General features: G+C 40.6%; 1 protein-coding gene across 2 annotated transcripts; it reads right to left on the bottom strand.

Moving 5' to 3' along the window:
• Positions 1-10,274: 10,274 nt before the first annotated feature.
• LOC100566849 (SITS-binding protein) lies at positions 10,275-56,102 on the bottom strand. Of its 2 annotated transcripts, XM_003214849.4 has the most exons (10): positions 55,154-56,025; positions 46,847-47,018; positions 44,516-44,723; positions 42,342-42,489; positions 41,583-41,786; positions 39,074-39,339; positions 29,678-29,814; positions 26,749-26,870; positions 22,114-22,293; positions 10,275-10,599 (listed from the first exon to the last, which is right to left on the bottom strand). In XM_003214849.4, the coding sequence occupies exons 1-10, from the start codon at positions 55,622-55,624 to the stop codon at positions 10,426-10,428; spliced, it is 2,082 nt and encodes a 693-aa protein (XP_003214897.2). In that variant the 5' UTR covers positions 55,625-56,025; the 3' UTR covers positions 10,275-10,425. The 2 variants fall into 2 exon arrangements, with proteins under 2 accessions (XP_003214897.2, XP_008106979.2); XM_008108772.3 differs by lacking the exon at positions 22,114-22,293 and having other exon boundaries at positions 55,154-56,102.
• Between the last annotated feature and the right edge of the window lie 4,846 nt (positions 56,103-60,948).

The following is a 60,948-nucleotide window of genomic DNA, read 5'->3' as shown; positions in this document are numbered from 1 at the left end:
TGTTAGCAAAGCTTGAAATAACATGTAGGGAGACATGAGACATTCACACTTCTCAAAACAGAGTGTAAACTGAAATGGGGTTATATTTTGATATGCATGTTCAACATTTGTTTTTTGAATTTTTGTGATGCAGTTTGCTGGCCACCAAATGAATACAAAAATATGTATGCTTATGAGAGAAATGTGTGTACAGAAGTGCATATTGGCAAAAAATTGCAAACTTTATAGTATGTGGAAATCTTTGCATAGTATGTACATTAGATAATTATTATATATAAAGATATTAAGACATATGCATATGAGAATGCAAGTTTTGAGTGGACTTAAAATTACAACGAATGTGAAAATTAATGTAGGTTTGGATAAGCAAAATGAACATTATATTTATTTAATATATTGCGTATGTCAACTTTCTTTCAGGTTAGAACCCAGGCAGCTTACAAAAACAATAGGTTAAAAAAACATACATGATAAAATGTAAAAACAATTTTAAAACATACAAAAGATAAACGATAAATCCTCTCCATGCTAGATGGGCCCAAATATATTATAATTATACAAAGGGATCTTTTAACGGCTTAGAGACTAATTGAGAGAATGAAGTTTGCAAAACAAGTTTGCTTGTTTTTTTTTTACAACGAATCTGCTTCCTCGGATGAAGGCAGGATTGGATCCTGACTCCCATTCAGTTACCCATCTTGATTTAGGACAAGAGTGGCAGTGGCAGTAGAAGCCTACATATATATTTTAGGCAGAAAGCAGAAGTCACCATGCCTGCCCTTTGTCAAGTTTCACTCTGAGCATGGGACATTCTCAACCTGAGCATGGGAGGGCATGCTCTATAGAGAGCAGCACCAATTGCACAACATGACCGGTCAGTCCCAAAAGCCTGGCTTAAAAGGTCTTCAAATTTTTCCACTTGTGACCCTTTTCTACTCAAGATTTTTTTATATTACCCCAGGTATATAGATGTATAAAACAGGTTTTAAAAACAAACATTTACTTATAATAAATCAGCATGTGCAGGCCCTTGCTAAACAGGCTGATTTTCTGTGGAGTACAGTTGAAGCATTTTCTGCAGAGTCCACTGTAAACATTGCACCATGTTGCTAACAGGTTTGTGTAAATGGGTGAAATGCAGAAAACTTTTACTGTTGCCAAATTTTTCGCAACCCAAACATTGAGGTAAGGCAACCCCATTTATGCTTAGGATCCACAGCTTAGTAAGCAGTGCTATAGAGCAATAGCAAGGGCTCCCATGATGGCCATGGTGGAGCAATTTGTCTTCCCTTGCACTTGACCACCTAAGATAGATGCCTCATTCAACCTAATAGCAGAGCCAGCATGAGAATGGAGAAAATGGTGAAGGAGATGTTGTTTCAATGTAGTTGCCATCCTCTCTCTCAATTGGGTCCTGCTTTGTTTGCTTGGAAGACGCCTGTGGGTGAATTTGTTTTATGAATTTGTTTCACAGCAACCAACATACAGTCTTCCCAGAAAGTGGTTCTGATCCAACAGCATGGTTACCATGATTATTGGTGGCCTCTCATTTGTTGCAGCCTTTGTCTGCCTTCACAGCCGTTGTAACATGTACAATATTATCATTTTCCTGCTCCACCAATTAGGTCTGCCAATTTCTCTTTGTCTAGTTCCCTCCCCTATGACTTCACTGCCATGGGTGGCCCTACTGGGAGTGCATGACCCCCAATGGCTTTGCTCATAGGTTCACCGGATTGCACCAGCCCACTCACCACGACAGGGTGACAAGGTTGTCCCCAAGTCCTCTGCTAGAATACATAATCTTAGAAGGGCCAAGTATCTGCTGAAAAATATTAGTTGGAGGCTTGGTTGGAGGAGGAGTTAATAGACCCTAGCTCTCTAAGTAGGTGCAGCCCCAGACCCTGGAGCTTGCCTAAAAGGAGCTTATTTACCAAAGGTTATCTGGAGCTCTTTTTTCAGTGCCTTCTTAAGACTACTGAATATGGATGGCGAGGGAGCTGCTGCGGTCCCGGCCATGAAAGCCTTTGGCTCTAGTATGTTTGCTGGAGGACATGGTTAGCTAGCTACCCCTGCAACAAGTGCAAATTAGACCTCTTGGAAGAAAAGATACAACAACTTGAGGTCCGTGTATCTACTCTTCAGCATTTTAGGGAGCAAGAGATTTTTTTGAATGGAGCAGACTATTGTGGATGTCACTGAGGAGAAAGTCAGTTCACAAACACAGGAAGTAGATATTTGGAGGAGAATGTGACACATAGAAGTAGAATGATCAGGGATGATTCTTGCTTCTTGGCAGGGGGTTGGACTGGATGGCCCATGAGGTCTCTTCCAACTCTATGATTCTATGATTCCAGGGATCAGAATACTTTCCAAGTGCTCTCCCTTATCAGTAATGATGAGGTACAGGTACAAGAGCAACTGAGAACATGCAGGTGATCTTGGAAGACGCGGCATATGGAATGGCCCCTGCCAATCCCTAGGGGAGATATGTGATGGTAGTAGAAGACTCACTACTAAAAATAATAGAAGCAGTGTTGTGGGCCTGACAGGATGTTCTTGACCAAAGTTCCATGATGTAATACAGAGGCTGACAAGACTCATCAAACTCACTGACTATTACTTCTTCCTTTTGGCCCAAGTAGAAACAAATTACAGTGCAAGGCATAGCTTCAGGATATCATGAGGAATTATGAGGCTCTGGGCAAGAAAGGGAAAGGCCTTAATATACAGGTTGTCATTTTGATTCTTCTCCCAATTGAAGAATATGGAGAAGTGGACAACTGATTTTGCAGATTGGGCCATTGGGAATGGACCATAGTCTGTGGTTTCATGAAGATTGGCTTCTGGTAAGTGATGTGTTGCACCTCACAGCATTTGACAGGAACATTTTTGCTAAGAGTTTCACCAACCTGATCAGGAGGGTTTTAAAGTGAATTTAGCAGGGAAGGGAAAAAGTACCCTTGAGGACAGGGTTTCAGTAAGTGCTGACAAAAATGGCTTGGATGTTGTAAAGAGAACTTTCTCAATAGTACAAGAACCCTCCTGATTTGTATGATGCAAATTTGCTATGTTTCTTTAAAAATATATACTCTTCTATTGCTTGTAGAAAGCTCATTTTTTAAACAGCTTAATTGGGGAGTGGGCTGCATTGAACCAAATGGGACTTTGCTTTGGGTAAATGTGCTTCAGATTCCACACCATGAGCAGTTGGCGCCCATTATAGAGCTGAGACATGCAACACCAGTGAGAGATAAACCAGTAAGAGACAACAAAAATACCTGCTAAAATTAATTTTGGAATAATAAAGGAAAGGCATTAGTGGACGGACTGGCTCAGAGGATGTGCCCTGAGAAATTCTTGTCCACTAGATGTCACCACTGCATAACATTCAACATTGGGATCAAAATAAAAAGATATTCAGAAGTAGTAGTGCTGACTGTGGAGAAAAATACAACTAAATGCATGATGTATTTGTGCATTTTGGTTGATGGTAAAAGTATCATTAATAAGATGAAAGGAACTTATGGGAAGAGAAACTGAATTATACAGTTGGAGAAGGTTGGGTATGATACCACAAAAGCAGCATTTGCAACTGTTATCCATAAGCCACAGAAGCTTCCATATTTGTTGTTAAATTGAGTTAGAAGTGTTTTTTCCAATGAAACTGAAACACGGTAGTTTTGGAGCAAGGAAACTGGTATGTCAATCTAGCAAATACTTTCTAGATGTGCCCAGTTGCTTCAACTTTCATAAGATTATTTATCAATATGTTTTGATCGTATTAACTATTCTTCTTAGAACCTTTTCAGTTTGGCTTGGCTACATTTTTCTTAAGGTGTGATGCCCAGACATAGGAACAATGTTTCAGGGGACATCTACCAAGCATGGAATAAGATAAATAATTTTGTCTCATCTCTTGGAAAGTATGGTTTTATTAATAAAATTTCAAATTTCTCAACCCTTTTGTTTTGCACTCATTTTATTTCCTTTGTTTTATACCCTGCCCTCTCTCCCTCATTTCACATTGTTGACTCGTGTTCAGTTTATGATTGATTGCCCTCCTGAGATCCTTTTAACATTAGTTGTTGTTGTTGTTGTTTACCTTCAAGTCTATTAAGCATATATTCACATAAGTATATCCTTCTGTCAGCAGGTAAAGATTGTTTCATTTAAATTTAATCCCATTTAAATGAAAGGAAAAAAGAGGAGCCAAAGAATTACTGTCTTGTGAGCCTGACATAGCCAGAAATGAAAGAAATGGAAATGCAGGGATGTAGGATGAGTGTTAATGTTATTTTGGTAATTTAAATTTTGATTTAACTAGATTGTATTTGTTTTAATTTTTAAACTGCATTTTCTGTTTGGGAAAAAACAGTATAAAATTAATCATCAAAAATTATGGTCAAGCTGGAAATCCAGCTCTCCATCCTGTAATCGTATGATTATCTAAATGTATCAGTTTGTTTTAATGCATAAATTTCACTTTATTGATTTCAGTCAGTCTTCATTCCATCAAGATGAATTTAGATGTTATCCTTATTATCTGACATTTCCTTTCTCCATATGTTGTGGCAGTCTGAGATGGACCTTCCGCAATTCTGCTTTAAGTCATTGATAAAAATGTTGAGAAGTACCAAGCAAGAGCTGCTGTGGTGTAGTGGTTTGAATGTTGGACTGCAACTCTGGAAATTAGAGTAGGAATCCTTGCTCAGCCCTGGGAAAGTCATGCTCTCTCAGCCTCAGAGGAAGTCTAAAGCAACCTCCCTCTGAACAAATCTTGTCAAGAAAACCCTGTGATAGGATTGCCTTAGAGTTGCCATAAGTTGGAAATGACTTGAATGCACACAGCAATAACCAAATAACCAGACACAAGACAGAGCTCTGTGGCACCCTACTTACACATTATCTACAGTTTGATGTGCATTCTTTCAAGCACATGTTTACTTAACAATATTGTTGAGTGATTTCAGCTGCACTAAAACCTCATGTTGAAAGCCTGATATGTCTAGTTAATCCAGAAGGCTAAATCAGACACAGACAGGTTAGAAAGCAAAACCAGAGATTTATTTTCAATGGCCAAAGAGGATGTCAGTGGAGAAAGCACTCAAGTACGAACACATTGCACTTGCAAATACAGAGCAATTTTATTTCATGTGACAGCTATTCAAGAAACCCATGTCAGCTATGAATTAGCTGAAAAACCATCCAGCTAGGATCCACATCCTGAGTGCTTTAAGACTCCATCGGATATCTTCACTGATTGGCTCTTCATATGGCAGGAAATTCAATAAATTATCACTGAATAATTTGAAGTGCCAATCCATTTAATAGTCTCCCTCTGAAAGGGGTGCGATCCTAAAGGAATGCAGTGTGGCAATATGTAGAGTCTTTTACAGGTTTAATGGGTTAGCTCTGGTTAATACAATACAGTTAGTCCAGTACATACAGTGGATATTTGGGGATGATGACAACAGGTGAGGCATGGGTGCCAGATCTTTCCCACAGATAGCTCCGATCTTATCAATGGGAGCAGAATACAGATCCAGGGAGCTCTGACGTACATCCACTGAGTAATTTCACCCCATAGCCCAGTTCATTGTGAAGGGATTATGGAAATTGAAAGAAGGGGTTTTGGATGTGACCAGGCAACATTCCAGAGACAATTTATACACAAGATTAATGTAAGACAAAAGGTGCGGGCTCACTAGGCTTTCCTGGGCCATGATTTATATTTCATAATTGAGGGGTTCAATTTCTCAGTAGCAATATGGTCAACCAGAAACTATGGAGGTTTGGAAGATAGCAATGCAGACTACATTTCCCATAGATTTCCTCTTTTTGTGTGTCAACTTGACCTGATTTTTTAATGATAAATTGGCACGTTTTTCTGCAAATTTGTGTATTTTATGCATTTGATATTGCTTTTTGTTTCTCTATAGTCAAGTAAGTATATGGCTGAGAAGATTATCCAAAGCCAGCACTGACCTTACAAAGAGATATATATAAAGATGGGGTCCAGATGTCATAAATTTTTTAAAGCATTTTCACACACAAGGCTTAAAAATGTTCTGGCTTCCATTGATTTGTTATGCAAATGTAAAATCTTAATTAGGCGAGCGGAGAAGAGATTTTTGCTTGCTCCGCTCGAATGCCTTCATGTCATCTTTGATGCAACCTATTACCCAGAACTGCTTAAAGAAAAAAAGGGGGGGAACAGGACTGCAAGAATTTAATTAGACTTTTGAAAGCTAAATAGTACATGTAGAATTCTCCTGCAAGCTGCTATCTGATCATACACAATTACTATATTGAGTTCAAAAACATTACTTGACTTCTAAGAGGCTGTGTGATACAGGTTTAGCATGCCAATTTGAAGCCATGCATCACATGAATGGATTGGGTAGGGTTTTTTTTTTTTGCTATTTAATCTTGCTAACAAAGTAAAAACAGTATACTGTTGAAACAGACTGTTTTTTGGTGAGGGAAGGAAATAACAACTTTCTATGGAAAGCAATGCTGGACTCTTTAAAAGACTTTTTAATCCAGCTTTTGTTTGCATTGTGGTCACTCACTTGTTTATAGGACATGAATGTGGCTATGTTCACTGCATGATTTGGGGTGCCTGAAGCAAGGGAAAGCTGTCTGAGGCCTAAGGGATGGCCATCTGCAGTTAACAAAGGAAAGCCTTTGCCTACAAATTCTAATATGAGATTTTGCAACAATGATGAACTCATTCCAATCAAGGACCAGTACCATACGTCGGAAGAGGACCATGGACAATGGATTACTGCTTGCATATGAACTAATGATGTGAAATAATATAGAGAATACGCATATAAGACTAATAACGTTACTTTGATTGTTTATATATGTGATTGTTTATATGTGTGTTTATATTGTAAGCCGCCCTGAGTCCCCTGTTGGGTGAGAAGGGCGGGTTAGAAATACTGTAATAAATAAATAGATAAATGATTTTAAAATGTTTTAGATCAGTGTTTTTCAATCTGAGGGTCAGGACCCCTTGGGGGGGGTTGCGAGGGGGGTGTCAAAGGGGTCGCCAAAGACCATACGAAAACATTCATGCCAGGTTTGGTCCAGATCCATCATTGTTTGAGTCCACAGTGCTCTCTATATGTAGGCGAACTACAACCCCAAAACTCAAGGTCAATGCCCACCAAGCCCTTCTAGTATTTTCTGTTGGTCATGGGAGTTCTGTGTGTCACGTTTCGTCCAATTCCAGCATTGGAGAGTTCAGATTGCTCTTTGATTGTAGGCTAACTATAAATCCCAGCAACTGCAACTCCCAAATGACAAAATCAATCCCCCCCAACCCAAGCATTATCAGGTATTTGTGCCAAATTTGGCCCAGTGAATGAAAATACACCCAGCATATCAAATATTTACATTACGATTCATAACAGTAGCAAAATTACAATTATGAAGTAGCAATGAAAATGATTTTATGGTTGGGGGTCATCACAACATGAGGAACTATATTAAGGGGTAGTGGCATTAGGAAGGTTGAAAATCACTGTTTTAGGTTATAGTTATATTTTATTTGCTATTGCCTCATGAGATGTTTCTCCTTAATGAAACTGCCACTGGGTCTAAGAAAATAAATATCTAGATGCATAGTCCTTGCTTTCTTTATGAGTAAACATTTGTTATTTATTCTTAAATAGTATAATATTTTTTTATTTGTTTAAGTTTGAGGTAAGGCATACTTTTATGGTGTTATAGTAAGACAGTAGAACTGTAATGCTTTTGTGATAAATTTATTCGTTAGTAACTTTAAGTTTCTTTAATCAATGTCAGTTTTGTTTAGGCTTGCCTGTCAAATTTGTTTTCAGAACCCATTTAATGACAAATTTATGCACACCACTTAATCTGAGGCCAGTCTGGAGGACCACAGGGGAAAGGAGATGGCAAGGCTGGTCTTTGTGGATGGTGAACCGCTTCAAATTAGAGCTGGTCCAATTGTCCACACTCACCCTTAAGTGTGGGATTGTCCTGTAGGCTCACTGAAAGTGGAGCATTCCTCTTGCAAAATTGTTGCAAAATTGGGTTAACTGTTTTTATCCTGTGTTGCAGACTGAGAGTCTTTGGATATAATCTGGATGTCCAGGGTGGGTGAAATTGTGGGTGAAATTGGGGTTTCAGACCAGGGTAAACAAGACCTTGCAGTAAAAAATGAGTGACTTTTGAATGTTTATAAGATAACATTGGGAAACACAATTTTCATTGAATTAGATCTGACACTTGTTTTTGACTAACTTTTGGCACCTGAATCCAAAAACGACCCTAGTTTTCTTTCTATTGTGTCAGCTTTTTAAGGTACAGAATACCTTCCCTTTGTCCCAAAAAATCATACAAAATGTACATATAAAGGAAAATAAAGAAAAGAATACCTGAAAAAAATGTTTATTTAGAATTGTTTCATTCCCACAAAGGCTATATTGTTACTGTATGTCAAATTGTAGCATATGTATGCTACCAAACTTACATATTTGAGTAAAAATGTATGCTTATAGCTTTTCCTGGAATGTTTAAGCTGATAGTAGACAAGAGAGGCTTGTTCTCAGCCAGTAAGAGATCACGAGTGCTTCCCTCGATTCAGTCTACAGTGGTCGCATTAAGATAAGCTATAGAGAAAAAACTTGATGTGACAGAAGAAAAATAACTGCAGTTTTGAAATCAGTATGCCTATTTAAGTCTAAAACAGCTGAAAATTGAACTCAATAGAAATTATGTTTAAAAATTGTTCCCCAGTGTTATAGAAATGGAGCAAGTGGTCTTTACAGGGTTTGTTCACTGATACATACAGGGGTTGCAAGATAGAGCTTAATCCAACAGAAGTGACTACCTATTGTATGTTGTTAAACTGTCCAAAACTAGCAGATTGGTTGATTCATTAGTGCATCTGGTTTTCTGTTCCACGCAGTTTCAGTTCCATCCACCATGAGTTATAAGTCCATCCAACCCTTTGCCTATACTCCATGGGAAAATTGTACTCCCTTAAGCATTGTTTTGTTCTTGAAAATGATGTAAGGTGGTCACTTCCTTCCATCAGATGTAAAGGAAAGCGTTATGGTGCAAATTTTTATGGTGACATGGGATAACTCTTTGGGTGCAATAGTACTGTTGTAGGACATATCAAAGAACACAGCAGTCTGGTCAGCATTACCAATTTGAAAAGGAGGGTCTGGTCTTCCTTGTGCATACCTATCCTCTCAATTGCAATTGTTTTAATCAGAACATACAGTTTAGGGTGAGTCCCCAAATATTTGCCAACAGTATTTACATGAATTGTAACCATTTCTTTTCAGTCCTAATTCAGCCTAGGAATATCAATGATTGTAAGTTTGTCAACCTTTTTCATTTTTATATATAATATGGGGAATTTTTCACATAAAACTCCTTTTTTTAGATACAAATAGTTTCAAGAATGTGGCCCCATCTAATGCAGTTTCAAAGTACAGATTAAGTGTAGACTCATATAACTCAGTTCAATGCAGTTGACTTCATTTGGACCATTATAATGCAGTCCAAAACAAGGTAAAATTCTAGTATTTGCATTTGCATATGCAAATACATCACACTGATCTCACACCACATACACACAAACCACACACATCACAAACACCTCAAACACTACACATACTGAACACATCTCACACATTTCACATATTCTCTTTCTCTTTTCTCTTACCTCCTCTCATCTTTTTCTCTCTGTTTATGCTTTTAGATCTTTTTGCTATGACACATTCTGCTTTATCCTAGGCTACTTTTGTTGGGATTGGCTATTTCACTTTGCTGCTCCTGATTTACATGGCTTGCGAAATTCTTTTTTAAATTATGTGTTATCCTTGGAGCTATTTAATATAGCAAGGGTGGATAACTAGGCTACACCATTGAGAGAATTCTCTTTATACATTAGCATTGTGTAAGAGAATTCCAACTCCCATCCAACCCATGTGGATAGAATAGAGCCATAACAGTAACATTTTATGCAATGTGAATTCAATCAATTTCTGGCTGTAGGAGGAGGTGCTGTTGGGGGGATTGGAAGGAGCAAAAATGGTGGATATGAAAATACCTTAAACTCTCAATTATTTCTCCCTTTAAAACATTTCAAAGTGCTTCTTTGAAGAGGATGGGCAAAAGCACAAATGGCTTTGAAAAACAAGATGGCAGCAAGAGTTTTAGCAGAAGTTCCCTGAGGAGCTTACTAATTCTGCAAACCATGCAATAGAAATAAAATGATTCTAAACACATGCGTCTATCACTTTCTTTAATGTGTTGTTCCTGGAAAAGATGCACCTTGCTGAAACCAAAGCTCTTTTTTTTAAAAGAAGAAGAGCAGCTTCTCCTTATCAGTGGTACTTCTCTGAGGTACAGGTGGGATTTGGGACAGTCCAGCAGTACCTAAGAAATCATGATAAAAACAGGCACATCGACAATGGTGACAGAATAGTTCCGGATGAATGTTCCTCCATCAAAGACTTCTGCAGTGTTAGTGTCCATCCATTTCTGACCTTCTCCAGGTAGATAGATGTCTCTCTGACTCTGTCCTTGTTCTGTTATTGGGGCAACAAGCACCTGAATTGAAAAGAAAAGTGATTAAAGGCACTGAGACATGACTCTTCATAATATGGAAGAGCTGAAGCTCACCTAAAACCATAGTTATTTGTATCAAAAAAGCAACGCTGGGCTATGAACTAACCGTCCAGCTCAATATAAGAGAGCTCTTTATGTTCCACTCATAAGAATGATCTTTCTCACTGCCTTTTCTGTTTTCTAAAGGGAACTAAGGTCAAGCTAAATATTGTTAAAGAGACATATTGGTGAAGTGTGTCTTATATATGTGTCTGTTCTTGGATGGGGTGTAGGGGGGTATTCTCTAGCTTGTGATGCTGTAATACAGGACTTTCCTCCCAGTTGTCAAACCCAGGGAAGGCCCTGCTTACTGTTGCCGAGGGAAGAACATTTCTGGAATGACAATGCAGCTGCTTTGGGCTCCTGGGGAAGAAAAACATGATGCACACTGTCTCTTTCTTCTCTCAGACCTCTCAGTTGAGAGCAGATGCTGCTTTATCATATCTAAATTGCCTCTTTCCACTCTCCACTGATAAATAGTACAACAGGGCAACCTCTCAGAGTTTGGCAGCTGCCGTATGGTGAGAGTGCATTGAACTGTGTGAATGGTGCATTATATTCTGCCTGCTCAATATACAATTCACAAAAGTTTCCCTCACACAACTGGAGATCAGGGAATAACCAATCAGTGATTGCCTGTGGTTATGGACGTACTGGAGGATTCTGGGAGCTGTATCCCCCAAAGAAATGTCCCCAAGCTCTGATCATTGTAATGTGGGATGATGCTGATTTAAAACATAGCTTGGGTGACAAGAAGAAACTAAACCTCCCCCTGAGTGTGGTTTTCCTACACAAATCCTTTTAGTGGGAATGTCCTGAGAAGGGCATCTGAGGACTTCTTTGGGAGAAAAACAGCGCTAAACAGTTAAGGAGGAAAGTACAAAAAATTCAAAGGAAAAGCACAAGAATACATCTTCCTGTTCCTGCTTATCCATGGTACCTTTTCAGTCATACCACTACTGCAAATAGGTCATCTGTCACCCATCTACTTTAGACTTTACATTTAAAAAGGATTCTAGTTCATGACAACCTAATTTTAAAAAAAAATCAGATAAGTGGAATCTGAACAGACAAGCTGTGGAGAAGTGGAATGTTAGCTTATGCAATAAAATCATACTGTAGACACCATCACAGAGAAACTTCTGTTCAGCTGAGTCAGTTTTCAATGAACAAAAATTGCCTCCATTAATACCAAGCTTTTTTGATAAGATACAGGTAAGGCAAATCCAGACACTAAAGTAAAAGCTTTCTCAGAAGAGCTAGGAACAAGTGAGGCTTTAAATTCAATCCTGAAAATACAATACAGCCCATCAAAACTTACCTTTCTTGTGACTTCATTGTGTAACCATTTCATTTTAAAATGGAGAACGGGGAATTAATCACATGACATAATTGGCTATATTCCCTATCTCTATACGGATAAAAAGTCACTTGCCAACCAGCTGAGAAAGCGTCTGAAAAGATCACCCTTTTAAAAAGCCGAGATATCTCTACTCTACATTTGAAGCCTACATCATGTGATGAACACAGGCGGTTGCCATTTCTTAAGCGGGTGGCTCAGTAGAATTTTAAAAATGTGATGAAGTGGTTGATGTCTTGGTTTTTAGGCCTGTTCCTGGGGTTATTTGGGGCAATGATTCATTACATTGCATTGGATAGACCACATCAGATCCAGTTTTTTGAGATATGATTATCATGATTTTCTATGGGTGAACAGATGAAGACTGGCATATGGTATATTTTCTGTATCTCAAAAACTAGAGCCGATAGTGGAAAACTAGTGACATTTTTGGAATCAGAGCTATTGCCCTTCCCTAGTGATGTGATGTTATATTGGAAGGTCACTAAGACAGGAAATTTGGATGCTGGATTAAATGCCAGACTGTTTACTTTGAGATCTGTAGGTGGGCATGATTGATGTATTCTGAAAATATAGCCTTCTGCTGTTAGATTCTGCTGTCCTTATCACATGGAAAAATGTGAAATGCCAGCCACGTCTGGAGGCCTCCAAGAGCAATCGGGTTTTTTAAAGTATTATGGGGGTTGGAGAAGGAAACTACTGCATTTTGCAATGGGCTTTAGCTATTTGAGGGACAAAGCACCCACATATTTACAATTTTCAGGGGGTATACTTCTGTTTTAGGCAACAAAGGAAGGCACAGCAATATTGACCACACTCTATCTGGAGAAAGAACATCCTGATTCATTTAAAAGGCAGGGATATTTCCTTCTTTCTTTCTTGGTAAGAAATTGTTGCTTACTTTAAACAACAACCATCAGAAATCCAAGAGCGTGGTGTTACAGTAGTGTGTGTGCTTTCACACTCCAAAATCAGAAGTGTCCTAGCTGGGACCTGTTCATTATTATGCCTAACTGTGCCCTTATAAGTTTAAAATTGGGCCCAAGGCCAGTCGGCCACTTCCTCTTGTGGAGAGATGAAAATGTCAATTGAAATCAACATCACAACAGTCTCCAGAAGGGATAGCTTTCAAATCTCTCTCCATCACCATTCCTTCCTACAGCCTTTCTCCAATCAGTCGCAGTCTTCATTTCAATTCCAAGAAAATTCTTGTTTCGAGAACATGAATCCTGGCACAATTATGCTAGGACATTTGCCCCAGGCTTCTATGCAACAAATTAGAACTTGTGAATTGACTCTGACAAGAGCAAAATTAGGCTACGTGTTTAGAGTTTAACATATTGAGGGGGGAAATAGGTTCATAAGCATGTGCTTCCCTAACAGAATATATATTCGAATGAGAAAGTGGGATTCTGGAGACATGACTTGGAACAATTCTGACATAATGTAATATGATTGCCAGCCTCATTTCAGAGCTAGAAAAGGCCATTTATTCTTGATGTGGAGATCCAGTCATAAACAAAGCTAATATACTATGATCTCCATATAAATGTTTATGCTAGACTTTTTTCCACGTGAGTATTTTATTCCTTTTTTCAATCTTATTCTTGACGTGGAGATCCAGTCATAAACAAAGCTAATATACTATGATCTCCATATAAATGTTTATGCTAGACTTTTTTCCACGTGGGTAGTTTATTCCTTTTTCAATCATGACATTTCCATATGTTGCCAAGCTGGACATAAATAAATGGACAAATACTGCTTTCTAATGCGCCTAATTTGGTTTTTTTAAGTTTAAATATTTCCCTGATGTAGTGATCTCACCTGTCTGACTCCTGCAAGAGAACATGGAATTGTGCAATTTTTCTCCTTGTCTACACAATGGTAAGATATTTCCCACTCCTTTTGATGTGAGTTTTTGCTTTTATGAGAATAATTTTGATGCAAGTTGTAAAACAGCCCAATTACATGGAATTATAATAGTTACTGTCTTGTGACATTGGTTTTTTTTTTAAAAAAAAATCAAACATATTGGATGAGTTGCATCTTTTAAATCAATGAGCCAATCTTTTTGTTTGTTCTCCATCTCTCTTTCTATCTTTTCCTTCCCTTCCTCGCTTTCTCTTTGTGTGTGTTTACTTTCCTTGACAAAGGGGAAAGGCAGTAATTTTGTGTAGATACTTTAAAAACAAATTACATAAATTAAAGAAAGAGCATTTCTTATCTCATGGTCATAACGGAAATTGGAACTCTTATAGGATCAAAGTCAATGTGGATGACTGAAATTTGGCATTGGTTGGAAGACAAATGTCAGTGTAGCCGAGCAATCGCTGGATCTCTTTGCTCCATATCTAGATCAGTATTCAGCAGACAAGAAGATGGTAACTACTGATTTCTGCACCCTCACGTTCATCCAGGCATGAAAAAACATGTTTGGAGGAGCCAAGATTCTCAGTAAAAATATGTTATACTTCTTGATACTCATTGTAAGCCAATGTACCAGTTCCTCTGAAATCTGTGTGGCTCCTGATACAATTTAGAAAAATGAAATAATAATAATAATAATAATAATAATAATAATAATACTTTATTTATATTCTATACAATTTCCCCCAAGGGATTCAGGGCGGATTCCAAAAATAAAAGGCAAACATTCAATGCCTGAACACAACAACAATATACCTATAATAATGAAAATTGACAATCCAACAATCTCATGCCTCCCTGTTTAAAATGTGGACAGATAAAATGCATACAGTTGTTTACCCCCCCCCCCCATGATCATGCATTTGTCTGTGGGGAAAATCTTTACAAAAGTGCATATATTAGGTAAAATATGCAGATGGATTCCAAATTAAGGAAACCAATTACACAGAGTCTCTGGCTTATGAATAAGATAAGTTCTCTAGCTTTGCTCTTAAGTTGAATTTGTATATAAGTCAAAACAAGTACATGCTTTAAGTGTAACTCCAGCTAAAACATTTTTAAAAGTTTTGGATAACACAAAGAAGGATTAATACCCCTATGGTGTTTGTTTTGCTATCTGTGCCCCTGTTCAGAAGATTTCACCCTCAGGGGTGCAATGGGTTAAACCTTTGTCCCGGGCAGGACTGCTGACTGATAGGTTTGAATCCAGGGAGAGTGGGTGAGCTCCCATCTGTCAGCTCCAGCTCCCCATGGAGAGACATGAAAGAAGCCTTCCACAAGGACGATAAAGCATCAAACATCCAGGCATCCCCTGGGCAACATCCTTGCAGACAGCCAATTCTCTCACACCAGAAGCTACTTGCAGTTTCTCAAGTCACTCCTGACATGGAAAAAAAACCCCACTTTCTGTCCCTGTGACAATTGGATTTTGAAAAGTTTAGATTGTCGTTGTAACAAGGATTGGTGATAGATACCCTTTTCACATGATAAAGGTTACAGGAATAAATTTCGCTTCCTGAGGTTAGATTTCCTCTCACCCCCATTTGTAACTAGGAGTCGGATATTTGTAACTCATGTACAAAAGCCTGTACAGGTTCCCATGTGAGAAGAAAATGAGGGGGAAAAGCATTGTAACCTGATATGGATAAGAAACAGGAATGGAATACAGCTGGAATTTGGGGAAAGGTAATGAAACTGAAAGGTTTTTGGTTGTAAGCCAATCTGATCAGACCACATTTGACTGCATAACCAGTAGTAATTTGTACAAAACTCCAAAGGAATAAGACTGGTGTTGAGTCGAATGGAGCAGTAGTGACAAACTCGTGGGACATCAGAGAATGGCAAGAATTGCAACCACCAATCAACATAGGCTCCAAGTTACACAATTGCTATACAGAACTTTTCTTAGAAAGGTGTAATATACCAAGAAAAACTGGGTATTCCTCTTAGTTGAGATTAACTCCTCCAGTTCATAGAAAGGAGACATTGGTCTCCCATCATTAAGATGTATGTGTTATTTTCCCCACATATGTGGGGTGGTCTTACACAATCTATCATCATTTACAGAAGCAGTGGCAGTTCTGCATCACTGAGAGTGACTTGGAGCCTCACAGGCAGTTTCAAATTCACAGTCACTTTATTTAGTTAGATTTGGGCAGAGCTGGCAAGAAGAAAGGGAATGATGGCAACAATAGCATATGGAAGCACAGAGTGTTCTCAAAGGAAAAAGCAGAGGAGAAGGACATAACTGATGCATGAGTGATGATGAGACAGACAGGCCTATGAGGAGTTTCAGGTGAGAGAGATCATTTGGGGCAGAAAAGTATTTCATTTTAGAAGCAGTCTACTAATTCTGAGAGGCACTGGGAGGAACACCATTTGAGCTTTTCACTCCAGGTGTAAAAATGTCTAAGGCAGTCACTGATGTGCAAGAGTTGTATTTTGCATGCCTCTTTAATATGAAAATTTATCCTGTATGTAGCATAGTAATGCACCTTTAGCAAGTGGGAAAGAAAAACCTTCTCCTTGTGTTTTTTCATTGCAGTAGTGAACTAATTTCAAATATCAAAGCAGACATATTTATCTAAATTGTTTTAATGATGTTCTTCTTTTTATAAAAAAAGGCTATGACACACTAAACACGGCAGGATTTCAAGAGCTTAATGACCCCTGTGGGAGAGTCTTCATAACATGATTAAAGACAACCCTGTTATCAGCCATGCAGCAGTCTTAAAACTAAAGACCCTGAAGATCAATGTGCCATTACCTTGATCTGACAGAAATATTTATAGTTCTATATTAATCATAAATTCAGCAAACAGGGCAATGCTTCAAACAAATTAATTAGATATTGGCAGCATTTGAACTTTAACTGGGAAGGCAATTAAATTGTTAATTGCTCTTTAATCTCTTTCCACTCACTTGTTAATGTTAATTGATTCTAACATTAATCTAGCATGTGGTTGGCTTTTTAATATAGACAAACAGGTTTTGAAATAGTTGGCAGCATCATTGCTACCACCTTCTCTAAAGGACTTTCAAAATTCATCCTTTGTGATCAAGACTTTGGAAACCAGGAGTTGTACTTTAAGAGATCTCAAAGCAGGACAAATGATACAGTTTATGTCTACTTCTGTCTTTCCCAGTGGCACCTTAGTAGAAAGGAGCTCAGTGTAACCATGTAGGTAGAAGATTCTTCTTCAGACTCTAAGGAGTAGGCCTTTGGGAAATATTTACCAGTATGAAAGCAAAAGGGATTTAATTTTTACGGTGTAACAAAAAACCAACCAAATATGTTTTTGTGCCTAGATATTTGTATTCTCTACAGCACTTTCATGGAACAAGTTATAAAATGCTATTGTTATTCCGAGGGCTGTGTCTACCATGAGTCAGAGTCAGAAAGCCATCTCAGGTAGTTGGTGCTGAGTGGGCAGCCATTCCACATAAAGCAACTGGTTGCTAAACCCACCATGGAAATACAGTATTCCCTCACTACTTCGCGGTTTGCTTTTCACGGATTCACTGTTTCGCGGTTTTTCAATAAACACTAAAAGAATATAATAAACCATAAAAAATTATGATTTTTCCTTCCTCTCTCTTTCTCCTTCCTTCCTAAGGAAGGAGAAGCCAAAGGGAGTGAAAAGGAGGCTGAAGCAGCTTCATGAGATTGTAAACAACATAGTCAGACAGCATCAGTGAGATTGTAAACAACACTGGAATCCTGGAATGTAACCCCGTGATAAGTGAGGGAACACTGTACATGTGTTGCATGGTGTAAACTGCCTGCATGTGCAATAGTGGATGCTACAGGGAGCACATAACTCCCTGTGAATTCAAAATGATTGCTGCCCATCTCTGACCAGCACTATCCAGTGGCTTTCTTATGCATGTGGGTGATGCATGGGGAGACAGATCTGCAGCTCAAGCACAGAAATTGGATGGTTGTCTTGTCTCAATTTCTCTATGTCAGTAGTTGTCAACCTGTGGGTCCCCAGGTGTTTTGACCTACAACTCCTAGAAATCTTAGCCAAGTTTACCAGCTGTTAGGATTTCTGGGAGTTGAAGGCCAAAAACATCTGGGGACTCCAGGTTGACAACCACTGGCCTAAGTGGAATAACTTGCATTTGTCCCTGTTGAACTTTATTTTTTTAGTTTCAGCTGATCTCTCTAATCTGTTAAGAACTTTTTGAATTCTGCTCCTGTCTTCTGGAATTCTAGCACAATGTTGCAAAAAACAATTTACTCCAAGCAATAGGGCTTTCCACTATCCAATTTATACTATAGAAGATTTCATTGTGAAATAACAGAGATGTGTGATAGATGTTCTCAAAGGATTACACTAGGAGGCATGAATTTGGAGGAGAGGAGGAAGAGATTTGCAGCACTACGAGAATTCAAAGTGAAATCTTGAAAGTTACTAAATTAAAAAGCTCCATACTTCACATTGTTCTGTAGGCAATAGCTTGTTTCACTAAAGCATTGTACACCTTACTGATAAAATACAAGTGTTTCTGGGTATTTGGAAACTGTGGAACATGTCACATAACTCACAATCACTTCAATGAACACCTTGACAGTGGTGCAGTTATTGTAGCTGAGGATAATAAATATTATGGAGTGGCTGGAAATAAGCTGTTTTGAGAGGGAAACTTTTTAAAAGCCTCTTGTTGTATATACTGCTAATGCATTATCAAGGCGAAACCGTCATTGGGAGGGGGATATTTCAAAAACATGGAAACATTCTTGGTGGCTTCTTCCAGGTTTTGGAAATCTCTCCCATAGGAGACTGGGTTAATTTCCTCCCTGGTCTTCTTCCATTGCAGACGGTATTTGGTTGTTATTGTGTAACTGCTTTAAAATTGACTTTCAATTTATGGTGACTATATGAATGAACGTTCTCCAAATCCCCCTAACTTTAACAGCTCAGCTCAGGTCTTGCAGACTCAGGGCAGATGTGGCTTCTCTGACTGAATCTATCCATCTGGAATGCAATATTCCTCTTTTCCTACTGCCCTCCACTTTACCAAGCATTGTTAGTGTGATATCTTCTCTCATGATATGACAAATTATGTCAGCCTTGTTTAGACATCTTGGCTTCAGATCTGCTTTGCTCTAGGACACATTTACTTGTCTTTTTAACAGCCCATGGTATTTCACTTGCTAAGCACTAAGTTCTTTTAATTGGGCATCTGTGCTATACTTTAATTATCATTGGTATTTCTTTACATGATTCCATGTTGCTTTGGAATACTATGCTATGTTAGATTTTTTAAGATCTGCTTTAATTAATGATGCAAGGCTCCTTGGGTCGCATATTGGAAAAAAAAGGCAGGCTACAAATTAAACATACTAACAAATGTCCTTTCCTTTGCACAACACTTTGTACAATGTGAAAGTTGTAGTCCAAAGAAGTAATTTTATAGGCCAAAGACAATGAGATAATTTTGCTTTCAGAAACAAACTGTGCTGTGATGGTATTTTGGAATACTCTCAACACCAGACATGATTTTGTGACATCTCAGTGTGTCAAGTTGTGACACAATGCTCTCTAAAAATTAGATTTGAATATGTATTTGATAATGTCATATGGAAATCTTGCAGTGATATTTGTGAATAGACAACCTCTGTCAGATTCCTGTGAGGATCCCAGCCCTAAGCTCTAACTTCATGATGGCCAACCAACAGATGGCAGACCAACTCCAGCTGCTGATGCAATTTATCTGGCCTTCCACAATTTGATTTAAAAAGACAAATTTTTCAGCAACAAACTTTCTGTCCAGTTTCTGTTGGATTCCACACCATTCCAGTCAATAGAGTTCCTCAGTAATATGTGCTTGGTGGTGGTGGGCAGGCCATTTTCTCAATAACTGAACTACACCAAAGTCCTTTATTTATGTAATTATTAGAGAGAATATGTCAATGAAAATATTCCAAGCCATTACTTTCTAGTCTAATTAAAATAGTATCCAATAGCAGAATGAAGTTGAGACTTTGAAAAATTAAATAAGGGAGAAACTAAAACTGCATTTTTTTGCATTTTAGAACTTTTTGGCAAAAGCTTTTTACACTCAAAAAAAACCATTAGCATTTTGGACATGTGCTTTGTATAAACAAGTTTTCCATGCAAAAATCACTTTGTAAATTTTCATTAACACTCCTCAAGTGCAAAAAGAATAATAAAAAACATATAAAAACTCATAAACTCAACTATGAGTTTATAGTCGAAATCTGTCTTTTACGGATATGAGAATGAAATAAGTGTCGGCTTAAACCCTTATCCTAAAATAACCAAATACTGTAGTTACTTTTAAGATCTGAATGCAGATTATCACCCTGGGGCACAAAGCACACTCTTCCTCTATTTGCCTCGTAGGTACCTAAAAGTAACATGAGCTCTAGCACAAAGCAATGATTAAAGTATGTGATATTTATTCTCCATTTATTAGTGAGAGGTTACATTATACCTCTGAAGGAATGAAACTGTTCTGAGTCCCTTCAGAGAGAGGGGGCGGGGTACAAATAAAGCTTATTATTAAGTTACAATAATAAGTAATTACACATTAATTGGCCAACCCCTTATGGTTGAACATAGTATTAGAGCTCCATTGCTACAGCTTCCTTAATCCATCATATTGTTGCAGGTGGAAATCAAAGAATTTAAGAAGTATCTGGCTATGCCCCCATAAGAAGGCCATCTCTTGCCAAGATACATTGGGATCCTCCAGAGGTTCCTGCAGATTATGTCAATGGTCTCTATCTGGCTATGGAAACAACCAGATGCTTCTCTGATTCTACCCAGCTCTCAACTCCCCCTCCCCACTCCCACAAAATGACCATGAATAGTAGGTCCTGGGAGGCTTGGGAAAGCTGTGGAGGTTGGTAATCTCTATCTCCTTCTGCAGCAACCCCTCAACAAGTAGTAGAACATTATAAAGTGGATTTATGTGATTGTAGGTCACTAATATCATGCTGGGCAATATAGAAAATACGAAATAAACTGATTCACTGACAACTTGTCAGTGACACATAATTATGTCTGTTTTGGTTGTGGGTGAGTGGAGGAATTCAGCATCTCCATCTGCTGCAATTCTCTCCATGAGGTGCCTACTTATTTTGCAGCTAGGTGCTCCTCCTCATGTTGGTTCAATGACCAAGGGAGGTTTAGGGGAGGACAAAGAGTATTCAGGCATCCAGCCTGTTCTGAAAAAGGCATCCTCCAGACCTCCCAGTGATCCTCTGAAGTGGCTCTGCAGGAATTGAGTCAGTTGCCTACTAGCTGTTCCTCCTTTTCCCCTGGCCATTGCATGGATTTGAGGGTGGGTGCCCACCTAGAAAACTGACAGGTTAGGCCTGTAGGGAGGGGGACACACATCGTTATGTCTGATGGATGGACACTTACTATCTGCCAGTGTGAGGCAGAATCTCAGTCATTTTTTTTTTTTGTAATTAATTCCTTCCAAATTCTGGAAGTGTCCACTTCCAAAGGTTGGTGAGACTGCATACTTTCATTTGCAGAAACCATGGATTCTTCCCCAACAAGGTTCTTTCTGCTTAAACATTTGCTAGCACTTTCTTGTGCTGTAGTTTATGAACTCCTCTAAGCAATGTTCCATTCATGTACTGTATTCATTTTGTCTTTTCAGAACTGTATTCAAATTGTTCAGATCTATAGAAAGAGCTGGCATTTCGAGGTGCTTATCACATGACACCATGTGTGTTAAATTCAAATCTGGCCTATCACATCATTTTATGTGGCCCACGAGGCTTTCAATGCCAGGGCAACCTAGTTATATTATTACCGTCTTACAATTACAAATGACACTTTAAATGCAACCATAAGACTGATGTGGCTTTCCATGAAAATGAGTCTGACACCACTGCAGTACACTGTTATATTCCACTTTTACTGCCATTGCAAGGTGGCATTAGAGGGTTTATAATTTAGCAAAACCCAAGAGTTTTCTGACTAATAAGAGTTTTCTGACTAAGTGCCTTTCTGAAACCGAAAATCTCAGTATTCCTCAGCATGTTGCCATTGCAATTAGGATGGAATATAGTTCTATGAATTTGAAGTGTGATAAGAATCCCAATGTTCCACCATAATTCTGAACACCATAAATGTTCATCCTAAACCTAAAAAATGTTAGTAGAGATTATTTTTTTTTACCTCATCTCCTATGAGGAATTCATCATCAATGGTAAAAGTGATGGGATCACTGGGACTCAGCCACCACAGGGCTCGGAAAATAGGATATCCCATGGAGAGCCACTGCTTGCTGTACTTTTCAATGAGAGGTACCACGAAATTCTGGTGTCTTTGAATATAGTGCTTGGTGAGATTCAGAACCTGAAAGATGGGACATTCGTATATTATTTGGATAAATGGGAAACATAATTGGCAAACAGTTATTTTAGCCTGATTTAAAACCTGCCAAAAGGAGGAGATGCACAGAAAATAAATCCTGACATTTGACTAATAGACACAATGAGTATTATACTGAAGCTGTTGCAGTGACTACCCAATAGCCAAGAAATCATGAACTCCATGGCATCTTGATTATAGGTTGTAAGTTACTGAGATCTCTCATCATTAACCAGGGATGAAAATCCTCTCTCCAGTCTCAGTGCTGTTTTTATCATCTTAATCATCATGATCATTGTTTCCACTGCCTTTGTAGCAGGCGTATCACAGCAGTCAAATAACAACAAGACTCTGCCCATAGAGCTGTAATCTAATAAAACACAGGCAGGAGGAGAAGCTTAAATGGAAAGCTGAATCACCAACTGGTCCATAATTCCAAACAGACTTATGCTGTCAACTTATGTTGTTGTTTTAAGATGTTCAATGCTTTTTAAGCAAAAGTTTCCTGTTCCTTTTTAAAAAGAAGAGGCAAGGCAAAGAAGAACAAGTGTGTGGAGCACCAACAAAAAAAACACACACAAACATGTACACAGGTTGAGCATAACTTTTTGGAAATCTGAGATACTCCAAAATCTGAAATTGTCCACATGGGTAGCTGAGATAGCGGTACTTTTTTCCCCTGATGGTTCAATGTACACCAACTTTATTTCATCATGACATTATTAAAACTGTGCATAAAATTATCTTCATACTGTGTGTGTGTGTGTGTGTGTGTAAATGTACATGAATTTCATATTTGAGCTTGGGTCCCATCTTTATTATATATGTTCATGCAAATACTAGTTTTCCAAAAATAATAATAATAAACCCCAATTCCCAACCATCCCAAATATGGGGAACTTAACCAGAGTATAATGTATTAATTCATTATCCCATCTTTCCCCAAAATGAGATCCATGGTAACTCACAATTTGAATTTGAATAAGAGAACAGTGTAAACAATGGATAATGCAGAATTAAAAAAACACACACACAATTAAACAATTGTATTTTAAACATGAATGCTAAAATATAATAATGATATTACACAAATAGAAATAGAAATACAAATATAAAACACCGAAAAGACCCCTTTTCAACAGATAATTAACATTCAAAGTCCAAGGTAAACAGAAAGAGAGGTGCTGTAATAAGCTGAGACCCTGCCACCAAGTAGATGGGGTCCATTTTAGGATCGTGCCATATATTAACTGCTGTCTAGCAATATAGAAAGAGTTAATTTGTATTACTGACATTATCTGATACTGAGAAAACATATGAAGACTGAGAACAGAATGTAGGAGTTAATTTTTTACTAATCTGCTTGCACAGTTCTCATATCTAAAAATCAGGATGGTCTGTGTCATTGTATTTCCAATTCCTATGTATGGCTGTGAAAGCTGAGCAGTGAAGAAAGGGGAAAAGAAGAAATTCAAGCTAATTTGGAATGTGATGATGCAGGAGAATTGGAGAAAAACAAAGAAATGTTTCCTAGGGCAAATAAAGCGAGAACTCTCCCTAGAAGCCAAGATGACTAAACCAAATAAGTAAATAAATCTTAATTTGGACACACTATGAAAAGTATGATTCATTAGAAAAGTCAGTGTTGCTTGGCAAGGGAAAAGGAAAAGGGACAGAACACATTACAGATGGATAGACTCATGTTCAATCTACACGGCCATATAATGCAATTTCGAAATGCAGCGTTGACTCATTTCATGCCGTTCAATGCAGTTAAACTGCATTCTGAAACTGTAGATAGGGCCTCAACCAAGGAAGCCATAGCCCTAAATCTGCAAGACCTTAACAGAGCTGTTGATAAGAGGGGGACTTGGAGGTTTCAGTTAAAGGCATCTTGATGGCAGGTAACAAGAATGTGAAAATAGATCACATGTATTTGATTTTCTTTTTTTGTTTCTGCGGTGAAAAGGAATTAGTTGCAATGACTTGGGATAGTCTGGGTAGAATTATTTAGGGACTAAATTCTGTTATTAACAATGGGTAAGTGCTGGATCCTATCAGTGAAAGGTCTGGAGTGCTTCTTTGATGGACACTATATCCATTGCAACATTTACCACCAATAAAGCTGATCTTTTACTAGTAACATGTGCCATTGTTTAGCACTGAAGAAAACCTTAGGGAGGTCTGGATCTATAGCCAGTTCCAGCACAGAACAGTGGCCAACATGATTTCACTGGGATGAAATTTCACAGCTTGGGAAGAATCCACCAAGATGTCTGTCTGTCTCATATGATCACCAGACATGCCTATTGTGGTGGTGGGATGAACAAAAAACTATCCTCCCAAGAATCTAAAATTAGTGAGGAGATAACCCCCATATTTGTGAGGAATATATTTGTAGTTAGTGAAAATAATACACAATAGAAAACTCAATAAATGAACAACTTACTATGGAGGCATAGAATTAACTCCTAAAGTGACCCATTTAAGGTGCGATCAGGTGTAAAATAGGGATATGTTATTGCTTCAACCTTATTTACCATCTTCATAGGTTTGATTCTACACCTTGTTGGTGGGAAGCTTCCTACAGGCGTGGAAATCAGACAGATGGCAAGCTCTTTAACCTAAGCAGGCTGGAAGTCAAAAGTAAAGTCACAACAACTTCTGTTATAGAACTCTAATATGCTGACAATAATGTAGTCTGTGCTCATTCAGAGGAAGACCTACAAGCCACTTTAAACACCTTCACAGAAGCATATGAAAAGCTTGGCCTCTCGCTAAATATTGAGAAAACACTACCAGTTGGCACTAACCAATCCTTCTGCAATGCCAGAAATAAAGCTTAATGGTGTAAAGCTAGAAAATGTTGACAATTAATGCAACCTACGCATCTATCTCTCCACAGCAGTCAACATTAACGCTGAAATATGACACTGTTCGAACTCTGTGGATGCAGCATTTCCTAGAATGAAGGAGAGGGTGTTCGAGGATTGGGACACTCATAGAGATACCAAGATACCTGTTTATAAAACTATTGTCCTTCCAACTGTATTGTATGCCTGTGAAACATGGACCATTTACAAATGTCACTCTTGACTTCTGGAACAATTCCAACAGCGTTGCCTTTGAAAAATCCTACAAATCTCTTGGGAAGACAGTTAGACAAATGTCAGCATTCTGGAAGAAGCAAAGACCACCAGCATTGAAACAATGCTTCTCCAAACCGGCGACATTGTCCAAATGCCTGATCACCATCTCCCAAAGCAGCTACTTTATTCTCAGCTCAAGAACGGAAAACAGAATGTTGGTGGACAGCAAAAGAGAGTTAAAGATGGGCTTGAAGCTAACCTTAAAAATGTGGAATAAACACTTAGAACTAGGAAGTGTTCAAACTGGAGGTCAGCTGTTACCAATAGTGCTATGGATTTTGAAGAGCCATGGATAGAAGGCGAAAGAGAGGAACAAGCCAAAAGGAAGGTGTGTCAAGCAAACCCTTGTCGAGAACACCTTCCATCTGAAACTCTATGCCCTCATTGTGAAAGACTATGAGGATCCAGAATAGGTCTCTACAATCACTTATGGTCACACCACCAAGACTCTATCCTTGCAAGACAATCATACTCTGCCACAAGTGATAGCCTATGATGATGATGATTTGTGAGGAATATATTCACAGATTTACCGTAGTTAGTAAAAATAATGGACATTAGCAAACTCAATGAACAACTTACTTTGGAGTCACAGAATCACGCTGAAGAACACAGGAAATGCCTAGAGATTATACTTCTCTAGGCATCCCTAGATCCTTCAGTACAACTCTGTGACAGCTTTTGATGGAAGCATGCCACAGAATCATGCTGTAAGACTTAGGAAATGCCTAGAGAGAGCATATTTTGGCAGATGCAACAAAATGAAACCTCAAGTACAGTATAACCACATGGATACAGGGGTTATACTGCATGGTGTTTTATTGAAAAAATAGAAAAAATAGTGGTGGAAGCAGCATTAGCAGCAGCAGTCTGAACTGGAAAATCAACAGAAATATCAGAATAGTAAAAAAACCCATAAAGAAAGGTATACAGTTGAGTGCACACACACTTCACTGCTGCAGTGCTAGATGAAGTTGCTGACATGGTGAAAAGGAAAATGGGAGTAAAGGGAAGTGTTTCAGAGAAGATGATGAAATATATTCTGTTTTATCTGTTTCAAGCTCACTGGTAGTGAATCAACTTAATAGGGACATTGGAGAAACAGTGATGGAGGAAACAGTGAGAGATGAATATTACCAAAGGTACATAAATGGCGACTGACAATCAAAAAGAAAATGATATTATAGTGGAAAGAATGTCAAGCATTTCTCTATTTAACATTAAACATATTCATTTGGTCTTGGTACCCACAGAATTTACATGGACAATTGAGGCATGAAGATACACTTACCCAGTCATCACAGCAGACCCATGGTGGAGTACAGAAGGACATAACTGGAAGGAAAGTCACAATCTGCAGCCATCTAATATATAGTTCTTCATCAGTCAGAAATTCACTTGCAAGAGTTCCACCTATATAATGAATACAGAAAACTGAATAGGAAGCAGAAAAGAAAAAGGAGGGAAATAATTATCCAGCTTTAACCTGGATTCTATAATGTAAGGAACCACCAGTCTAGGTTGACAAAAAAATCCTGTCTTTGTAACATTAAAGAGATGGCAACCTGCAGATATGATTGGGCTGTAACTCTTACCATCCCACATCCAAATTTTAATGGGACTGGGGGTGCTTTGAATGTGATTTCCCTGCTTCTTGGCAGGGGGTTGGACTGCATGGCCCACGAGGTCTCTTCCAACTCTATGATTCTATCTAAGAGACTGAACCCCTTGGGACTCTATACCACAGAAAAGAAGAAGGTGCCAGCTCAGGCTCCACCATGGCCCTCTCCCTTCTTGGGCAAGCCAGCATTACAGAGCCAGCTGCTGAGCGAAGAGGGAATTGCATGAAACAAAAGGTCCCCTCTCTGGTCTGTCTGATATATGTAATTTTAAGCAGACCGGCCAAATTAGGATTACCAACTCTCTCAAAGGTTGTGTGTGATTCCCACATAAAATTTTGAGGGTGAAGACTAGGCATCTGTCCACCATATGGACATGCACCAAGAGAACAGGAAGACCCTGCACTTTCTGTCCAGTTTATGTTGGATTCCACATCATTACAGTTTCCTCAGTAATGTGCACTTGGTGATGGGAGGCAGGCTGTTTCATCAATAGCTGAACCCTTTTGCCACACCAAAATGTTGTAATGGTACAGTAATTTTTTAACTTATCGTAGTCTATGAGAAGTTGATGTCCTTCCTTTCTTCAGAGCCCATTCCGCTCTGGGATATGGCACCATTAAGAGTAACCCTACAGTCTCAGGGGCTGAATATAGTCTGAGTCTCAGCTCCAAAGTAGGAGCAGTGTACATTTCAGTCCCCAGAAGTGCTCATGAGCATCAGCCCACTTTCGAATCCTATTCCAAAAAACCCTGACATATAATGTGCCATGACACCACTTTATTTAACCTGATAGATCTTTAAAAGGGTTGTAGGTAATGCAGACATAAAGCACAGAAATGGCTAGGTATTATTAGCTAGTTTCTAAGGAACACACACTGTAAATAAAGGCAGACAGATTTCTTTCTGAAATATTAGATGCAAGCTAGCAGAGGATGGGTTGATTGTTAAGGGGAAAACCTTATTAAAAATCTTGCCTCGGGCATCACGAACAGCCTTATGTTTTCTCCCAAGTGACAGCTCATTGTGAGAACAAGGAATAGCAAAGGGGCTCCCGCCTTACAACATAGGAAAACAAAGCAAATCAAAGATTAGCTGTCAGCTTCTGCTGGCTCAATGCTGTTATTCAGAAATTATTTGGGGGGGAAAACACACATTATTTTATTCCAGATCTTCTCATCATTACAAACTTGTTTGCCATTGGAGATTTATGCTTCTTTGTTGCTTTCTTTTCGTACGAAAGTCTGTACGAAAAGGTATTCAGAGAAATGATAATACCGAGGGTCATGGGAACAGCAAAACCCTTTAGGAAACGTCCTAAAACATGGCTGTTTTAGGCCCTTTCCGCACTGACCCAGTATCCCAGGATCTGATCCCAGATTATCTTCTTATCCCAAATTATCTGGCAGTGCAGACTCATATAATCCAATTTAAAGCAGTGTAGCAGGGGCTTTAGTCTCAATCTACACTGCTATATAAAATCCAGATTATCTGCTTTGAAATGGATTATATTTGTCTACATTACCATATAACCCAGTTCAAAGCAGATGATCTGGATTATCTGCTTTAATAATTAGGATTATATGGCAGTGTAGAAGGGGCCTCAGTGTATTCTCCAAAATGTTTTTTTTTGTCCTGCCCCCTTTTATTCTCATAGATTTTTCCACTTTTTGCTGTTCACAGAATTTTTTTAAGATGGGAGAGACACAGTGATGTGTTGTTGAAGGCTTTCAAGGCCAGAATCACAGGGTTGTTGTGTGTTTTTTGGGCTGTATGGTATACCTCACAACCTCTGAGGATGCCTGCCATAGATGTGGGTGAAACATTAGGAGAGAATACTTCTGGAACATGGCCATACAGCCCGGAAAGACATAGTGATGTTAAAATGGGCAGCTGTCCATATGGAAGCACCTCTAGGGAGGCTCTTAACTTGCATCAGGAGCAAATCTAAGAACATATCTTGACATTAGTCACATAAATAGGAGCAGACTTTTTGATGATAAGTGTTTGATATCTGTATCTAAAAGAGCCAGCATGTTGTAGTGGTTTGAACATTGGACTATGGCTCTGGAGACTGCGATTAGCATCCTTGCTGAGTTAGTGGTAAGTCATACTCTCTAAGCCTCAGAGGAAGGCAACTCCAAATCCCACTTAACAAATCTTGCCAAGAAAATCCTGTGATAGGTTTGCCTTAGTGTCACTATCACTATAGCTCCCATGATTCCATAGTCGTGAGCCATGGCAGTTAAATTGGTGCCAAAATGCATTATTTCTACAGTGCAGATATAACTTGAGTCTAGTGTGCTTTGAAACAAGACACACACTCCTCTGGACCGCAGGCTTCTAATGACACAGGCACTGCAAATATTCAGCAGCACATGAGAATTTGGGTAGCAGAGACAGGAGGAGCTTGGTGTGCTGCAAAATGGAACTGGGCATAGAATGTCACCCAAGGCTACCACATTGCCTGCCATAGATTCAGATCAATGCTGTCACTGCCTGCTAGTAGCTTTCCAAAGCTAAAGTCAGGAGCCTCCCAGCACAGAGATTGAACCCGAAACCTTTCTGCTTGCTACAGTTCCTTCCCTCAGTGAGTCTTACCTATTGCATCTGGAATAAAAAAGTTGTAACCAAGAAGACTGTAGTGAAGTACAGATGGAATGATCCCTTTTAAACCAGCATAGCTCCAGTCAGATTGACGTGGGTTCATTTGGTGAAAAAGTGGTAGATGGCTGGCCCTAAAAGGAGATCAAACATCAAATTAAGTGGACCGTAAGCAGTCTGAGGGGCATGAGGTCCTGCATTACATACAATCTGCAAAGTATTCTGTATAGACATTGCCAGGGGGCAGCCAACCACACTTCTTCTATGGCCCGACTGTATATAGTTTTGTGCACAGGAAAGATGAAATACAAACACCCCTATGTTGATTAAACATACTCAAACTCCCCTTGGGATTTTAATAGCAATGACAGGGAGCATGGACAACATTTTCCCATTTCTATTGCTACTCCAGCTGCTGCTGAAAAATACAGCTTGCAGAAACCTCTCTATAAAAAATGGAATACCACAGACAGCACAGACTCAGATCTATACTACACACAGTGTTAAATACCTAACCAGCATATTGGTGCGTAAATTGGTGTAAATACTGTGGGCAATAGCAGCAATAGGGGAAAAGCTATGGATATAACAGCTGTGAAGGACATAAAACATTAGAGAAACAGTTTGCTGAAAGATGGTAGATTTTGCCTGTCTTTCTTCATCATGACTTTGTAACCTTGGAAAATGTGCAATAGTAGACCAATAGGTATGTAATAGACCAACAAGATTCTAATCCGTACGTGCAGCCCAGGATTGCTTTCTTTTTTTAACATTCAGATAAGTTTTGAGAGTCCCCAGTGGCACAGTGGGTTAAACCACTGAGCTGTTGAATTTGCTGACTGAAAGGTCGGTGGTTCAAATCCAGGGAGAGGAGTGAGCTCCCGCTGTTAGCCCAGCTTCTGCCAACCTAGCAGTTTGAAAAAATACAATTGTGAGAAGATCAATAGGTACCGCTCCATGTAGTCATGCCAGGTGCATGACCTTGGAAGTGTCTATGGACAACACCAGATCTTTGGCTTAGAAATGGAGATGAGCACCAACCCCCAGAGTCAGACTCAACTAGACTTAATGTCAGGGGAAAATTTTTACGTTTACCTTATGTTTTGAGAAAAGAAAAACTGCATTGTAGGTGGGTTGACTCAATCAAGGAAGCCAGAGAGAGCCCCAAGTTTGCAAAACCTGAGTAGGGCTCAATGTGTTGTCGAAGGCTTTCATGGCCAGAATCACTGGGTTGCTGTGAGTTTTCCGGGCTGTATGGCCATGTTCCAGAAGCATTCAAATGCTTCTGGAACATGGCCATACAGTCTGGAAAACTCACAGCAACCCACTGAGTAGGGCTGTTAATACTCTTGGAGGTCTCTCCTTTGCAAGGTCATCAAAACTCAAAGCTCCCATGACAACAATAATGTGTGTATGTCCAAATATGTATAGGAAAAGACCACTCCATATAGGCATGGAATATCTGAATTTTCCTAACTTTTTTATTTCAGAATTAGTGTGATGACTTATGGGCCATGTAGTCCCGTTCCTAGTACTGTTGTGACAGATGAAGAGGAAAACTTGGGTTTCCCACCGTTTCTGCCAGAATTGGAGCCCTTGCAGCTGCAGGATGTTTGCCCACAAGAAGTCACACAAACAAGCCTTGAGGAGAAATCTCCCCCATTTTCTCGCCGCCTTTATTATAATCAAGATAGACACGCGCGGGAGGCGACTCGCCGAAGCGCCCGAATAGCTGCCAGGCAATTAGATGATTAAGTCTGGTTCCCTTGGGAAAGTTTAAGGAGTCCTGCATCTGGACAGTTTAGATTTCGGTTCTTGTTCCCCAGAGAAAGTCTGCTTTGGCGGGAAAACAAGATCCTATATAGATGCTTGGCCACAAGGATTCCTTGCGGAGTCAATTCGTCAGCTTCGGGAGTAGATTGTGTGTGGACTACGCTACTCCAGTTTCCAGGACCTTGCTCTCGTTTCCAGCCCTGCCTTGTTCCCCGGACCTCGCCACGGACCCTCGCCACGGACCCTGTTCTTGCTCCTCGCCTCTTGTTGCCTTGAATCAAGCCTTGTTTACCAAGAATCTAGTTTGCTTCCTAGCCTTGCATTAAACTCCATGGACTAAAGGACCTTGTCATCTCCCCTCACTTTGCTTGGCAAAGTGAGTGTTTCGGTTATTGGATTACAACTTTGGACCTTAATATTTCATATTGGACATTGTTTCCTTGGACTAATTTTGACCTTTCCTGAAAGGTCTACTTTTGAACTATTTCCTACACTTGCTTTTATTAACTTTATATATTTCCTCAATAAAGATATTAGATAGATTCTGGCCTCTGTGTATGGTTATTGGTGCTCTGCAGCCTGGGTCCTGACAGTTTGACTCCGCCACCTTAAGCACCAATTAACCTAGGCCAGAATGTCTACCGGAACCGGGGCAGGAGACCAACCACTCAGCTACACCATCGCCAAGGACGAAGTGGACAGAATCCGAGATATGCTCCATACGCAGGAGGGGGAAATACGGGGTTTGAAGGAACGCGGAACCCGTCTCCCTGCCCTGGCGTTGCCAACCAAGTTTTCTGGAGTAGCTTCCAAGGTTCATGTTTTCCGTCGTCAATGCCAGGCATACCTAGAAGCCCGCCAGGCCGAGTTTCCCCAAGAAGACATCAAGGTGGCGTGGATTTACAGTCTCCTAGACGGCCCAGCAGCCAATTGGGCCACGGCGCTGTTCGATGAAGCCTCCCCACACCTAAGTTCCGCGCAAAATTTCCTGAATCACCTTAAGGCTACTTGGGGGATCGAGGACAATTTAGAGGCGGCCGGCCACAAACTCCGGCGCCTTTCACAAGGGGACAGACCCTTGTCCCAGTACATAGCCGAGTTCCGAGTGCTGGCTCAAAGCACCGGTTGGAATGACATAGCCCTCAGAGGACAGTTTTGGGAGGGTCTCAACATCGAGATGTTGGAAGAAATCTCCAAGGTGGATCCTCCAAATTCTCTTGAAGGACTTATTAACCAATGTTTACGAGCTGAAGTCATGCTTGCCAACAGAAAACAATGGCTCCGAGGCCAGAGTGGGAGAGCTGGAGCAAAACCTCCCGCTCCCGCCGGCATCCAGCCACGTCCAGTGTGGAGACCCCCGCCACCAGCCCCATACCCCAGAGAAAGCGGGGAGGTGCCGATGCAATTGGGCAACGTGCGACCCAGATTAGACGTCGCCGAGAAGGCCCGCCGACAACGTTTAAACCTCTGTTGGTACTGCGGAGACGGGGGCCACTTTGCCAGAGAGTGTCCAGCCAAAAGAAAGCCCGCCGCTCGTTTGGCGGCGGCGTCCTCCGTGGAGACGGAAGCGGCCGAGGCGGCTGGCGCAAAGCCGGCGGGGGAAGCCAGCGACCGGGCGTAGAGAGGCTCGCCAACCCGGTCAGAAACCCCACTCAAGAGCCGCCAACCGGGGTCCTATTTCTCCTAGTGGTCACCTTGTGGTCAGCAAAAAAAGGACCCGTCATGATCCATGCCATGATAGATTCAGGAGCAACAAACAATTTCATCGATAGAGAGTATGCCGACTCTCTGGGATTACAATATCACAATTTCAAGAACGCCCAGGTGGTGCAAGCCATAGATGGCCGCCCCCTAAAGACAGGTCCAGTAAGCCAATGGTCTGAACCCACCAGAATGTGGATAAGGGAACATATGGAAGAGATTTCCTTCTTTGTTACCGAAGTTCCTCACTTCCCTGTGATTTTGGGGATTCCATGGCTGACACTCCACGACCCCAGCATCTCTTGGACCAACAGAGAACTGCAGTTTGCTTCTAAATATTGCCAAAACCATTGTCTTGTAGCCAAGGTCTGCCATGCCACAGACGCTGAATCCATCATCACCTTGCCCAAGAAATACTCAGACTTTTGGGATGTTTTCAATGAGAAGGAAGCCGAGAAACTACCCTCGCATAGGCCTTATGATTGTGCCATTGACTTGGTGGAGGGGGCCCCGATTCCGCGAGGGCACCTTTACTCCCTAACGGAACCAGAGCAAGAAGCTCTCAGGGAGTTCATAGAGTCAAACCTCCGCAAGGGGTTCATCAGACCCTCTCAATCCCCAGCGGCTTCCCCGGTGATGTTTGTGAAAAAGAAGTCAGGGGACTTACGCTTGGTTGTGGACTATAGAGCATTGAATAATATCACGAAGCGGAACCGCTATCCCCTGCCTTTGATCTCGGACCTATTAGACCGGCTCCGAGGGGCCAAGGTTTACACCAAGCTGGATCTTCGGGGGGCTTACAATCTAATTCGCATCAGGGAGGGGGACGAGTGGAAAACCGCCTTCCAGACTAAATTCGGATTATTCGAGTCCCTAGTCATGAATTTCGGTTTATGTGGAGCTCCCGCAACGTTCCAGCACTTTGTCAACGATATCTTTCAGGACTATCTAGATCGGTTCTTGATTATCTACTTGGACGATTTTTTGGTGTTTTCTAGATCACAATCAGAACATGAGAAACACGTCAGAATGGTGTTACAACGTTTGCGGGATCATGGACTATATGCCAAGTTGGAAAAATGCGCCTTTGATCTTGAAGAGGTTGATTTCCTGGGTTACCGTGTCTCGCCACAAGGGCTCTCCATGGACCCGGCAAAAGTTTCAGCAGTATTGGAATGGCGGGCACCAACCAACAAGAAAGAGGTGCAACGGTTCTTGGGGTTCGCGAACTACTACCGCAAGTTCATTCCAGACTTTGCCCGCTGGTCTGACCCAATCACCAGCTGCATCCGTGGAAAACAGCCTTTCCGCTGGACGGAGCAAGCAGAGAAAGGGTTCCAGCAACTAAAGAAATTATTCACGTCCCAGCCAATTCTACAGCACCCGGATCCTAAAACCCCTTTTGTTGTGCAGGCTGACGCCTCCGATGTGGCAATTGGAGCTGTACTCTTGCAACCAGTGGGAGGCCATCTTCACCCTTGTGCCTTTTACTCCTGTCAACTAACAGCCCCAGAGAGAAATTACACTATTTGGGAAAAGGAGCTTTTGGCCATAAAGGCAGCCTTTGAAAATTGGAGACATTGGTTAGAAGGGGCCAAGTTTCCCATTGAGGTCCATACTGATCATCGGAATTTAGAGCATCTAAGAACTGCCCGCAAGTTAAATCAGAGGCAGCAGCGCTGGGCTTTATTCTTTGAGCGTTTTGACTTCCAGATCCATTATGTAACCCCAGCTCAGACCAAGCAAGCAGATGCTCTATCACGGAAACCAGAGTATGCTGCAGGGCGCAGAGAGACCTTTGAATCCCAATTGCTGCAGCCTGAGAACTTTGCCACGCTCACAGTGGGGAACACCAAATCCACTCCAATTGAATCAACTCCCTCTACCCCAGGGCCCCTTTGTGCTCAGGAAATCAGAGCCAGTCAACAGGCGGATGCCTGGGCTCAAGAACAAATTCGCCAAGGACTACATTTTCCTTTTTCACTTAAGGATGGGTTACTTTGCTACAGAAATCACGTCTACATCCCTCCAGGACCAGGCAGAGAAAAGGTGCTTCGTCTGTGTCATGACTGCAAGCCAGCAGGGCATTTTGGACTATTTAAAACCATGCATTTGATCCTACGAGATTTTTGGTGGCCCAAGATCCGCAAGGATGTAGAAAAATATGTCAACACCTGCCCGGTATGCCAGCGTTCCAAGACAAGAAGGGAGAAGCCTCAGGGCTTCTGCATCCCCTTCCTACTCCATCTCGTCCATGGGAAATAATCTCTGCGGATTTTATCACTGATCTACCACCTTCCCTTGGATTCACCACGATCCTAGTAGTGGTGGACCTTTTTACCAAATTGGCCCATTTCATTCCCTGCGATGGCCTCCCCACGGCCAAGGAGACTGCAGATTTATTCCTTCAACATGTTTTCAGACTACATGGATTGCCCAAGAGTTTAGTCACAGACCGTGGATCTCAATTCACCTCTCGTTTCTGGAAGGCACTACAGAAACTATTGGGCATAGACTCTCGTTTATCTTCAGCTCACCATCCCCAAACGGATGGGCAAACCGAGCGCACCAATGCCACTTTGGAGCAATACCTTCGCTGTTATGTAAACTATCAGCAGGACAATTGGGCTTCCCTGTTACCACTGTCAGAGTTTGCCTACAACAATGGTGTCCAGGCTTCAACTAAGGAAACCCCGTTCTTTGCAAACTACGGCTTCCATCCACGTTTCTTTCCTCCTGTCATTGAAACCTCAGAAGTCCCCGCAGCGGAGGACTGGTTACAAGAACTCACAGCGGTGCAACAACTATTGCTCCAGCAACTGGACCAAGCCAAGGAGGACTATAAACGCCACGCTGACAGTCATCGCCAGCCGGGCCCCGAGATCAAGGTAGGAGATCGGGTTCTTTTGTCCACTCGCTTTTTGCCCTCCCACCGTCCCTGCCGGAAGCTAGATGCCCGTTACATTGGTCCTTATCCAGTGGTGGCGCAACTTAACCCCGTGACTTTCAAACTTCAACTTCCGCGCTCCATGCGCATTCATTCAGTGTTTCATCGCTCCCTGCTCCTTCCGGCGGAAGGTGTGCGCCCTGATGCAGACCGGCCGGCCCCCACTCCTGTTTTGGTGGATGGGGAGGAGGATTCGAGGTTCAGGACATTCTAGATTCTCGCTTCCACCGCCGCCGCCTTCAGTATCTCATTGACTGGGTGGGTTTTGGCCCCGAAGAACGCTCTTGGGAAGACGCTTCTACAGTCCATGCCCCCGATTTAGCCCGCCGCTTCCATCAGGCCTACCCCGCCAAGCCGCGGCCCCGCACCTCAGGTGGAGAGCCCATTTTGGAGAGGGGCCTTGAGGAGGGGGATAGTGTGATGACTTATGGGCCATGTAGTCCCGTTCCTAGTACTGTTGTGACAGATGAAGAGGAAAACGGGTTTCCCACCGTTTCTGCCAGAATTGGAGCCCTTGCAGCTGCAGGATGTTTGCCCACAAGAAGTCACACAAACAAGCCTTGAGGAGAAATCTCCCCCATTTTCTCGCCGCCTTTATTATAATCAAGATAGACACGCGCGGGAGGCGACTCGCCGAAGCGCCCGAATAGCTGCCAGGCAATTAGATGATTAAGTCTGGTTCCCTTGGGAAAGTTTAAGGAGTCCTGCATCTGGACAGTTTAGGTTTCAGTTCTTGTTCCCCAGAGAAAGTCTGCTTTGGCGGGAAAACAAGATCCTATATAGATGCTTGGCCACAAGGATTCCTTGCGGAGTCAATTCGTCAGCTTCGGGAGTAGATTGTGTGTGGACTACGCTACTCCAGTTTCCAGGACCTTGCTCTCGTTTCCAGCCCTGCCTTGTTCCCCGGACCTCGCCACGGACCCTCGCCACGGACCCTGTTCTTGCTCCTCGCCTCTTGTTGCCTTGAATCAAGCCTTGTTTACCAAGAATCTAGTTTGCTTCCTAGCCTTGCATTAAACTCCATGGACTAAAGGACCTTGTCATCTCCCCTCACTTTGCTTGACAAAGTGAGTGTTTCGGTTATTGGATTACAACTTTGGACCTTAATATTTCATATTGGACATTGTTTCCTTGGACTAATTTTGACCTTTCCTGAAAGGTCTACTTTTGAACTATTTCCTACACTTGCTTTTATTAACTTTATATATTTCCTCAATAAAGATATTAGATAGATTCTGGCCTCTGTGTATGGTTATTGGTGCTCTGCAGCCTGGGTCCTGACAATTAGCCCCCTCCTTTACCTTCCTTTATCTCAACAGAGTCATATTAATATGTATTTAATTCCACATGGAGATGCAAATTTAAACTTACTATGTAAAAAAGAAAGACATTCTGAACTGCACAATATATATTTAACATGGATTAAGTTGAGAAATGAGGAAGATGTTGCTCCTACTAATTTGCCTCCCCAGATACCATCTCTCCTATGTCGTCTCAGCAGAAAAGCATCAGACAGAAGAAACAGCAGAGGTGGTTTAGTCTCCAGTGATTTAACTTTTGGTTCTTGTGAAGCCGGAATATTATAATTTACCCAAAGGAGAAAGGCATCAGAATGCCAATGTTGTAGAAAGACACAAAAGAAAACACACACAAGAGTATGGGTGAGCGTGATGCAGCTCTGCAGATGTTGCTGCTGCACTCCAACTCCCCATATCCCTCATCATTGACTTTGCCAGCCGCAGCTGATATAAGTTGGAGTTTAGCCGCATCTATGCTAACTTGCAAGGAAAACTTGTCCAGAGTAACACAGTGAGGATAGAGCATACTCAGTGACTACAGAATGCAACTGGACAGAGACAGAAAAACAGGCAAAACTGGATTGACGTGGTTGGAATCCTGCAGAGCAGCATTCTATACTGCAACATTTTGTTCCAGGTTCCAATTATTTCCCTCAAATTTCATTCCTCGAAATAAATATTTGCTAGATTCTTTCCAGCCTGCTTTTGGCTTTCTGGGAAAAGCAATAAATAATCTCTCATCTGAACTTGCTTTCGGCTGTAAGCAGAAACTGTTGGCAGAGAGAGTAAGCAATGCACAGAGAGAGAAAACAAGCAAAGGATGAGAGATCACTTGCTGTCTAGCAGAGATTATCTGCACTGGTAGAGCTAGAAGAAGTGGGTTAATATATCTTTAGAGCAGTGTTTCTCAAACTGTGCGCCTCCAAGTGTTTTGGACTTTACCTCCCAGAAATCCCAGCCAGTTTACCAGATGTTAGGAATTGTGGGAGCTGAAGTCCAAAACATCTGGAGGAGCACAGTTTGAAAAACCCTGCTTTACAGAACAGTGCACTATACATATCAATATCCATTTGATGGCACCCTAACCACCCTGTTTTGACGACCCTAATTTAATCCCCAGATCTTGTTCTTACAGTACATATGGAACTGTCATTCAGGGAAATGAACTGAGGCTCTCCTGTAGAGAATATTTAGCACATCATTAAACAACACATCCCATGATTCCTTAATATGGGATCCACAACACTTAAAGTGGAATATAACTGATATAATTGTATAGCCTTGATAACCTTGTGTGAGGGAATGGTCATAGCAGAATATTAACAGGAAAATAGTGTCACATGGTGTGCAATATGGAACAATAGTGCTCAATCCGCTTCCAAGTGACTGCGGGAAAGCAATCTTACTACATGAAAGCAGAAGAGATCAAAAGAACAGAGCCAGTTCCTTGCCTGAAAATAGATCAACAATGTCCTTAAGTTCTTGTTGAACCTGAAGGCAGTTTTGTTCTACAGGTAACAGATTTGAATACACAAGTTTATTTAAATGCTACAAAGACCTTGGAATTCTTTTTCTAGCTTTGACAAGGCCAGGGAAGGAACAAAACTGAGACTACTTTAGAAATAAACATGGTTTGGAGGGGTTTTTTGGGGGGTTTTTTTGCCTCAGACACACCTTGTTGCAGCACTAATTGATGTGTTTCCCAGTGTGGCTGCCATCAAGGCCAAAGTGTAAGCGTATGTGTCTCCTCTGAGTTCTGGGGGAGGAGGGATGGCTTGCTCCATAAATAAGTTGCCTTCGCCACCTTCAAAAGCCACATACTCTGCTCCTAACTGCTGCTTCAAGAGTTTCGCTTGGTCCATGTACCAGACTACTGCTGCCTGGTTGGTTACATTCAGACGAGCCGAAAACTGTCCCTTCCATCTGGTGAGCAGAGGCACCTGCAATGGGAAAAGTAGATATCAGAAGGCTAAAATAAGAGCCTTGTGCTCCAAATCAATGATTAGATTAGGTGACCCAGGAAATCAGTTTAGCACTTTATAATATAGCTGCAAGATTGCCTTGGGAACATCTACTCAGAGCTGAATCTTCATGGTGGTTCAACATCAAAAGAAATTGCAGTGCATATTATTTAACACAGGGCTAACTTGTGTTGTTGCACTGGTACATAGTACTGGTCAAGGCTTCAAACAATCGCAACTTCAGAAATTTCACTAGGCAAGGAATATTCATGTATAGTTTGCCACTGCCCTCCTTTCAAATAGAACCTACAGTACCTGGTATTCACTGTTACTCATCAGGCCCGACCCTCCTTATCTTCTGAAATTAGAAGAGATGGTGCCTTCTGGCTATTTTGGTCCCCTTATTGCCCTACAGAAATTGATATATTTCGTTTTTCTTACTACAGTATTGCCTACCTTATGGAGGGTATGGCATTGGCTGTCAATGTATGCTCTGTGCTTTGAATATACAATATGGATGTATGCCCCAACAGTTTTAGTCAGCATAGTGAATGGTGGGGAATGCTGGGAAATGCAGTCCAGTAACATGATTCTCATCCTGGTCTAGATTCTACCTTTTGTGGTGAATAAGACTTCTTCCCTCTTGTGGTGAATGAGATATTCCTGCTTCTTGCAGGGGGTTGGACTGGATGGCCCGCGAGGTCTCTTCTAACTCTACAATTCTATGATTCTATTATTCCATCTGTGGAAGGTTATTTGATCCTATGAAGCATTTCTACTAGGAGAACAGAAAAGCAATCTTCCTTGAATCTTCCATTGCCACCCTGTATCTGCTCTAGAAGAGTAAATGATCTTCCTGAATAGCACAGGAGGGGGTAGTTCTAGGAGTAACAAAGAGGTGGGAATCAGCAGTCATGGGCCCTCACTTCCTACCTGTCAGAGCATTCAGAAGGCAACTTCATACAGATTACTCCCATTATTAGTGGAGACCGCAAGCTAACCTAAGATACTTTCATAGCCTTCAATCATAGTGGAAACTTTTATTGCCATGGCTACATCCTATGAAATCCTAGGTTTTATAATTTGGTAAGCACCAGAGCTCTTTGAATAAGCATTCTAAATGCTCCACCTAAAACAAATGGGGCTAAGGGTAAAGCAAAGGAGGGTCAGGCGTAATTCTACCAATTTGTCCAATTTCAGCAACAAAGCTTAGCTCATGTCCTCACCACACTAGTGTTTTAAAGAGTATGTAAAGCATTTGCCCACTTTCAATCCTGTGGATGCCGCCTGCAGAATTCTAGGCTTTGTAGTTTAAGGGGATCCCTTGAAATTCTCAGCCAGAGAGATCCTCAGCCTCCCTCAGCCTCCCCAGAATTCTTTAGGAGGCAGCTGCAAGATTGAAAGTACTGCAAACACATTACTTACTCTTTAAAACACAAGAGTGATGAGGTCATCAGTCTTATTCATGTCTATTTAGGAGTAAGTCCAAGTGCAGCAGGTTTTAGGTCTTCAAAGCATAGTTCAGTTCCATGCAGCAACTTCATAGACTACAAGCCGCAGTCCAATTCCACAGCAAAGATTCCCAGGTTATAAGCAGCAGTTTATCTCTTTTCCTCCTTTCATGGCAGCAGAAGGAGCTTGCAGACCAGAAAATGGTTTAGACAGTTCTCAGCCAGATGTTTTCCATCCCTGGGCTGCATCGCTTCCCTGCTATACCAGGGTTCCATCTTATTATGTAATTTGGTCCTAAAATATCTACTAAAACAGTGTGGTCCAACCTGCGGCCCATGGGCCGCAAGTGGCCCACCAATTCATTTTTGTTGGCCCTTGCCCATCTTACTGGAAATATTTTAATGTAACATTTGGGGGGAAATCGTTTACCCTGCTTTAAGTTTTTAAGAAATGTTTCCTTTCTGGAATGTCTCTGACCCTCACATACCTATACTAAAGTTTGATTGGCCCTCAGGTAACTAAAGGTTGGACCACACTGTACTAAAATAATGGACGCTCAATGTGATTTGAGTTTTCAACCTTCTGATTCCTGATCTTTGGCTATGCTGGCTGAGGTCTGGAAGTTGAAGTGACAAACATGTGGAGGGTCCAAGATTAAGAACTACTGGGCTAAAGTACACTGAGTAAGCCAAGCAGTCCTTATACCTTCTGACATCAGGAACCACTGGATATTTCTGGTCAAGTGAAGGAGATGTTATTAGGATTTGTACCGTGTAGCCACTCAATTCTGAATGATGGCTTAGCCAAAAATCTTCTTTGCCTTCCTGCAGAGACCTCTGAAAAAGGTGAGAGTTGATGCTTGTGTAAGGGGACAAAGCTATAGCAAGTTTTAGAGATTTTATAAGTGAGTAGTCCACGTCGGGTCTGAGAGTGTTCAATCTTTTTCTTCTCACAACAGGTAAATCTGTGTTGTCCTGTGAAAAGGAACAAGAGGGAGCATTATTCAACCATAATTTTGTCACAAAGATCAGGATCGACACTATTTAGGAACCAAAACTGAACTAAAACGTATTACACCTTCATTATTAAAATGATACCCCACAAGATGCCATATTATATCTTTGACTAGTTCTCCATACTTTTTACAGTATTTGAATTCAATGCAAAAGCATAGCACATGAAGTAGTACTGGGAAACATTGGAGTGTAGCATGCTAAAAGTGGTTCTTATTTATAGGTAAACACTAAACAGGTTCTAATGCAGTAATTAAATAGCTTAGTCAGGGAATTATACATAGCCTTGTCTTCAACAACACTACAGTATTGAATGGTCTGAGATGTGGAAAGTAGGGTGGGTGGAATTTAATCCGTGTCCAGATGGAAAACCCTAATCCAAGAATTCTGAAAAGGATATCCTTAATTGCAATAATTTAATGTAGAATACCAGGGTTTAAAGCATTCAGAAACCAAGAAGTCAAATTAAACCTTTGCCCCATAGCTGTGGTATGTGCCCTCTGCAAATCCACATACCATGTTACGAAGTAGCGCTGTGGAATGTTCGCTGAGAGAGATTAGCCCTTCCACGAGATGCCTTTGCAACCTATTGGAGAAAGACCTTAATCCTCGCTCCATTTTGGCAGCCGAATCTGCTGCTCCATGATACCTCCAAACAGGCAACCTGTATTGACAGTTAACACATTGATCTTACTGCAAAGTTTTTTCAAATCAGAAAAACACCACAAACCCTAATTATATAGGTTAAATTTGAATGTATAGGAAATTAAATATTAAAAAGACCCTGATTCCCCTTTGATTAAGATCTTCAGAGTTCCAAATGAATTCAGTTTCCTGGATTTGGATTCATTATGTAGAGCTAAGGATTCATATATGGTCAAAATAATCCATAGCAATTGAATTGGTGATCAAACTCTACCTGTATAAAGGTATGTTAGGCCAGATCAACTGTTGATATTTCTCAGCCTTCTCTCTATCAGCAGAGGTCAGTTACCGACTTCAAGCGAGTTCAGATCTATGTAAAAGCACATGATGCAGACTAAGGCAGTAATCGCCAGTCAGCAGTAGAGCTTGGAAATGTTAAGTCCCCAGCCACAATTCCAGGAGTATATATATTACATAGATTTTCCAACACAAGAGTTTTTTCACTATTATCAGACATATGCAGCTCCAGAATTTCAGCTTCATCTGCACACAGTGGGTACATTATTATCACTATTGCTAATCAGAACACATAGTGGCAGACAAACTTGTTTACAGGAGTTAAAAGAGGCAATTAATCACTATCAGTAATGGTTGATTGAGTATATAAATCATTGTATAGCTGGCATTTTCCTCATGTGCCCAGAGGTTTTCATAGCTAGTAGTGGGCCATGTGCACTCCTTGAAGGGCTTCACAGGACTGATGTTATACTACTACCAAAGTGGAATGTAGTATCTGAAACTTTAGAAAGATGTTCTGTATTGCAGGCTAATGAATCCTTATAATGAGAATGTTTATGACAAGGCAATTCACTGATTGCCAATATTTAGAAGAAAAAGTAGCTTTGTGGAGGATGATTTAGACTGGACTAATAATAACGTGGTGAGGAAGAGTGCTTAAACCTTTTCAGAAATGTAATTTAGCCACTCTGGATAACTCTCCCAGATGCTTCTCCCACCCTCAGCATCTTGTAAAGTTACAAGCAAGGATTTGTGAGTGAAAATTAGTAATGGGGACCACCACCGTCCTTCTTATTTCTGCAACCAATGGACTGCCTCTCGTGGAGAAAAATTCATCAGGAAAATAGGAATTCTGCTCCTGGAAAACTCCTGAATGATAATTCCCAAAGAATAATAGGACTGTGGTTCTGGAAGTGACTTAAAATAAGTTGACAGTAACACTATTATCCCTATTACCTTGCACCCTGTTTCAGAAAAAAGGGGGTTGGTGATAGTGGTGGTGGCTGTTTTTAAAAAACTAAAATTGACTTCTAGTCAGTTCTGGTTTTGCTTTGAGGATCTGCGATGACCTATAAAGGTTCTGGAGGACCAAAGATTGTCTCCTGTCTTTGGAGCATGGCCACCATGAGTGTAAATAAATGTGTGGGTTGTTTCTGTGTATATCTGTTTGCGTGTCTGTATGAGCATGTGTTAATATATTTGTGGGGGATGTGGAGCAGAGAACTGGTGAGTAAGAAAAAGGTTAATTTCCCAATTTGCTTTTCTTTTCTTTTTTACAAACAGCATTGGGTCATTTTTATGCATGTCTGCTTATAATCTGTGGTAAGGCCTCAGTATAAGGCAGATGCTGAGAAGAGCCTATTTTATTCATATTTACAAAATACGTATACACCTGAAGACCTTAGAGTAGCATACAATTGAAGTACATTTCAACATTGTTTAAATTTTAAAACACTAAAAGATAATTTGCATTATCTAAAACCATACTGAATTCTGTAATAATTCAAAATGCTATAAAACCGTTAAAACCACGAACATGAAGCTTAGAGAGCAATTAGAAGTTGAGATACTGGAAGCTCCCAGGGGTTTCAGCCCACAGACTAGATTTACACACACACACACACACACACACACACACACACACACATGTACATGTATAAATTAGATTACGTAACTAAATTCCAAAAGTTTTAATAAAAGGCTGGGTGATAGCTTGAATGAGATCTCACTTTCCATCTCTTTCTTACCCAAGTAGGTCGGTCTCTGGCAGCTGTCTCTGTTGCCCTGAAAGCCGGCTTCCCACTCTCTGATGGGCAGAAGTGATGTTAGGACTGACACACACAGTGTACTGCAAGGGGACCATGTCTGCGCCCAAGGGACTCTCCAGGCAAAACTGTTTGTTCCTCTCTACTGAGACAGAGAGAGGAATATCGGAGGCAATAATCACGGTCACCCCTGTAGAAATGGGAATGGGAAAGGGATAAAACAGATGGCTGTGTTTCACTGAGTCCTACACTAAATATCTTTCCAACATAATTCCTGATTTAGGGTATAAGAAATAAGAGCTGCTTTTCCTCATCTTAGTCCTTCTTTTGCTTTGAAAAGTGCAATGAATTTACATGTATTTCTCTGCTAGCTGTTTATCCTGCTTTCACTGGCACAAACTTCGTGGGTTGTAGGGCATCTTTAAATTGCATTTATATCATCTTCTTGGAATGCCCATTCATTGATTTTTATGCAAGGTAAGGATGACAGCCAACTCTACCATCTTTTCCTTTTGTATCGTTCATCTTTTTCTTATCAGATTTAGTAGATTACATGAGTCTACACTGTCATATAATCCAGTTCAGTGCAGTTAATATGCATTCTAAAACTGGATTATGGCAGTGTAGATTAGGCCTTAGTTGTCCGTCACCAACAGGTGGGGATTATTTTAGGTGAGGACTAAATCAAAGGTTGACCTGCTTTGGGACTCTGTTGTGGCTTTTCTGTGTGCCAAAATCAACAAGCTTAGTACATATGATTCAATAATGCTATATTGTTGTGGTTGAGCACAGAGTCACATTCCCTTTTTACAGATGAAATAAAGTGTGTAATATTAGAATTCAGTACCAAAATCATCATACTGGCCATGCTAGTGAGAGGATTGTGAGAGGTGCAGTCCAAAACAAACTTTTGCTGAGCTATGAGGTATGTTCTTCCAGCTCCTCCAAAATTTGACAGGCAGTTGAGATCTATTATATTATTTTCCATGTGTGACATTATAAATGCTATTCAAAATGATGTTTTGCAATTTATACCACATGCATATATTATTAATGCAGGGTATCAGACATAAGGGAAATCAAATTAGGATTTTATCTATCCTAGCCCATGAAACATCTTACATTTGCATTACATGCAAATTAAAACAGAAATATTTTCATGTGCAAAAATATTTTCTTGCTTTGTTGCATTTTACGTTGCATGCACTAAGTGTTTATGTATTAGTAGAAAGAGGAAGAGTGGGAAACACTCCTCCATACTCCACCCTCCCTTATGCTTTCTTAGAATGAAAGGAAATAGAAACGCTTTCTCATATCAGAAGGCTTGATAATACTCAGAACTGTGATTCAGCCTGTGTTAGATGAGCTCATACTCCCCCTGAAAATGCAGGTTCGCAGTTTGGGGGTCCTCCTAGATTTGACTCTGACCCTGGAGGCCCACAGTGGCATATGCCTTGGTTACATCCCGGTTGGACTACTGTAATGCACTTTGCGTGGGGCTGCCTCAGAAACTTCCATTAATCCAAAGAGCTTCAGCCAGATTATTAACTTGGGCTGGTTACAGGGATCGAAAAAAACCCTGTTGCAAGAGTTGCATTGACTGCCAACCCATTTCCGGGCACAATTCAAAGTGCTGGTTTTGACCTATAAAGTCCTATTTGGCCTAGGTCTGGGTTATTTGAAGGACTGTATCTCTCTCAATAAACCTGTTAGGACTCTACAATCATCTGGGGGAGCGTTTTTTTTTTCTGTGTCCCACCACCTGCTCAAGCACGTTTGGTGGAAACAAGGGAAAGGGCCTTTTCAGTGGCTGCTCCCAGATAATAATAATAGTAATGGAGAAGGAGAAGGAGAAGAATGGTCACTGTGTGCATTATTAAGGTATGATAAATTATTCCTGGTTGATTGTAACAGAGAAGCAGATATGTGAGGTAGCTGAACACCCTTTGCAGAGAAAACAGTGGCTTCTTTTCTTAGTCTTTTCTTACTCTTTCACTCAGTTGGATTGTATCAGAGTCAACCCATGAAACTTTGCTCCCTAAGATGAAATAAGAAATTGACACCTTTTTCCTGGTCACAAGAGGTCACAAGCCCACATATTTTATTTTGGTGCCTAAGGCAAGAAAAATCCCTCAAGATTTCTGTGTCCTCCTGACAATAAATATCCAATAACAATAGCCTGGATATCTATGTGTTTGTTAACCTTCAGTGAAATTCTCAATCAGATCCCTGAGAGAGAACATGCTTAAAGCTAAAGATGCTCTATTAAACGCCCATGATGTTGGAAAATCACATGAAGATAAGCAGTCTTACCAGTAGATCCCAAGAAATATCTTTCTAAGACAGATCCAAAAGCCCTGGGGTTTTGGGTCAGATTACTAATAATGAATGGTTGGGACTTGATGTCCACACTGTTCAGAGGCCAATGCTGATTGCTGGCAGTTGCTCCTCCATACCAGGAAATATTGAGCATAGAAAAACAGTCCTGCAAAGCAAAATATTAGAGATAAAATTGTGCACATGCTTGATGATCCGCTTTGCTTTTCATTACCAGGGAGGAGTTGAATATCACCAGTTATTCCCAGCCAGGAATAATGTAATACAATACTAAAGATGTAAGGAGAGGTATGTGCTGGACCCAAATCACTGTTGTTTCTCCATAATTGATGTAACTAAATGTTTTAGAGTTGCTTTTGGACCATTGTTTCTGGGAGATTTATTTTTTAAAGTAACATTTCCAAGATCTGGTTCAAACATACATTTTTTCTTGATCTTGAGTAAAATTTCCAAGTTAAGGCCCCCTACAGACATAAAACAGCCTTTTCACTATATGGGGTATGGAAACTGAAATATTAATACCCCTTCTATGGCATAGTTTAAGGTGTTTGGGGCTTTCAGTTGCTATAGCTAGGTCAGCCAGAAGATGCTGGGAAGTAAAAATGCCAGTCCTCAACCATTTGTTCTCACTCCCACAGACACTGTTCTCTCAGAAAAGATTGAAAACTGGACAGGGCTCTTATAGTTTAATGGTTGTGTGCAAGAAGGACATTTTGCAAGCGTTGCTTGTCGCACAACAGGTGATGAGCAATTCCTATTGAAATTCCTTCTTTTGCTCAGCCATTGTACAGGTCTTCTCTCCAGTTTTCATTCTGCAACCCTAGCTGTTTTGCCAAATTGATGTCCCTGCACATTTAGGCCCTGAACGTTTAGAGCCTAAGCTAACTTGCTGTCTCAGGTATGGTGGACATGTCTACCCCATTGTTCTGAAGTGGCAATAACAAGCCATAGAGAAATGGGCCTAAACAGGACTAAGGTCAAGCCAAATGTGCTTTAGATTGTTGGAAATAGCAACCTCCCAAGCCTCTCACTATTTGATTTATTAATGTATATATCTGCTAACCTGTATTCTATGTGTATGCTGATTTGTCAGTTTGACCAACCTCTTTGCTGTGGGAGGAGTTATAGACATCTGATTGTACTGAGCATGTTCATACTCAGGGCTCTATTTTGTATTTGAGTATATGTTTGGTCTTCAATGAAAGCAGATGTATGTGTTTAGAGACTTCAATGGATGTGTGTATGTGTACAGACCTCAGTGGAGGTGGATGCATGCTGCTGTTTGGACTTCAGTGGAATATGTTTGCTTCAGACCTCAGTGGAGGTGGATGCATTTATGTCTATGGACTTCAGTGAGTACAACTATACTAAAGACTATGGGCTATTGACCCTGTGTACACAACACAGAGAGAAGCTACATCCTATCTATAACTGAACTTTAATAAGAAATGTGCCTGTATGGCGAATTAATACAATTTATTTATTTATTTATTTATTTACAACATTTATATCCCGCCCTTCTCAGGGACTCAGGGCGGCGTACAAATTGGCAACAATTCAATGCCTGCACATAATTAAAACAGCAATGAAAATCCAATAAAACAATTAAAACAATATAAAAATATAAAACATATGATTAAAATCCATTCCTCCAAAATCCTCGTGCTGTAGCCGTAAATCAGTCCGGGTTTTCAGTACAAGATGTTTTTTGAGTAAACAAGATGTTATATTTCAAAGATGACTTTATTTTTATTTCTGAGTGCATATTTTAAACTAAAAAGTTTTTAAAGGGAGTGTATATGGTTTGGGCAAAGGCAACTACAATTTCAACTTTAAAAAAACAACCATCCTCTGCAAACTAAATATATTTTTGTAGTGGCATGTCTTTGTGTTTGGCAGTTCAAAAACATGGTTCTTCAGTTTAACAGCTGAGTTACTTATGTGCCATTACGTTAATGCTTGTGAATATCACTTGTTCAAAGGGTTGACTTCTAACAAGGTCATGCTTTTCTTGACTGGTGGTCTTCAAAAGGTGGTCTCCACATGTTCACAGAGATTCACATTTGCCAAAAGGATATGTGCACAGAGACTGGGTGCAGTTATTTTCCAGTATAGATTGGAGTGTTGTGTGGTTTCTTCAGAGGATTCTTTTAAGATGCCAGCCAGAGATGCAGGAAAACTGTCAGAAAAAAATGCTGCTAGAACATGACCATACAGCCTGGAAATCACACAACACTCCAGTGATTCTGGCTGTGAAAGCCTTTGACATGCTTTGGATTATTTCATGAATAGTCAGGGTTTATAGCGTTAAAAATGATATTGCTTATTTTTTATTGATGACTAAACAAGATTATACTGGACAGTGTCACATTTGGTTTACTGGAAACATACAGAGAAATTAGCAGAAAACATACAGCAGAATCATAAAAGAGCTGCTGAAAACAGTGGGCCTGTGTTAACCAGAAATCAATAAAATCTAATAAAATCTAATAAAATCTAATCATGGTTGATTAATCTTGCCTAGAGGCAACTAATATTGCTTGGGGGGGGGGGGACAAGCAAACGGGTGACTTGAGGGATAATTCCAATGTTTGCTGCTTTTTCCTAGCATTATAATTTGTGACTTGAAAATTGTTTTCACTAAACTGAAAGGTATCTTTACAGTTCAAGAGGGCAGACGGACACCAAGGACGACAAGGGGCAATACGTTCAATGACAGAAGGAAAATGGGGCAATACAAAAAGAAACCCCCAATGAGTGAAAAAAGACAAAAACAAAACAGTAGGAAAGACAAATGACAAATTGCCTTAGATGTGTCTACAGTGTACAGAACTGGACTGCTCAGCACAATAAGGCAAATTGATTTCACAGATGTCATGGAAACCTGGTGGAACAAGACTTACATTTGGACACCAAACAATTACACCAAACAGGAGAAGAGGAGTAGCAGCTTTGCCTGTCAAGGTTGTAAACACTTGTGAAAGAATCCATGTCTTTAAACTATGGAAAAGAAGTTGAGAGCATTTTGGTAAAAATTAAAGTGACATTACTGCACAGGAAGATACGCTATAGACCTCCAGGCCAAACTGAAGATTTGGATGATGCTTCCTGAAACAGATGATCAAACATTCAAGAAGGAAAGATGCAGTGGCAATGGGAGACTTTGGTTGTCCTGATATTTATTTAAAGTCAAACCTTGACAAAAATTCAAACTCCTAACATATGTTTCACATACCTTGCTGACAACATCATTATCCAAAAGCTGGAGGAGGCAACAAGGGGATCTGCTATTTTGCTTATGATCGTAACCAGCGACGAAAAATTCAATAGGGTGAAAATAATGGGGTCTTTGAGTGATTGTGTCCTCTTGGGATTTGTTATACAGAGGAAAGGAGATATCAAACACAGTCAGACAAGAATTGTAGAGTTTAAGTAAGCTGATTTTAGTAATCTTAAAGAAATACTGCATGATCAAAAATACTCAAAGTGAATGGAGTTCATGAAGGATGGAATTTCTTATGGGTAACGCATTGAAGATACAATTGAAAACAGTTTCACGGTGGGTGGTTGTGTATGTCTCTCTCTCTCTCTCTCTCTCTATATATATATATATATATATATATATATGTGTGTGTGTGTGTGTGTGTATGTATATATATATGTGTGTGTGTGTGTGTGTGTGTGTATATATTTGCGCTCTTCCAAATGATATACTGTATATCCTTTCCAATGATCTGAAATTTAAAAGGGGCATGTATAGGAAACTGACAAATAGGGAAATAAAGAGGAAGACATATGAATAGTCAATATTTCTAGGAGCAAAGTCAGCAAAGCTAAACCTCTGAAGAAAATCAACCTTGCTAAGGAGATATGTTTTGAAGGGGGGAGATTCTGCTATGTTCAGAACAAGGGGTAGAATAAGGAAATAGTACACCATGTCATTGTCATGTATCAGAGCCCCCCCCCTTCCCAAATCACCAATTTATGCCCAGTCATTGCATGGGAAGCAGTTTAAAGTTGACTCTGATCTGGGGACCCTAGAGCAGTCTTCTGAGTCTATTTGAAGTTGCAAGCAGAAAAGAAGGAATTTCCTCTCTGTAGTTTCCTGACATTCAAGAAGCCCCTTTTTCAGTCCCCTTCACCGAGACTTCAAATCTCCTTTCCATCCCTAATGGTGATGAATGGTATTGTTGTGGTTAGCTGAAATATCCGCTCCTCTAATTACATTGGTCAGTGTGATTGGGTACCTTGTATATAATAAGGAAAAGCCAATCTAGCAGTTGACATACTGGCTAGGGTATTCTAGAAACTGCAGCTGGGAATAAAAAACATTTCCAAGCTCTGGTCGAACCCCATCAAAGCTGCTATTTCTGCTATGCAAGAGGGCTGGCAATTTCTACACCCCCCCCCCCCCAACATGAGTGCACAGTCACAAGGCTTCCAGGTGAGGCCTAGAAACATTTCAAAGGGGATTTGGCATTTTGACAGTCTCTGTCCTAGCCGTGATATTGACGCATTTGCACAGTATGTTCAGTCATCCATTAATGAGCTAAAGACTCCTGATCATACTCCAGTGTAATGCATATCACACTGAAAAAGTTGAGTGTGAAAATTACTTCTTTCTCAAATGGCTAATTTAAGGCTTTTCTTTTTTAATTGGAAACAAAAGTTAGGCTCATCAAATTATTGAGTTAGAAGAGACCATATGGACCCCATCTACACTGCCATATCATAGAATCTTAGAGTTGGAAGAGCCCTCGTAGGCGATCTAGTCCAGCCCCTTCCCAAGAAGCAGGAAAATAGCATTCAAAGCACCCTAACAGATGGCCATACAGCCTCTGTTTAAAAGCCTCCAAACTGGATATAATCACATTATCTGCTTTGAACTGGATTATGAGTCTACACCAGGCCTGGTCCAACGTGGAAGCGGACTAAGCCGCCACGTTGGGTGTACGTCAAGAGGGGGCGCTGTCAAGGCTTCAACAGTGCCCCCATGTAAATTTACCGAGGAGGGAGGCGGCGGCAGGGACCATATAAGGATTTCCTCCAAAATTGTAATCTCAAGTTCTGTGTTCCTGCAAGGCAGGAGATAGATTAAGGCTCCTTCTACAGTGCCATATAAATCCAGATTATCTGCTTGGAACTGGATTATATGGCAGTGTAGACCAGGGACGGCCCTAGGTAATTTCGTCTTGTAAGCGAACCTAGTGGCCGCGCCCCCCCCCCAAATTGCGCCACCCACCCCCAAGGCCCCGCACATACCTCCTTCGTCTTTGTCGTCGTCGTCGGGGGCAGCGAGAGCCATCACCTCCCTCCGAGGTGAAGGCCTCAACTGAGGCCTAGCTCTTCTCGCAAGGACTTCCGCGTTTGCCAAGGAGGGAGGTGGTGGCGGGAACCATCGCCTCCCTCCTCAGCGAAGGCCTCAACTGAGGCCTAGCTGAGAAGAGCTAGGCCTCAGTTGAGGCCTTTGCCGAGAAGGGAGCCGATGGTCCCTGCCGCCGCCTCCCTCCTCGGCGAACGCGAGTCCTCGCCAGGACTTGTGAGACCTTGCAAGAAGAGCTAGGCCTCAGTTGAGGCCTTTCACGTTCGCCAAGGAGGGAGGCAGCGGTGGGGACCATCGCCTCCCTCCTCGGCAAAGGCCTTAACTGAGGCCTAGCTCTTCTCAGTCGTATATAAGTAGTATTGAATACAGATCCATAGAAATGCATGAGCTTAAATGGACTCCTTCTTCCAAAGTCTGCATGGCTGTCAGTGAAACGTTCTCACTCAACGCAACCCAAAGACTCACAGAAGAAAGGACAGTGGTTCCCCATGACTCTGAGCCTCATCTGCCCACAATATTGCAAGGCTAGCCCTGGCTGCACCATCTACCAGAACAAAGAGTTTTCCTTGTGATCAAGGAAACACCTCGTCCAGCTCAGCGCTAAAGCAAATGCCAAAGAGCTTTTTAATATGATTTTAATTATCTGATGTTTTCCTTATGTTTTTGCCTTTCCAGGCTACTGCAATACAATTATCTTTTTCATATGAATTATCTCTTTGATATGAAACATCTTAGCGCTAGAGATTTTGAATAAACTTCAACCAGTATTAACAGTAAAAACAAACCAGACACAGGCAATGTATACAGAGATGCAAAGAAGGCAAACAAGCAACTCAGGCAGTAAGCTCACAAGCTCTTTTTACCAGGGAAATTTTAGACTGATTTGCATTTTCAATGCCCAAAATTCAAATAAAAAAGAAGTGTTGAAATTAAATGTACGTTTTGATTGAATTAAAAAAGCTATTCTGGGACTCTAAGCTGAGTCTGAGAGGGGAATGCTTCCCCATTACATCCGATGTGTGCCAATGGGTCTTAATATTAATATTAATAACAATAGCTATCCTGAGACCCTAAGCTGAGTCTGAGAGGGTAGTGCTTCCCCATTATATCTGATGTGTGCCAATGGGTGTTAATAATAATGATGATAATAATATTAATAACAATAGTACTCTGGGGAAGACCCAAACATTTTAAAAGTTGGTGGGCTAAAAGGGTTTGAAATGCTCTCCGTGTGTGGCGATTTTCACCCCTCTAGCCCAAAAAATGAGCCAGGGGGAGGGCTTCAGAAGCCCTTCCATTGCATCCAATGGTCCAAACATTTTTGTTTTTTTGTAAGCCAGACGAAAATTCTGTTCGTATAGGCGCCCCATTTTCGTTAGCGGGAACAAATATGAAATGATACCAAACGAATGAAACTACACAAAACAAATAGCAATTCCATACAAAAGCACACTACTACTAAATTGTTACATGCCAATGAAATTAGTAAAAAGGGTCATCTGCCACATTAAATATTTATACATACACTTATTGCTATGTTCCATTGCAAATTAATTGCATAAAATATTTGTAGATATGAATCATAAACCTATTCACTTGGAAACACATTTCATTCATTTCAATGAGACTTTTCTAAATATGTATGGTTACAACTGAGAAAACATTAAACATCATTTACAGCTTTATATACCTAGAGAGAACAATTCTAACATTTCATTATTGATTAGAAGTGATTTGTTATTTTCAAAATTGTTCTAAAGTTATGTTGTTTTTTTTAAAGGGATAGGACTCCTATAAGGACTGCCATGGTTATTGCATAATCAATAATTCCCATAATTATCTCTTGACTGGGAGAAGGGACAATTCATCTCAGCATATTATTTTCAGACACCGCTGTGATTTTATGTATTTTTATTCAAGTCATTTTTATAAGCAGGTTTCTTTTCCCCTCGGGTGAGCCTCAACACTGTAGCGGTGCTCCTAAAATTGATTTAGGATTGAGCTTGCTGGTTTATTATTTCACTTTTGTCTTGCTACTCTATGTTTAACATTCAGCACTACATTTTGAGACTGCAAGAGGAATTATGTAGAAGAATACTACTATTTATCTATGCTATGTGTTTCAAAGGATTTCCAAAAATTGTGAATATAGAAACATAGAACTTCTACATGTATATAGTTCATATGAAATATATTGTCATTTGCCATTATTCAGCTAAATCCTCAATAATGGATCCTATCATTTGACTGTCACCTATAGTGACATCAGCTGGGGTAATGGGGGAGGGAGAAGTGGGGAGAGGAGGAATTGCTCTCTCTTCTCTCCCCTGATCTTCAATTTTTCCATCACTGCAGGTGACAGGCGACTGGTAGGACCTCAGTGACACCAAGAACAGGATGACTGAATGGTTGGCTGTCTAGCAGTGCTGAACCAGGTTCGGGCAGCTGGTCATTCAAAACTCCCTTCCATCTCTGCAGCAGTTGGGGTGTATGTGGACCTGTGCAACCCATCCCGGCACCTATGCCATGCCTTATCAGCCAAAAATAATGGGTCACTGTAGATCCACATGACGATGTGGCCAGGGGTATAATTACCGGGGTGGATGGATGGCAAAATGATGCATGAAATTTTCCTTCCATCCCCAAATTTCTAGCATTGCAATATCTTAAAACTTCAGTTGAGCATTAGAAATACAGTTTAAGCATTCCAAGACAAATGATGGGCAAAGATACCAAGGGCACTTAAACACAGCAAATATAAGAATTCTAGATATGCACAACTTTCAATGTCTCATTCTCGTCAATGATAGGATTTTGGGGAATGAAGGACAATTTCGTGGATTGGGGCAGAATTCTTATGAGTGAGGCCCACATTTGGCTTGCCTCCCCAAAGCTACAACCCTGGGATGCAACAAAAGTGAGGCAGTCTTCTGAAACAGATTGAGAACTGAGATCGTTACCTTTAGCTTAACTTGGCAGTGAAGAGGACGCCAGTGGATGCCATAGCACTCTGTGCTGGAAGCGAAGCTGGGCCCCAAGGAGATGGTCAAATCCGCCATGGCTTCCCAGGTGGAGCAGAACTCTGTCTTGTTCAGCCAACACAGGTCTTTCAGGAAAGGCACATCCACATCTGGAAAGCTTCTCATGTGAATCTCCAACACGGTTTTCTCCTCCTTGAGAGTCTGCAGGATGAGGGAGCGAGCCTTGCGTTCCCAGAGCAGCCCACTGGCACTTCCCTTCAGGATCCAGTTCTTGCTTGGCTGGTCCACCACTTGCCAGTAAATAATCCCGATTGTCATCACAAAGAACACAGCCACCCCAAGGCAGGCGATCCCTCCTTTCCATGTCTCATTCATCTCCTTCAGCCCAGAGTCCCACGTCACCTCTGGGATTGGGATTGGACTTGGGTTCCTAGGACGAGTGTGAGGCATTTTACCATATGCAGATTTTTAAAAAGGCAATGAGCTAACCAGGAATTTCAAAGTACAGAGCTCTCCTTCTTATGAGCTTTGCCTCTAGCCCTTTTCAGATTTGATTCTCCCCCCCTGCTGTCCATGAATGAATAACACCACACTATCCCTGCCCAAGGGAGGAGAAGAATAAAAAAGGCAGAAGGCAAAGGTAAAACTTTTCAGAGCTTGTCAGTGGGCTTCTTGCAGCATTATTCAAAGAAAGACTTAAGTTTGGGAAAGTTATTCTAGCCCAGTCTTCAGGAGTAGCATAAAAAAGTGCATGCCTGCAAAATATAGCTGCATAGATGTGGCACCACATCCATCTATCCCTTCCAGATTTTTCCCAGGTACTGAAGCCCTGACATTTCTCAGCACATCAGACTGTGTCTAATCAGGAATTCTGTCCATAGCTCAAGAGAGAAGCACAAGAGCCCCCAGAAAAGCCTTGATTCTATATGGAAAAAAAAGATCCTTACTGAATGAGGACATAGATGGCCACAGTGTTCAGAAACTGCAGTCAGTCAGTTGAATGCCACATCTGGATTTAGGCTGAAGCTTTGAAACACAAAAGACCACAAAAGGCTCCCCCAGAGCATGGTTAAACTACTTAGCTATGAGTATAGTTGCCAAAAATAAAAAGTAAAAAAAACCCTGCAAACCCAAATAAGAAGTGACATCATGTTGAATAGCCACCGTTATGAAGTATGGTGTAAATCAGCATTGGAGCCCTTAAATGCCAATTTATATTGATGAGAGATTAACTATTTGAATAGAAAACTGCTGGATGTACAGCATGATATAATGGTATTATTTCAAGTATGAGAGGTGTAGTGTTGGACTAAGACTCTGGGAGGCCTAGGGTTTGAATCTCTGATTGGCTATGGAAACCTATTAGGTGACCTTGGGCAAGTCACTTTCTCTCAGCCTCAGAAGAAAGCCATGAAAAACTCTCTTTGAACAAATGGTGTCACGAAATGCCATGATGAGCTTGCCTTATGGTCACCATCAGTCAGAAATGATTTGCAGTGAGACAATGAACCCCATTGTTGTAGAGCCACAATTCACTCCACCCGAGAAAATTTCTAGTTCACCAAGAGCCCAGAAATAAATGTATGATTTTTCCCTTAAAAAAAAAAAAGACGCTTTCTAGACTTGCGCAAGTTCAAAGCATCAGAAGATCAAGACTGAACCAGCAAGAGTTGTAAACCCCTAAACTCTATCATATCTAACCCTTTAATAAATTATATCTAATTTTCATGACTTTCTGTGTAACTTATTCCACTTCTGGAACTCCCTCTCTAAAGAATTAAAAATGGTGTCCTCTTTCCTCTCTTTTAAAAAGATATTTAAAACAGATCTATGCTATTTAGCTTATGGAGATGAGGAGGATTAAGTACATCTATATGCACCCTCGCCTAGCTGCTAACATCCACCCTGTTGATCTGCTGTTCACCATCTCCGCTCCAACAATTTTCATCTAATTTTAGAGATTTTAATGAGATTTTAAGGACTTAATATGTTTGTATTTATGTTGATTGTGTTATGTTTTGAGCATTTAAGTTGTTTTATAATTTATGTACTTGTTTTTGATTTGTTTCTATATTACTGTTGGCATTGAATATTTGCCACTGTGTATTTTGTTGTAAGTCACCCTGAGTTCCTTCGGGGAGATAGGGCAGGCTACAAATAAGGTTTTATTCATCAGAAGCCCATCAACATATCTTTAGCATTTGTTTTCCCCGGACTGTGCCCTCCCTAGGGGTGTCTCTGTAGCTGATTGGTCCTTCAATCAAAAACATTACATCTTAAAATACATAAAAGATAGATTTCAGTTAAGAAAGTAGATCTGTTCCTGGGCATTACTTCTTTAACAAAAAATTGGTACTACAGACATTCTACCAACAACAAGAACAAACCATTCAACAAGTTCCAGCAACCTTTTTTTTTTGCAAAAACTAATGATATGCTCATGTGAAATGAAACACCTGGGTAAGCCTTGCATAAGTAGACAAAACGTTTTCAACTTTCTCAAGATCACTTGAAAGCTTTATCCAAAATGCTTCTGAGGACCAATTTTCTGTTTCTTATGATTTGCAATTCAGTGGCCAAATTTAGTGTACAGTATTACTATAACCCACACTGTATTTTTGTTTTCTTTCTTTTTGATTAAAGATAACAGGAATTCCATTACTTCATAAGGAAAGAAAACACTAAATAAAAATTTACTATTATACCAATTTTTTTTTGGATGGGTATGAATATATAAACACCACCTATCATGATAACGACACTCACGATGTCCCACAGACATAAAAAGGGGGAAATGGAAGGTGCTTGACAGGGCTGGCTCTAATAGAGGCTCGGTGAAATGCATGCTCCTTTGGACACCCTCACTTGGGTGTGAAAGTACTTGAACTGTAATTCCTGAGAAAAGCCTGAAGAAACTAGTCCCTCATTAAGAGACAGGAGGGTTCCTTACATGCTGCAAGTTTAAAAAATACTACAAAATTGTCAGCATTACTGGATACCTCTGTCTTCCGGAGGAATTTATTAATGGTGCGGTAGAGTTTCTAGAGGTGGGTGAGATTTAGCGGGAAAGATTTATAGCTCCTTTTTCTGGGCCTAGTTGAAAGTCATACCTAGAACCCTCAATTAAAAACATGGTAATTATTCGACTATAACATATGCCACCATGATAGGGAGACTCCTAAAATAAGAGCTTCTCACTTCCAGAAAACCTAAGCAAATTTAGGAATGAAGTTATTTAAAACAGAACACTAAAGGTTTGTTTGCATGATTTATGTAATCTTAAATAGCTTCCTTCTGTCCTTCCTTCCTCCCTCTTATGGAATCAAGATTAGAGTGCCAGAGATGTACCAGAGAATGAGAGGAATCAATACATAGACATGACTAATGAGTTTTCTAACTCATGGCACTAGTTTAGCTATGCCAGATTTCCTTCATACTGTATTTCTTCATACAACCTAGAGGCCCTTCCAGACAGGACCTATATTTCAGGATCTGATCCCAGGTTTTCTGCTTTAAACTGGATTATATGAGTCTGCACTGACAGATAATCTGGGACAAATAGAAAACCTGGAATCAGATCCTGAGATATAGAACCTGTCTGGAAGGGCCCTAAGTCTACATTGCTATATAATCCAGATGAAAACAGATAATATGGATTTTATACAGCTGTGTAGGCCTAAGGTAGCTGCCAGGTCTCCCAATTCAGTGCTTGATAGAGTAATCCTACTTTCTGATAGTGAACTCATAAGGTAGAAGTGCCTTTCAAACTAGCCCCTTGTTCTACTATAGATAATGCATACCATTGCTATGCTACTGGGATTGTAATGGTGCCTTTTGCACTTAAGTTTTAGTTCCATTGTTGTGGTGATTGTCTGTGCTATAGCATTTTTGAACTGGGGACAGCTTTGGATGACCTCTGTGATGTAATAAGGAATTACCACCCTCACTGTTTATTCTTAGTCTTTGTCACCTATGTCTCCTTCTTGGTGTCACCCAGTGATTCCCAAAATGGGCGCTACCGCCCCCTGGTGTGTGCTGCAGCAATCCAGGGGAGCGGTGATGGCCACAGGTACATATATCTTTCTGTTTAATTGCTAATGAAATTTGAAAAAAAAATTAATTTCCAGGGCACTGAGTAATATTTTTTCTGGAAATGGGGCAGTAGGCCAAATAAGTTTGGGAACCACTGGTGTCACCTTTTTGTCATAATGGGAGCTTGCAGGCTGTGCCAAGGGAAAGCTCACCTCTCTTCTTTTCTCTCTTGACTGCAGAACAGTGACCAAATAGAGCCAGTTGAGGTAGAAAACCTAGCCTTGGTGTAAGAAAAACAGAGATAGTTCTCAGTGTAGAGAGAAACCACTCCATTAGGCTGACCCAAGATATGTTACTTCCTAGAGTGGAATACAAGATGCTACTGCCTGACATTTTCTAAGTGATAGCAGAGTTAATATTCTGGCCTAACCACCTGTAAAAGAGTTAAGCCATAGGGTGTGGTGGTTAATGCAATGGGTGTTGCAAAAAGGTTGTAGTTATACTGAGTAAGTTTGATGAGGGTTGATGAGGGATTGATGGTGGTGTGAGTAGTGATGGTGGTGTGAGTAGTGAGAAAGAAGAATCTGTAAAGTTTGCGTATTTTGTATATACTTTGTATATTTCTGCAACAAAGGAGGAAGAAAAGCCTTCCTGCTTATTTGGGAAAGAACAAAAGTCTCTGTGTGTTTTGTTGTGTGAGTAGAAGACCACTACAACTGTGCTTTTGGATACCTGGTTCCTTAACTGTAACTAATAGAGACATTTCCACAAGGACAGGAGTTTTATGGCTGCATAGAATCCCTGACACAATAGCAGAATTGTAGAGCAGTGTAAGCATTGGATTTACAGTTCAGTTGAAATGTTCAGGTTAAAGCTCTCAGATTCACAGGAAGGCAGAGGCAAATCTCATCTGAACAAATTTTGCAAAGTAAACCCTATGATAAGGTCATCGTAGGGTTGCCATAGGTTGGAAATTTCTTTAAGACATCTAATAATAACAAAGCATAAAAAGGGTATGTTTGTGCCTGAAATCTTCTATAGCTGCCTCTGGTAGCACTAGTCTAGATGGACAAATAGGAAGGCACATCTTCAGAACCTGGACAGGGTTCTTGTTTGAACTACAATTCCCAAGGCTTCCTGCAACTCCCATTAACATGATCATTTTCATCCTAGCAGGGAGATTTGGGGAATTGCAATACAAAAAGGGAACTTGTCTAAGCTCAACTAAGAAACTTCCTATTCCTCTATTGTTTAATATAGTTTGAATTGCTTTGAAAATAATTATTGAGAAGTGGTGCATTATTTTCATTCCCACTGCCATCTGTCTTTATCATCATTTTAAGCATGGAGTACCTATAATCTTAAGGGGATCTGGATGGTTGCCCAGAACTTATCCTTTACTAACAATAACCAACAAAGATATCAAGGGAAAACAAGTTATTATTATCCAAATGATTCTTTACACAAAAATTGTCATTGTGAGGAGAAATTAACACCATGTTCTCTATACGTTACGAAAAAAAAGACTGATAACTAGAGAAATAATATTGTCAAGTACATTCAATGTCCATTCTGTGGACTTCTGGGGAAATAAATCTTACCTTCTTGTAAAGCCTATGGCAGTCAGAGATTCCAGCTTGTTGAGAGCGACAGCCACAGTCAAAAGTCAAAGCTGCAAAACTGATGTGGTTCCTGAAACAGATTACTCCTGTCTGTAATCCTGGGCTATTACAAAAAGTGCT

The sequence above is a fragment of the Anolis carolinensis genome, chromosome 1, assembly GCF_035594765.1.
Source record: "Anolis carolinensis isolate JA03-04 chromosome 1, rAnoCar3.1.pri, whole genome shotgun sequence".
Taxonomy (NCBI): domain Eukaryota; kingdom Metazoa; phylum Chordata; class Lepidosauria; order Squamata; family Dactyloidae; genus Anolis; species Anolis carolinensis.
This window is presented reverse-complemented; position numbering and strand designations above follow the sequence as displayed.

Bases quoted from the DNA above. Each gene is read 5' to 3' on its own strand.
- LOC100566849 (XM_003214849.4), bottom strand. From the start codon at position 55,624: ATGCCTCACACTCGTCCTAGGAACCCAAGTCCAATCCCAATCCCAGAG. The intron at 47,019-55,153 runs GTAACGATCTCA...TTTGCTTTGCAG, and splicing joins ACTGCCAAGTTAAGCTAAAG to GACTGTTTTTCTATGCTCAA. The intron at 26,871-29,677 runs GTAAGACTCACT...TTCATTATATAG, and splicing joins TTTTATTCCAGATGCAATAG to GTGGAACTCTTGCAAGTGAA.